Source organism: Larimichthys crocea, chromosome I (assembly GCF_000972845.2).
Source record: "Larimichthys crocea isolate SSNF chromosome I, L_crocea_2.0, whole genome shotgun sequence".
Lineage (NCBI taxonomy): Eukaryota > Metazoa > Chordata > Actinopteri > Sciaenidae > Larimichthys > Larimichthys crocea.
This window is the reverse complement of record NC_040011.1, coordinates 41,822,837-41,894,925: the sequence shown is the minus strand read 5'-3', so window position 1 is coordinate 41,894,925 and position 72,089 is coordinate 41,822,837. Positions and strand designations below refer to the sequence as shown.

At 41.2% G+C, this 72,089-nt stretch overlaps 4 non-coding genes across 4 annotated transcripts; 3 read left to right on the top strand and 1 right to left on the bottom strand.

The window, feature by feature from the left end:
- Nucleotides 1-33,502: 33,502 nt before the first annotated feature.
- On the top strand, nucleotides 33,503-33,584 carry trnal-aag (transfer RNA leucine (anticodon AAG)). Its single transcript has one exon. It is a non-coding gene; the product is annotated as a tRNA-Leu (tRNA).
- Nucleotides 33,585-36,657: 3,073 nt separating this feature from the next.
- Nucleotides 36,658-36,739, top strand: trnal-aag (transfer RNA leucine (anticodon AAG)). Its single transcript has one exon. It is a non-coding gene; the product is annotated as a tRNA-Leu (tRNA).
- Nucleotides 36,740-36,877: 138 nt separating this feature from the next.
- Nucleotides 36,878-36,959, bottom strand: trnal-aag (transfer RNA leucine (anticodon AAG)). The gene has a single exon. It is a non-coding gene; the product is annotated as a tRNA-Leu (tRNA).
- Nucleotides 36,960-37,286: 327 nt separating this feature from the next.
- On the top strand, nucleotides 37,287-37,368 carry trnal-aag (transfer RNA leucine (anticodon AAG)). Its single transcript has one exon. It is a non-coding gene; the product is annotated as a tRNA-Leu (tRNA).
- Nucleotides 37,369-72,089: the final 34,721 nt, after the last annotated feature.

The following is a 72,089-nucleotide window of genomic DNA, read 5'->3' as shown; positions in this document are numbered from 1 at the left end:
CGGACTCCATGGAAGCGGATATAGATCACTATATAGTATCACTTTATTTACCTATGCAAATTATATTCCATCGCTGGCATATTCTGTAAATAGAGTCCCTAAATCTTACACACTGCACCTTTAAGACGAGGTGAGTGATGTGATCTGACAAAAATGTATTTTTTGTTGGTATAGAGGATAAATACCAGCCGACACTGCTATTCTGATTAGGATGTTAACTTATAATATGTTCACTGTTGTTATTTGGTGTCACTTTCCACAAGGAAACCCCTCAGCATAGCTCAGGTATGAGTGGGAGTGTTAATAGTAACTTTCTCCAGGCTTGTGTTTAATAATTCCTTACTACTTTTTGTGTGCAAACTTTTATTTTTTTATGTATCTTCATGGCTGAAACCAAAATATGACTTCAAATGCACTTTTCCAAACGCACTAGTCTTCAGGTTTGATGAGTAAGACGCGTGTTTACCTTCGCAAACCGAGAGACGCCGTCCTCCCCCTGCAGTCTTTCAATTAGGTGAAGCACCCACTAGACGAGTAAAGTATCTTCTCGCCTGTCTGTGTATCTCAATGTGTAAATGCGCATCAGTGTGTGTGTGTGTGTGTGTGTGTGTGTTCCAAACATCAGCTTTTCAAGAGCTCCAGGTAATTACTGCCTCCCTCTGCTCTCGCCACAGGAAACACACTTCCATGGAAACAGTGTCTCTGACGTTGACTGTGTGTGTGTGTGTGTGTGTATGGGGGACTCTACTGTGAGAACAAGGTCGTCTGGGAAAAGCACCAGTCTTCTGCTAACTAGCCATGGTTGAGTTTTGTGTGTGTGTGTGTGTGTGTGTGGTCTAGCACTCAGTGTTGATAAGGCCGAGCTAAAGCTTGGCTCTGGAGATTTATGGCTAAAAAAATAACGACACCCTTTTTATTTCAGCCTGGGCTGTGATTGGATAGTTGCAGCACCACGATGCCAAAGTAAAGAAAATATATTATTTGAATTCCCCTGCATTCTCCCTGCATTCGCCAAGCAAACATTAAACTCAGCCGTCCAAGTGAATCATGAATGGCTTTGAGGGAGGACTGTCAGAAAGAGTGTTCGCCATTGTCCATATTTTTAAAGAATTATCTTGTTGAGAGCAGCTTTCGCCTTCAGATGTGGTCGGAAGACATGTTATTTGATCACTGCCTTACATTTGTTTGATATGTGTGTGCTCACCTGTGAAACCACAGCAGCCAAAACTGAAAAATGTCACAATGGCAGTCGTGACTGTTGATTTCCCTGTGTTCCCCCTTGTTTTCCCCATCCTTGTGTTGTGTTTACTTGTCTGTCTGTGTTGTGGGCGTGGCACATTTCCCTGGTCCCTCCTGGATAATCACAGATGAAGAACACCTACCGTTCCTCAGCTCACCTGCCTTCCATCAAGTCATCACTCCAACTGCTTATAAACCCTGGCCTTCCTCCCACACCTTGTCAGATCGTTTGTTCAGCCACAGTTTATGTTCAGACCGCCTTAAACTATCATTCCTTGAGCTTCCTGTTGATTTCCTGACTGATCTCTAACTCTTGATCCTCTTGTGCTCAGGTCCACCATCATCTTCACCTCCTGCTTGCCTGCTCTCCATCAACCATCTCCAGACATCCACCCTCCGTGCCTCCCCCATCCGTTCCAACCACTGCTTCATGCCATTTTCTCCACTGCTATTCCTCTGAGCCTGCATTTGGGTCAGTTCCTGTGTAACCATGACAGAAAAATACATAAAGGGAAGAGGGAATGCATGTATTTGCCCATTCTTGTCAACAATTAGCATCATTTTGATTTGTGTTTGTATCCATATGATGAACGAAAAATCCAATATTCGCTCTGATTTTGGTCCCTACCAACTCCTGCAGGACATACCTGACTGTTTAGCTGCTAAATGCATCACTATGTTGTTGTTTTTTTTGCTGAAAACAGCTGTAGAAAAATGACAATATGAGAGTGGTGAGACTGTAAGAAAAGAGTTGTGGGCTGGAAAATATAAACAGTCAGCTGAGAGAAGCTATAAATCTTGTAAAGCAGAGGGGAACGGCAGCGTGGGGTCATGACCTCTTTCACATTATGCATATTCATTAGATTCTCTGTAATTATAAACATTAACTAAACCTGTGAGCTGTGAACCAAATTGTGAGGGGCAGAATTACCAAAAATGACCTTCATTCATTCTCACAGTACAAGCTAATGCACCACACATGTTCAGCACCGGCTGTAAAAGTAAGTTACCAGAGTCATTCAGCAAACGGCAGAGTTTCTGTGATGAGAATAGACGAGTTGTCATTGAAATTACAACTTTCCAGAGCGCTGTAAAAACTTTTCCCCGTCCCCCTTCATGGCGCCTGTGCTTAGATTAGGCTTGATCCATCTGAAACGTAAAGCACAATCAGCGGTTCACCCATGTGTGGGGAAGCACTGAAGCACAGCGCAGAGCTGCAGCAGGCTACATAACTTTGGGGGATTAAACCCACAGAACAATCGGTGACGTATTTCCACTGTGGTTCACTACCAGAAGACAGGACAAAGCGAAACCACTGAACAATATGTAGGAGACAAACCAAAACACAAGAGTCTGCAGCACCCGATTTATCACTCCAAAGGCCGGCATCCAGCTTTCATTGTTTTCCTGCTGCTAGTATAAATATATGATACTCCAGCCAGTAGATTATGCAACATACTATTCTGAGGTTGGTGTAAAAACATGATTGGTAGTCTTCTTCCTTCAGGCATTATGCAACTTTCAACATGCTGATATAAGAGCAGCAGATGCATATTCAAAAATCATCAATGCTTTTTCAAATCTCTGTTTGATCAAAGACTTTCTATCGCAGAACACATTACAACTTTCGGACGTAGTCTCCTTTCTCCCGATCTCCAAAAATTGTTGTGTGAACGGATGACAGACTGTGTTGTGCCACAGACTCTTCATAAAGTTATTTAAGCTTTAATTAAGTTGTTATAGATCGTTATAAACTGTCCATGCTGACCCTTTCATTATCGCCCCCTGCTGGTGGGCTACGTGTTTTAAGATCTTTTCCTAAACCTGAAACAACACAATATCCTGACACAAACGGTGCACCGACATGTTTTTGGGGACCAATTTTGTCGTTCCTCTTTTCACTCACTCTAAAGTTGAAACTCTTCCTCCCAGCTCAGATGAAGCTGTGAGTGCCTTTTTTGTTTTTACCTTCTTTGATTTTGCTCAGAAAACACAAATCCTCTGTCTCGACGTCTCCCTCGCCTCCATGAAAGCGGCTGTCCAAGTCTAATTTCGTCTATTTCTCCCTCTAATCTCTCAGGAGGAATGGTGCGCACTTCCATCATTCTTTTTAATCTGTCTCATCCGATTCTCGCCCTCTTGTTCTTGGATGATTGTCGACAGAGCAGCCATCTCAACCCTTGAACGTGGTTCATCCTTTGACAAATATCCCTTTTCTTCCTCTTTACTCCACCCCGGTTCTTCTCTACTCTTGTCAATGTCTTTACTTTACTTTTTGATCGCTGCATCAATCTGATCATTTCTATTCTTTGTTCCCCTCTAACCTCCAGTGTGAAAGCAATAAATTGGTGCAGTTTGTCAATAACTGCCACAAATACCATAATCTCAGATTTTTGCAGTAACATACACAATAGAAAAATACTATCAGATCATTTTCTTCTATAAAATTGACAGTATAAATTGAAATGAATACTTTTTAATCAGTAAACTTTGTACCATGACATGCACAATAAAGGTGATTGACAGTCTGCAGAGTGTAATATAATGCAGCAGAGATGTGGAAACACTCAACTCTAACACAGTCAGATAATGACACAGCAGAAGCGCTGATAAAAACCAAATGGATGCTCGCCGTGATGGATGATTGAGCCGAGGCAATTTTCAAATCTGTCTCTAATTTTTCATTCGGTACAACGAGAGGCTGTAAACACATTCTTCTGGGACTGGAAGACTCAGACTTAACAATCATGCTCAGTGTTTGGTAGGGGAGTGTTAAGCTGACTTGAGCTGCGAGGTTAGATATGCAGCAAACTTATAATTTTCCATCAAAGTCCTGAAATAAAAAGACATTTAATCATCGTTTTTACAGTCAAACAATGTGTTTTAAATGTGTTGTCTATTGTATAGTATTTAAAGGAAGAAAAAAAGAGCCTTTGTGAAAATATCGATGTCTGGAGGGGAATGTCTGTGTCTGGGTTTGATTGACAGCAGCCAGTAGGCTGAGCCTCAGCACTGGCAAGGGGAAACAGTGTAAATGAACTTGCACTATAGTTTATAAGGCAAGAGCAGACAGTGTTTTGTTAGCAGCATTTGGAGTGTAAGAACCACACCGGCATCTAAATGGACTCAAGTAACATTGGCAGGTAAGGTTTGATAGGTAGGTTATACTGTTTGCAGCTAATTGGCTCGTTCAACAATTTAAAGTGCAGGACGGGAAATAAGATTGTCATAATCTCACACTGGACCTTTTTAAATATAGGCTACAGCTTTCAGATGAAACTTTAGGAAAGAGTTCATGAGGCTAAAGACCATTTCTTAGTTCACAACAACCTGAACCTGCAACTTTTTTTTCTCGCATAACATTTTCTCTGCACAGGCACTTTTTCACTGAAGCTCCATGATGGTCCCAGATGTTGTCCTATCCAATATATGTAGTCTCAATATGTACTCTCAGCTCAGGCCTCATTTTAAAGTCAGTCATCATACGCACACACACACACACACACACACACACACACACACACACACACACACACACACACACACTCACACTCTCTCAAGAACAGTGCTGACACAGCACAGAGTCTCAGGTCAGAGAAAATGTCCTTTGTACTTCTGCAACAATATCAAACCCCATTTATTATTTAGCATATCCTACACACGTGTGTGTGTGTGTGTGTGTGTGTGTGTGTGTGTGTGTGTGTGTGTGTGTGTGTGTGTGTGTGTGCGTGCGTGTGTGTGTGTGTGTGTGTGTGTGTGCGTGCTCTTTTGTAAGTTCAACCTTTACAGATTTAGCAAGAAGCAAAAGGAGAGAGGTTTGTGTTACAAAACTCAGATAACATTGTAGTAATCCTGTTAGCATAACACAATTCCCATTAAGGTAAATGCTGTGAGTGTAATAAACTCTAAAGTTTGCCTCGCAGCAGGCGGCGGAGCAGCACTGTGCTGTTTGGCAACTCAGAATTGGGCGGAGAAAATGGAAAAGCTATTTTTTAATTGACAGAAAAAAAAACATTGTCAAAGTTTGTGCTGTTTCATGCAGGTCTGCAGGTTTAATTGACTAGTGCAAAGTAAATATGTGGTCATGCTGCCACAGCATGGGCCTGACATCAAAATATACTAATGGGAACCCTAACGCCAGACAGAATGTTTGCAAAACTTTGGATTTAGATGGAAAGCCAGCGTTTCAAGCAGGCCCACTCCACTTAATTTACGCCAGTACGAATTTACTCACCATAGACAACGCTGTAAAGCCTGTACGGGCTGTACAGTATAATGTCCACGGTAGAGCTTGCTTGGAGAAAATAACCTTGAGAATGTCATCAAGGCCAGCATCAAACAAAAACTTAAAGCTGAAGTTGACAGCAACGCTCAATGTGACTTTGTTTTTATGAAAAGTCTTGAAAAAGTCACATGATTTGAGTTTGAGCATTGTTTAAATGCGTCTCAGTTTCTTATCTTTGTGAAATTTTAATATTAAATCCCTGAAGAATCTATAAAACTCTTTATTTCAACATTATGTAGACCGGTAAGCTCAAAGTTAGGGAAAGTTTATAGATTTTTTATGGTTAACAACACTGTAATTCAGTGACTGGACACAAACTTCTCAATATTTTTCAATGAAAGTCAGAGTTACTCTTACTACATTAAGGCCCCACTGCTTCCTGCACTGGCACTCGGTCATAAATCGTCCAATATCAAAGCACTACGCTGGGACACTGGGCTGACACAGGTATAACAGTATGGGCTTATGCAAACAGTGTAGAGGGTCTAACACAAAGTCTAGCGTCAGCATGTAGCTAGAAAGTGCAGCAGAGTAAGACCCCTGTGTGTCCCGGCAGGGAGCACAAACCTGGACATGAAATGATAAAATGATGACTGTGCATGACATTGTACTATTGCATTTTTATTTGTTTGATCCAGTGAGGCCCGGTGAAGTGCGAAATGCCATCATGAAACTAGGGACCTCTGTTTTTGATTTGGTTTGTCCATAATGACACACAAACAAACCAGTGTGTATACTGTTTGCTCTGCCAACACACACACACACACAGCAGGCACTGACCATGCAATGTCTCCACACTGCCCGGGGTGTTTGGATGCATCCAGCTGAATCATCCTGGACCTAGAAGAAGCATTGCTGTTCACAGGAGTAAATGATTGGATTGTCTGAGTGTAGCGGCACCCCAATCCCATTTTTACCACAAGCAGCTGGAGTGGACGGGTGCACAGCTCCTTCCAACCCTTCTCTGATGCTGTCGCCAGGAGCGGCTCTATTTTGACTGAGAACAATTGAAGAGAAATCTGTTCGATAGACTCTCCACAGATCTTTGGAGAGGGCTTCAAGAAACACGGGCAATTCTCAGCGGAGGTGTACGGATGTATTACCGGTCGATTCATTTCCTCCTCCTGTAGAAAAAAAAAAGTTGAGAGGGTGGACAAAAATGGCTCTTACATTCGCATAGAAAATGTGTTGCTTCTTTAGCAGGCACTGAAGAAAAGACAGGTCTCAAATGAACAAGTGACAACGTCCGTATCCTGTTTTACAAAATTCACCTACAAACTCACTAAGAAGACAAGTTCTTCTTGTACAGTACATTCTTCAGATCTGTGACATGTAGAGCTGCAATATAGGAATAAAGAGTAGACAGGTGGAAGATGGTGAGAGTCGAGTTTGAAGGCATACCAGAGAAAATACAGCATCATATATTTTACTCCTTTAGGATGCTGGATGTTGCATCCTACTAACTATTGTACAAAAACTTCATATTAAACTCATCACAGTTATTCATCATGTGGCCAGAAATACAGCTCCAAATGTATGCTGATGTTGCTCTGTGTCAGCTCATATCACATGTCTAAAGAATCAATCATGTTACCTGATTTTTCTGTTCTGACAACCAACTACAAACAACCCACAGTACAATGAGGATATTCACAGGGCAGCAGGGGCAGCAGGTGGAGGTAAAATAAAAAGTATAAATAACAAAAATGGAGTAAGGAAAAGAAAAGTGGAGATGTGAAGAGCAAATTGAGGAAGAAAAGGAAAGTAGAATACCTGACTAGTACGCAAACAAGATATTTACTTAACTGCTCATTTTTGAAACAGACATTTCAATGTTTTCTGCCTTGACTGCATCATAGCGCTGACCAAACGTCATTGTTTTTCCTCCGTGTGTGAGCGAGAGTCTGGATCAACATTTGAAGTCATTATCAACGTCCTAATAACAGCCGCTTAGTTTCCAATAAGATCCCACCAAGCAGAAAATCAGTAATCATACTCGCTTCTAGTTCTCCTCACTGTTGGGGGAAAAAAAACTAAAACATTTTTAAGCAGAAGACCGAGAGACGGGAAACAGGAATGACAAGACAAAAAGAGAGAGAGAGCAGGATGAAGGCACAGAGGAAATAAAATATCAGTTTTGGCTGGAAGAATTCTCAAGCTGTTTGGTAAAATGATACGTTCGGTGTCAGTAATCAATTCAGTTTTCAGCAATCACACCACCTGTCCCGAAAGACATCTTCCTTAAAGCATTCAGTTACTCTAAACTCTTCTAAACGCTCTCTTTACCGTCATTCTGCTTTTCTAGTCTTGCAAAACCAATGAAATAACTGTTACTGTTTTCAAGTGTTTTGACTTGGCTGGAAAGTAAAAAAAAATAAATCAATGATCACCTCAGTCATGCAGCGAAACCAAACCGACTGACATATGAATTAGTAAAGAAAAAAAACTGGCTCCAGAGCAATCCACATGGATGCTTAAGCAAGTCATTTGATAATTGGTGCACAGATGGTGTGTAACAGAGCTACAAGTCTATCAACCAGCTAGGGAGGACAGCTACCGTCACTGAAAAATGTAGTCAGCAGCCAGATCTACTGGAGTTTAATTTGGCAACACGCAGCGTAAAAACTAGTTCTCAAACTTGTTTCCAGCAAACAGAAACTAAGATTCATCATTCACCGGTAAAGCTCGACAAATCACATCCTGTTGAGCATGCCAAAACATACTTTTCGACTGTGTGTCAGACTGTGTCATTTGATAAATGTCAAAACATTCGCTGCTGTTGTTTTCTCTGTAAACCAGTGTGGGTTTGGAAATGCGGCGCTGTCCTATTTTCCGACTTTGACGGCGGTCAACACTTCAGGAAAACAGTGTTTTCTCTCAGAGGCGTTCTCTGGATTGGCAACTCCATGTTGACGTACCTCGCTGCTTCTCTTGTCAAGACCTTCTTCTGTGGGCTTTTAGTAGAAATAAACCTATTGTTGAAGCAGAACAAACATCCAGACATCTACGAACTGCAGGCATGGATGCATAAAGATAATATTAAGGTGAGTCATAGCTGGAGAAATTGAGACTCCTTTGTGAGGTGAAACAATCCAGTAACTCGTGTATTCAGGGCAGCACTCCTAGTTCACTTTATATTTAGAAATATACTCACTTATAGTAGCTGAGTCCATACAGGCTTTTTCACTTACGTTGCCTATGTTACAAAAATCACACAATTAGTTACACCCATCCAACTTAAGCAGATGTCTTATCAGTCCTAGTGTCTGAAAATGGATGGGTGCACAGGACTGTAAGTGCACATGAATTCAGTCAATTTGTCATCTGGAAATATCTTTCATCACAGTTTTTGAAGTAGTTGCCCAGCAGCAGCCACACTACTGGAAATAACACCAGTAATGACACTAAATATAAAGTGCAACTTGTCATTTTTTTTAAAGCATTTGGTCACAAACCTAGAACTTGTTGCAGCTGTGTCAGGTAGGATCCATCAGTAATAGTCGAGATGTTTCAGTCTGTATCCAAATGTTTTGACTGACGTTACTGTCTTATGATTAAAAATGCGTGCTGCAGAGGTTACGGTATCTTCATTTTTAGACCCTGGTATGGGTCAAGCTCAGAAAAATCTAAATCATACTCTTCTGATATCACTAGGGAACAATTTTTATTTTTATTTTTCTGTTGAGTTAGATTTTTATACTGATTGCACTGCATTTTTTCCAGCATGTCAAGTTTTTTCTCCACAGCTTACCCTCCAGAAATCCAAAGTTCCACTGATTAACTATAGTAAGACTTGCCAGCTGATTACGATTGGACTCATCTACAGCTACGTGGCAACTTGTTTGTGCAGTCACAATTGAGACGATGCGGTGAGAGGTGTGTGCAGCTCCCAATGGGTCAGTACTATCAATATCTGCAAACAGAAAGCCAGCATAGTAGAATTAAGAGGATTTGTGCTGGCTTTTCTCTTCACCTTGTAACCATGGAGAGGATTTGTGCTGGCTTTTCTCTTCACCTTGTAACCATGGGCACACCGCTGTAAGTTCTCTTTGTTTTTATGCTGTTTTTGTAGTTTTCAAAGCTTGTAACTATTCCATCTTAGTGTTTTATTTACATAGGTTTATATTTCCTTTGTTCCAGGTCATGTCTGCTCCTGCTACTTCACGTCGTAAACGCCTAAACAACCCTGACTCCTTTTGCTATATTTGTGCTAGTTTCACCATTCCAAGTCAGAGGAAAGCAAACATCAGTGCATTTATCAAACAAGCATATTTTGCATATTTTAAAGGAAAACTCTGTGATCAAGACAACAAGCCATGCGCCCCTCACAAAGTGTGCAAGCAGTGTGTGGAGAGTTTACGGATGTGGACAAAAGGAACACGTGAAAAGTTGGCATTTGGTCTCCCCATGGTTTGGTGAGAGCAAAAAGATCATTGCACAGACTGTTACTTTTGTTTCATGAAAACAAGCACATATCTGTTAAGTATTTTTCATATGTTTTAAGAAAACGTGGATCCTATAGTTCAAAAACTTGAGATCAGCTGTCAGACCTAACTCAACAAAAATGGTGTTCCCCAGTGTAATGCATTGTTACCCTGCTAAATTCCTATCCCAGCCCAACAAACGCATCATTTTCTTTCAGGCAAATCTCTTCTGCTACCACAGATGGCTTCATACAGCTAAACAGGAAACTGACTCAGATTTGTAAAATTGGTAAAAATGCCCCTTTAGGTGCAATTTTCATATTCATGATCATTCTGTGGAGCCTCTAAGAGGTCATGGTGGGAATTCATTTGCGTTATTTCGCAATAACCATTCAACCACCAGCACCACGGTCTGTCCGAGCTCTGCGCTTTTGAACAGAGGAATGAGCAGTAAATGCATAAAGTGTCACATGATGCCGTCTTTCCCTAACCTCACACTAACTGTTATTACGGATCAGGGGAAAAGTCATTGCGACAGAAACACAAAAATAGTTCCAATTGTGACCAACTGGGATTCTGTAGTAATGAGCGTTCTCTCTCTTTTATGTCTTCCAACACTGAGGAAAAACATCACCATATTCCCATATCATGAGCTCCATATAAAGACCCGAGCTAACTATAAAGTACCGCTTTGTGTTTTTACCACATCACTGACTCTCTTTCTTCCTTTATGCGTCACTGCGCTCTGCTCCCATGATAGTAAAGATAAAGAATTCTCCACTGATCTTCAGAAATGTTGGTTTACAGGAGGTCAGAGGTCACCTACAGAACTGAAAAGTGTGCTAGTATTCAGGGATTGAACATTTCGCTGAAGGACACCTCAGCAGGGAGAGAGGTGTATTGAACCCAGTTGTATTTATCTTAGGTCTTTTATTAATTATCTGTCCTTTGGTTTGCGGTGTGTCCTTTGTTTGTCTGCTGAGCAGATGCGTGGCACACCTGTTTGTTTTAAGGCATCCTATAAATACACTTCGCCTCGCCTTGACTTGAAAGACGGACTTTGCAAATCAACAGCGGAGCCGATGTCTGCAGACCCTTGACGATCAATTGTACCTGGAGCCACTGGTTGCCATGGAAACTCTATCCTCATTATAAAGAGCTGGCAAAGGTTACAGCAGAGAAAATCTAAAGAAAAGGTGGAGAGAACAACAGACACGACACAGAGAATGAGTGAAGCGAGGGTAAAAAGAGAGTGTGTGGAAGATAAAATAAATACTGACTCTCACACGAAAAACCAAACTCAAGGAAACATCTTTGATAATGAGGTATTCTGCCCAAACCAACCAGAAGAACTTTTAACACACTTTGATATTCCATATCTTTGATATCTCATGTGTTTAGACCTCTGAAATGTCACCATTTGCTTTGATGATGCTGGAGGCGGAGAGCACATCATTAATTGATAGCTGGTGACTAAGATGGTCACAATTTCTAATTTTTTCCCATATTCATTAAAGTCATTCACCACTTGTACCAAGTCACTGTGGAGGTTTCTTCTGTAGGGGGAGAAATGCTTAGTTGATGTATGAAAGTACTGGTTTCATATCTAAGAGATTCAGACTAAAACATAGCTTTACCGTTTAGGGCATTGTTGGTTTCCATTCAGGGGATAAATCTGACCGACTTTGGTGATTCTTTGACTTTTGAGTGAAATCTCTCAACAACTGTTGGATAAACTCAAATAAAATTTAGTCAGGATCAAGTTTGGTGTTGTCACGTTCCCCTATAATTTCCATTTGTCCAGACTTTGGTTCATACATACCTATCACCCTAAGCCTCTATGTTTAGTGCTAGTTTGCATTTTGCATTATACTTATACTAAAAATCAGAATATTGGTATTATCATTGTAAACATGTTCGCATGCCAGGATTAACATTTCGCTCAAAGCAGCAGAGGCCTATGGATATTTATGGTCCCCATAAGACAAAACCTAATTACTCCTTTCTCAAGCGCCACCAACAGGTTGGTATTTGTGCTGTCTTGACAACAGCTGGATGGATTTCTATGAGATATACAAACATTCATGTTCTCCACAGACTGAATTATTCCTCCATTACCAAATAAAACATTTAATTGTATTTGTCACTTTGCGACATGGCGGACTCCTTATGTAGATGTTCAGGGCTCCTTCTAAAACAAATAACACAACAATTCCTATTTTTATGTGATTGCACGCTAATAAAAAACACCCCCTTCAAAATACACAGTCACTAGTTGTTTTTCTCATATTCAGAAATAAAACAAGTTCAGCTGAGGACACTGTATCTATCTATTCTCGCGTTATTAAAAGGCATATCTGTGGTTTTGCTCATTTTAGTCGATTCACTGCAGAACAGAAGTTTGCTATCAACAGAAGTTTGCTATCAACAGTGAACAGCACAGCAAAGAATACAAAATATTTTCATCTCAGTTTGTATTCAGTGATTATTTCATTTTTACTTTGAATACCAGTGTGTTCAAACTGTGAGAAACAACATATCAGCAAGTCCTTTCATCTCCTACAGAGGAGGATGACCGGAGCTGTCTTTACACAGCTTTGTGCTGACTTGAAGCCAAATCTATTCTGGCTAAAAATTCTGCATGAATATAATTTCCAGTGTACAGAACGAGATGAGCACTGAGCCACCTCTCTACCAAGCAAAACAGCCCAAGCAGAACCAGATTTATTCAGGCTGAATGAATGCGGGGGTGCAAATGGCGCTCACAACAAAAACACATTCCCTCACCTTTCCACAAGAGCTACCTTGTAATCACTGAGGTGAATAATGCTGAAATCATTTATGGATTTCTTTAAAGTGCAAGTGTGAAGTATGAAAAGCACGCACCAAGTTAAATAGTGGCAGAAATGGAGCCTAGCTGTTGCTGCGGATCGTGTATAAGCAGAGTAAAGACGGCAAATGTGAAGAGTCAACAAAGTTGTGTCCGCTCGCAATTAACGGCAGATTTCTGAGCTCCCTCCTTTAATTAACAGTGTGCTATTGTTTTATTTGTTGTCCTGCCATGGGCGATAAAGAAAGACATGAAACAATAAAACAAATTCATTGTACTTAAGGAATATGCTTTGGCATCAGCAGCGAGCTTTCTCTTTCTGTTTATTCTCACTTAATGCTTCCTAATTTGTGTCTGACAGATAGCGGTGGAAACAGCTAAGGCATAACTCCATGGGTGAGGAAAATATTTTTTTTATAAATTTGTCTGTTTAAAACCATGTGGGTGTGTAACAACACTATATGGAAGTAATTGGAGTCTGTTCACAGTCCAGTCTGGCCCTTTAACACTGGATAAAATGCAGCAAAGGAACAGATTGTCTCAACTTGAGTTGGAGAAAGTGCTGCATCTGTTTTCAAATTGTGTCACGTAAGAACGGCCGCATGTGACCGATCATATTTACTGCTACATCTCAGTCGCACAACAGGGACAGCTGATTTTCCTGAACACCATCAAACACTTTGCACGACCAGTTCATTACACCGAGCGCTCGAGCAAACGCCGCCTGAGCCGTGCGAAATGTTTGTGCAGACGTGTCTCTGAGTGTCTGAACGTCGGTTTCTGTGGTCCTGTTTTCGTGTGTTTGTTTATATCTGACACGCTGCAATCAGGCAGAATTAGACAAAAAGAGACAGATAATGGGACATTTAATTTCCAGAAATGATGTGACGGCGAGTGTGTGTGTGTTTGTTTGCCTTGTGTGCGTGCACGAATCCTCCTGTGGTTGTTGTAAATGGGTAGCAGGGGGGTCATTATACTGTGGAAAACATCTGCGTCGCTGCTCGTTTATTTTTTTTTACTTAATGTCCAATTATAATAATCACTGCAGACACACACACACACACTCATACAACAGAATACACATCAGTTGCAGCTCTAATTAAAGTTACTGAGAGACGACAGCTATGGAGGAACTTCTTAATGTGGTCTTGCCACTTTCCATTCATTTTCCATTCCGAAAATTAGTATTGAATCTGTGATTTGAAAGACATTCAGTAGAGGACACCGAAAACAATGGTGTCCACTCGTGTCCAGTATCTATCCGCATTCGAAGAACAAACCAATTGATGCTCACTCGCTCCTGCAATCTGTCTGCATTACCTGCAATCTGTCTGGGACAGAGGCCACTGATGTTGCAAGCCAAGGCAAATCACAAAGTGCAGTCAAGTGCTGCATACTCAGAGATGATGGCAGTGCACTTAGGCTATTTTTTGACTTGATGTGCTGTATATGAAACAGCAAAAAAAAGGTTTAGACGATGCTGGGAGTCAGGCAGAAATAACAGTAATGTTTGTTTGTTCAAATTCTTATTGCTGCAGTCGACCGTGGTCACCGTGGTAACGCCGAGCGTGGTTTAAACCTATGGCAAACACTCAGCGAGCAGCTACTTTGTCAGAAATGTGTATCTGGTGTTAATAAAGAAGTCTGTAAAGTTTAAGTCTGACTTCATGCTGCACACGGTGCGAAATGTTTCTCCACACAACAGCGGGGCGAGGAGGCCGAGGAGCTGGATCCATTTAGTCCGTTATCCAACAGCTCGCTGTGGCTGCTTCTCTTCTTGTTAATCACTCCAGTTCCAAAAATTAAAAACGGTTCCTGTGGCCACATAAAAGCCAACCCGTGATTAGTCCGTTGCAAACTTTTAATAAGAAGCAGCAGCAGCGGTAGGACGTTCAGTCGACATTTGCTGTGACTTAATACAGCTCTGATATGGTGCATTAACAGTAACACTGAGACAGTCATCACTGAGATTAAATAACAGGTTTCCTTTGAATCCCTCAAGCATAGTTAGGCAATCTGAATCTAGGAAGGAATGGCAGACTTACAAACACACACCACACTGTTCACAGTATATAGAGATACTCAATGAATGTAAAAACATTGAACTCATATCCCAGATTGCTCCCAGATGTTTTTGATATCATTAAAATCTAAATGATTACAGCTTGATCTCTTCAGCAAAGGCGAATGTGATGTGATGTTGTTACACGTCTGTTAAATGTTTCAAGAGGTTTGTGACTTTTACCTGCCTTTTTCTACCAACAGGGAGTGTTGTCTTATTCCCACTAAGATCATGATTTTTCTCCAAATGATAAGCGAATAATGAAGATCATGTGATGTGTCCAAACAGCTGCCGGTGGTGAGATTTTTTCTATTTGCTGTTTCCAAGGTCAGAAATGAACTTTGAATCACTGCTTTTAGGCCAACTCGGATAAGAAGTTATTAAAGTACAGTGTATAGTTCCATGACAAAGCTGCATGTGCTGATGTGGATTGTGGGTCATGATCAAAAGCCTTAAAACAGCATGTTTTTTTTTACATATGAGCATGAAAGTTTCACAAACTACTGATATGGTTCAATCTAAATCCAGACATCTCTCGCATATGGTCTAGTGGTTAGGATTCCTGGTTTTCACCGAGGCGGCCTGGCTAGTATTTCCCTTCCTCAGTCTTTGTAGTCCCATCTTAATGAACTATTTGATAATTTAAAACATGGCAACCCCTGTTATGACTGAAAGTAAAAGTTTCATCCCAATTTAAACAAGCAAGACTTCTCATTGGACAATCCCCCCCCAAAAAATCAGGTATTTAAAGGTTAGAGATAAAACTTTTGGCACTGGAAAGTTTCCAGTTCAAATTCTGACCTGCCGGTAACACCAGGATAGGGGATATTAATTGTTAATGCCCTCAGCTATCACCAGCGAATGTCATAAAGCTCCTGCAAATGTTGGTAGGGAAATATACTGTGTTTTTGGCCACCTGGGTAAAACAAGAAAGAGAGAACACATCACTCCAGTTTCAGCAAAGCTGCGCTGGCTCCCAGTCTCTTCTGGGATTGATGATTTTACAAGCTCTGTGAACAGTTTTAAACTTTCTTATTCATCATTCAACTTCAACTGTCACATCCATTTATTCGAACTGTTCGTATGCTTTACTTTACTCTGAGTTTTTGACAGAATGACACATATTCTGCTCTCATCATACCTTTCATTTGTCATTAATTTGATTGTGTAGTTTGTGCAGTTTTTATTATTAGAAATTATGAACAATTTAGGGTGCACCAAGATAAAGTACATCTGCTGAAACCAAAGAAGATAAACAGGAGAAGAGATTTTCCATCTGCACAACCTCTTCTCTTCTCCTTTCTGCTTACCCTAGCTGAGAACAGAGCAAGGACTCGTGAGTCATACTTCCATTATCCATTCATCCATCCATGCACGAACCCCCTCCTTATACTATATACTTTGTCTCCTTGTCTCTCCGTCCATCTCCGTCTCCTTCTCCCCTCTGTGAGTCTCTCTCCGCTGTCTCCCAAAATCCAATTAGTTAGAGCTAAATCCTTACTCTGCAGGACTGCTGAGAGGAGAGAGTCAGACACACAGAGAGAGAGGGATGGGAAACACTGCCAGTAGAAACCCTTAACCAGAATTTTCTCAACCTTAGCTTGTCTCCTGTGGTTTGACCACGGAGAGCAGAGGAAAGAAAACTAGAAGGTGTAAAGAAAGGAAGAAAAGAGGAGAAGTTATTGGCAGAATCCCTCAGCAGGAATCCCCTGCCTACAAATGTTTTGCTCTCTCTTATTCTGAAAGGTATGACACTCCATATTATGCAATTTTAACATTTTGAAACATATTGAAATGTATTTCATTTTGGGATTTGAAGCTACATATATTAAGTAACCTACTGCCTTTGTTGATTAGTAGAACAAGTAGCAGAACCTATGGAGTTTTTTTTTGGTCCTGCAGGTATTCTTCTTTGCAGTGGGAAGGTTAAAACTGATTTGATTTTCAAGCAGCCCTCAAATCTCAAGTCAGAAGCTGTTTTAAACACACCGCCTTTACTCAGGACTTACACCCAGGAGATCAGGGTTCATGTTCGAAAAGCCAACATACTCATTTAAAACCAAATCATGATCTTTTCTGAATCTTAACTAAACTGTGACCATTTCACTTTACCTGTGTCTCATGAACGAATCTCTTCAAACATGAGGCCATCTTGTGAACACTGAACACTACAGCAAACCCAGACTTGTGTACTTGTAGACTTGAATGTTCAATAACATGACCTGGGAGCAGTTAGGGGTTCTGTACCACCTCGACAGTGCCCGTGGGGTGAACTCTAGTTACCAGTTCACACTCCATACACGTGGCCCATGCTGGACTTAAACCACCCTCTGGTTCCCAAGTTCCTACAGACTGACACTTTATTCATTAGTCAATGTAAATAAAAAAAGAAGTCAACACTGACTGTTATGGACTCACGTGTGGGCCTTGAGGTCCTTGGCAGTATTAGTTGTTTTTCTTTGATTGGGAACAGTAGGTGCCAGGGTCAAAGAGACCTGTTGCTCCCTTCTTAGACATAATAGATAGCTGCCGCTGACGTTCCAATCTGTGTAAACAGACATCTGTGTCTCCAGACTAGAATATGCTGACAATAACACCTCCATGGGTAAAGACATTCTCTGTGACTAATTCTGGGTGTGTAGTATTTGTGGTGTTATCTTTGGGTTTAAAGTCGATCCACCAGGATGAGTTTGGCAGAATGTTAGACCGACTCAGGCACTTCTGATGAACTTTGAGAGTGTCTCTAATTCTCCTTGGCCAAGCGTCAATAAATAATACAGCATAAGACATCAGAGGCTCCTGAACACTTTCTTCCTTCCAGACCATTGACCTTTGACTTCAGCAATTTCTCCACAACAATGACATTTCACACAAAAGACGAACAATGGTCTCCAGGGTGAGTCCTATGTTCGTTTGAGCCATCCGTCCTTACTCGCTCCAATGGCACATCAAAATATAACACCATGCGAGCGAGAAATGTCGCTGTAGGGATGCCTACAGTGTCAGAGTGAGAATGAGCTGGCTTTGGCCTTGGGAATCTATTTTTCATTGAATTAGATTAAATAAAGAAAAAGCAAAAAAAAGCGGCTTTCATAAGGTGTTGTGCACCTAAATGATTGAGGGGCTCCAGGTTCACACAAATAGGTCCACAAAACAAATCAATTGAACACTGGGAGATAATGGTGATAATAGCCTGTGATGAAAAGAACCAACCACCTTAATAGCAGCAATTTCAAAGACAGTATGCAGGACTGAGGACACTGTGAGATGGACGCACAGACTTCATTTGCCAGTAAAGGCCAGATTGTTCAGGTTTCCTTGAAAGCCCAATCATCAGTGCAGCCCTCAATTATAAGCTATGTATCTGTGCATGTACAATATGGATTCCCATGTGCTACAGAAATAGACTTTATGATGGGTTTCCATCTTCAGCGCTAAGCAACCGTTATTGTACTGCACTTTCCAAAGATTACTTGTCAGTCAATGTACACTTTCTCTGTGTATTCATGATCTTTGATGCTCATTTCACAAGCAGAGACCTCTAAACCACTGGAGTTCAATATTTCAGAACGTCACTCCTTATGCGAGCTATGTGTTCTCCATTGAAGAAAATGATCATGAGATCAGCTGATGATTGCTGTGATCTTCCTCATCCATCATCATCAATCATTGGTATTGCACTTTTTTTTTTGTACACTGTCATACTGGATTTATTTTTACAGTGGGTGTCAAAAAACAAACAAACAACAAGTCTAGTTCCCCTGAAAAGGTTGCTTTTGGAGACTAACCCTGCCTTCTGGGAGTGCGGTGCTCTAGTGGGGTAATACCATGGTTTATTAAGACCTGAATAAGGTGTTGCTGCTCAGCCTGGCTTGCAGTTTTGCCCGGTAGCCACTTAGGGTGTTGCAGCAAAAGATTCCCCTGTGGCTCAAAAAGCATTATATCTAAAAACCCACCATTATAAAAGAGACATCTGTTGACAGGACACCCTCAACTGCCAACAAGGACAATTTTGACTCCTTTTATCACCCTCAACTGCCAACAAGGACAATTTTGACTCCTTTTATCGTGAATTTTTGATCTGTGTAGATGATATATTTGTATAACTTCCCTCTAGGCGTGGAGGAGAAACCCTATTGCACATATTCCACTGGCCACCAGAAACCAGAAAGTAAACCCTGAAACTAGAAAACTTTCTGACCGATGCGCCAGATGAGCTCTTTAACATATGCTGCTGCTTGACTATGATGAGTTTTGTACACGAGAAAAAGGATTTCTACTCTGCATCTGACAGAAAGAGAGTGCAGAGAAGCTAAAGTTGGAGAAATATATCATTTCACGGGTTGCATTTCATATTTCACACATTCTCCTTCACTTTGCTTTATTTATTTCTGCATAATACATAGTGCGGACTGTCACGTGCATTATGTCTGATGCTTTTCCATTTGACATGTTTGTTTCGATCTGCTGCTCCAACCTAATTTGCCCGAGAGGATCATTAATTTGATCTAATCTGATCATGAAAAGCACCACTATCAATCACACTGAAGTCGTAGCACACTTCTGGCACATTCAATCTTCAGGCTGCACAGAGATGTGAAGGCTTTTCCTCCTCGATCATGACTTAAACATATTAAATGAGATACAGTGTTTTTCCCGCCCCAATCTGTCATATTAGGGCCAGACTATTAGCCGTGCAGCCATGAATGATTAACACGATTCTTCTTAATTGAACAGACTTCTAACGACCTGATCAGAGATGAATACAGTCAGAAAGCGAAAGGTGATAACCAGCTATCTGGCTAAACTATATTTCCCACAGGCACTGATGAGTTAATTGCAGAGTTTTCTCTTAAATTCACAATTTTGGAGAAAAAAAAAAGATGCCAAACACTCTGGCAGTGTTCATATCAGCTGGAAAACTCCTCCAGCTTAGCATACACACCGAGTAAACTTGACAGAGGCGACAGAGATGTTCCTCCACTGCTGAGGCTTCTCAGTAAATCCTCCTTTTCTTCTTGTCTGAAAGTGCATTACGGGTCAGTGTACAAAGCTTTTGCATGTAAGGTAATCCTGTCAAAATGTCTCTGCTAGTGCTGACTTCCTAGAGAGGATTTAATCTATTCTACACAGAGAGGCCCATTCAGTATAAAATGATCCACTCTGAATGCACATGATTCTGATGGCTGCTTATGTGGAAATATTATAATCTCATAACTCCCGGTGCTTTATTTCTTGTACTGGAAATGTTTCATGGACCTTGGTATAATCATTGCTCATTGCACTTTATGTTTCCACAGCTGCTGCATTTCAATGGGATTTGTACACCGAGATAATGACAACTGAAGTCGTACTGTGTATAAAGGCTAATTTAATCTTTACTACATTTGTTCCTGTCCATTTAAATATGTGTTTTTAAATCGGTGTATCTGTTGCATGGGGCTGCAGCTATTCGTACATTTCTAGACAAGATGATGTGACTAAATCAAAGACTACATCAAACTAGACCCACACTCAAAAAAATCAAAGGCAGGGTGGTGCAGTGGTTAGTACCGTCACCTTCCAGAAGGCCTTGCTGTGTGGAGTCATAAGCAGTTAGAGATAATAGATAAAAAGCATTGAAGCAGTAAAAATGACTTGTGAAAACCTTTTGGATGTTTTTGACATGCTTGGATTTTTACAGGACAATTTTATGTGGCTTAATCTTTAAAGTTTTTTTATTAACAGTTTTATGACTCGGTTACAAAATAGTGCTCAGAACAAATGGACATTTGAACTGTACCATAAATACACATTTCCATGACTGGCTATAGCTGCTGTCCCTCACGTCACTCACAGAAATCTGCACACCTTTATCTTTGGCCCGTTTCTCCTCTTCTTCTTTTCTTCGTTTTCTAAACTGGGCACCTGATGAAGACTCGACATCATTAACCACTACACCTTTGCCAACACCGTCGGTTTGCCCGCCAATCAACCGGAGTCACGAGAGGTCACGTAGATGACTGAACAGATTTTCTTTTTTTCATTTTTCACATAACCCAATGAATTACATGTAGGTATATGGGTCTATGTTAATTCATTTGTTCTTATTCATACTAACTTTACCCTACATTTTAATTTGATGTCACTGATACCTATTGCTTTTTTGCTTTCATGTATATTACCATGCGTTTACACTGTTACGACCATATTCTCTTTATTTTTTATTTAATTGCACAGACGTTAGAAGTCTGTGCAATTAAGAAGAATTGTGTTAATCATTGAATTACATGTAGGTATATGGGTCTATGTTAATTCTATGAATGAAATACAATTTATTTGAAGCAGTTTGTGTTGTGTGGCCTGCCGCCTGGGATCAGTCTATCCCTCTCCCCCCTCCCCGCGGCTCTTCTGACACACACACAACCTGTTTGACTCTCAGCAGTAAGTTGACATGACGATGAAGGCGCCCACTCCACTGACTTGACGTGGAAATGAGCGGTATAGTTTTTCTTTTTTTTTTTCAGGGCGCTCGTGCACCCTCACATAGATTGCGCCCTGGGTGGTCACCCACATTGCCCATAGCAAAAACCGGCCCTGAACAGCACTTAGAAATCAGAGTTCAGTTCAGACTTCAGTTTAAAAGTTATGGTTCTGGACAAGGTCGCATTAAGCAACCAACGATTCACACTCACATTCATACCTATGGGTGATTTAGAGTCACCAGTTTGCCTGCATGTCTTTGGACTTTAGTAGGAAGCTGGAGAGAACCATGCATCCACTGGGAGAACATGCATGGAAAGTTTCCATGAACGAGGAACCTTCTTGCTGTCGAAGTGTTTCAAAAGGCTGAATCTGATCCACGACTCTCTCTTCATTCCTGTTGTACGAACTGAATTGTCCCCAAACAGACTTTCAGGTCTTCCAGCGTTTCATTTGCGTTCACCATAAACTGACTGACACCAGTCGCCTTGCTGTGCCAGCAGTATAGAGTTAAAAGCTTCCAGGTGGATCAATGTACATCAATGTACATCGTGTGTAGTCCGCACCAGACTGCGACAGAATTGCAGCCCTACTAAACGGACACTGAGGTCAGATTGTTTGAAGAACCTTCTCTATATACATCAACACATCACAACGTAACTACAATGGAATAATGCTGCAGAAATAAATTCACCCACTTGATTTAATAATACATCGGTATGATATAAAGTGCTGTAGGTGATGTTAAACAGGGCAAGTTTCTCTTTGTTGCTTCGAGCAGGCAGCGCACCCCCACCGAACAGTAACACAGCCTAACAGCCTGTGGATTAGAGTCAAGCCCCGCTACTGGGAGCAAGTTAATGCTTGTTTCAGCAGGGTGAATTAGATTTTATACAGACAGCTAGATGGCAAGAGTGAGAGATAAGAGAGGGGAAGAAAGGAAGACAGAGTCAGAGTGTCTTTGAAGCATGGATGATGAGCTTTTTAAAAGACACACAGGCAGACAGAGTCGTGTCTGATTGCAGCGTGCGACTAGTCAGTGATAGCAGTGAAAGTGGATGAAAGAGTAAAGTTTAGACAGAAAGGTGAGGGAAGGAGCATCGGGACAAAAAGGACGAGTCCAGACTGTGGAGTGGTTTGCATGAAAGACTGTGATGAAAAGAAAGACAGAGAGCGACAGACAGAGAGGAAGAGACAGTGATTACTCAGGTAAATACATGGGGCCTCCCTGTCTGAGTCAGATGTTCTCCGCCGTTTAGAGCTGTGGCTGCTCTTTGTTTGAAAGCCTGGATTGTGAATTTGGTGACTTTCCGTGAGCTGGACCACAGACACAGAGGGGTCATTTTAATCTCATCAGTTCAATTCAACTACAACAGCTAATTTTGTGATTCCTAAATTAATTTAATATATTCCTGCTATTAAATATAGCTGTTAAAGCTGCATCACTTATTTTTGGCCACTCGGGAGCAGCAGACCAACTTCAAAACAAAACATTGACTTTTTTTTTTATACCTTGTGAAATATGGCTGCTACTTATTGCATTTAGCCAACACAGAAGAAGAAAACTAGCAACTCACTTGTAGTCATGTTTCTGGCCATTTAACAAATATTATAGTTTGCAAAATCATCCGAGTTTTTCTCTTAAGTGGCTTTTTGACGCCCACCTGGGGAAAAATAACTAAAGATTATTTGCGTTTAGGTAGCCACAGTCTGTACGTTGGCTGTAGGGGCTGCAAAAAATATAAAATAAGGCAAAAAATGTTCTTAATTTTCTTTGGTTTTAACATTTTTAACACGGCAATACAGTGGTCCCTCATTTATCGCGGGGGATACGTTCTTAAAATAACCCGCAATAGACGAAATCCGCAAAGTAATCAGCTTTATTTTTATAATACATGTTTTAAGGCCGTAAAACCCCTAACCACACACTTTTATACACTTTCGCTCAGACAGGCATTAACATTTTCTCACATTTCTCTCTTATTTAAACACTCTCAAAGTTCAAACTTTCGCAGATTTAACAAAAATAAGTACAATACTGTATTAGTAAATGAAACCAAAGATCAAAACCTGTTTTCAAGCCCAAACATTTCTAACAAACTTAATTTTAATGCTCAATCTACGAGGTTTGACACATAAGAAATGATTACCAGTAACGCGTATTTCACAGTTCCTCTGACGGTGCCTCTTTAAATCTGTATGTAAATCTGCATTTTTGTACAGTACTTCCTTAGCTAGGTGAACCGCGTTACAGTGAGGGACGACTGTAATAACTCGTCTTTTTAGCTATGAGTGACAATCATTTCAAATCTCCAAACCAGGCCATTTAAATGTACATGCTCATGCACACCATCAGGATGGCGGACAGTTTTTCTCAGTGCTAAGTACACCTGCTGAATGCACCTTTCAATACCATGAATGGCATGAACACAGCGTTTCAGTTGCTCGGTACTTTATGAAGGAGTAAGCCTCCTGGAGCGCTTTAGAAAAGACTGACTTTCCTTTTCAGCATGACAGCTAAGCATTATAAACGTTACCCAAAGGGAAAAAAGCCACAAGTGCCATAGCCTGCTAGGCCATCAACAGCTTTGTCAGCGAGTGATTGATTAACACGTATGCAGATTAATTCAGATGTGTGATGCGTAGGTAATTATGTTTTCATGCTGAACATGATAAACATCCAACTACTGGCCGTACAACCACGATAAACACCTCATACATGTTAGGGACAAGCACAGATTACATTTTTCTAAGAGTCTGATGAGCAGATATTTACAGGTAAACATCAACATATCAGGCGAAGTCACCTCTGGATTCATGTTGTTTCCTTGTCTCATGACTCATTTTTGGTGTCTATAGAACTGCTGTACATTACCGCATGGACAATATGGAGGTGAGCAGCTTTTGATTTAGAGAGCATCGACAGACCTTGCACCGTGCACCGATTATTACTCCTACTATTTAAAAGATATGCTTGAAAAAAGGCCTTTTCATTCGTTTATATTAAATCTGTATTCATGCAACATGTTTTACATTTTGCAGTGAGAAGAGTTTCAATTCACTCGGCCCAATTCATGATCCAACTTGCAAAAGAAAAGAGTCTTAGTAGAGAGAGAGAGAGAGAGAGGCGCTGGTAACTTTGAAAGGGTTGCTGTCTTTGTGCAGTTGTTGCTCGACGGTGAGGAAAGACGGGAGAAGAGTGATGACAGTCAAAGGAGCGAATTTGGTGATGAAGGGTAGTAAAGCTGGAAGAAGTATAAATCTTCCTGGTAAATAAAAGAAGAAACAACTTGAGTTTGTGTGAAGAGCACAGACGGTGAACATCAAGGTAACAGTGCAGGCGACCTTACATAAATCAATCTTAATAGAAAAACTGAACAAATGGAAAAATCCAAAGTGAATGTAAAGGGAAGGAAATGACAATGGGCTTCATGCGAGAACCATTCATATAACAGATCTGCTCTTGAGTTGTCCACATCAGGTACAGACAGTCTGCCTGTTGCTTTTATTTGAATGAAATTAAGAGTTAAGATATGCAATGCTTCAATATTCTGTTCACCGGATCAGACGGGATGCGTGTCACAGCTTACCAATTTATTTTTAGGGAGTCATAGTTTAATATATTTGCACAGGAGAAAAAACAAACAAACTCATTACCGCTAAATTTCCTCCGTTTTGTTTTGTCCGCTGATTTCTGACAGCAGCTTTAAGCGACTGTGGGTGGGAAGTTTGTGCTCTTGGTTAACATTTTTGTGAAGGTCCACAAACAGTAATCGTCTATAGAAATTCAGGGGTATTGATTATGCTGGTAATGAAATGTCACAAATGCATGTGGCATTTTCTGACATGTTTGTGCTGTGAAGAAAAGTGAAACAGGATTCAGATATGAATACAGAAATGTATCTTTCACTGTGACTGACAGCCAAGAACGTCTACTATCTAATGATATGGATCATATCACATTACAGCGTGGTGGCGGTTGGCACTTGTCTCGTCACGGGTCCGGTTTTGGACTTGGGCCCGAGTTGGATGAGGTTGCAGTCCAATCTGGTCGGGTTGAGTCTTGTTTTACTGTCACGGGTCTCAGGTTTGTGTTTCGGTGCATTTAATACCCAAGTGGACTTGGGCCAATGGATCTGAGCTCGTACTCAGTACCAGCTCTGATGAAAAGATATGTCAGCAGAAAAATCTTTTTTTTTTTTAGGAAATCAGTCACAAAAAACGACAATTACTGTTTGAAATTTGATTTTAAATCAACATTTTCTGCATCTCTTGGCTACAGAATGGTTTATTGTTGGCAGAGGTGATGAACAGGTCAATCATTTCTATGAATTTGTTTTTGCAGCATATGAACAGATTCTCTTCCTATGACTTTAGCACGTTGTAATTGTATTGCTGCTCTCTTTCACTGCTTGTTAATTGATGGTGTGTCAAGCTGCTACTAGTGTTCTCCCTTTGCTAGGGGTCTGTTGGGCATGACCGCATTTTGGATCGGGTCTCATTATCCAACATATTTCCAACATTTTTAACTCACAAGGACCCTTAGCACCAACCTTTCAATTAACGGACGACCCCATGACATTCTCTCCTACGCTTTCTCTTAACTTCCCCCCGTACGAGACTGCTCCTCTTCCTTCTGTCACTGCTCTCTTCCTGCTATTTCCTACCCTCTTCCTCATCTTCACTCTATCTTTGCCTCCTCCACTTTCACCGTTGTCTCTCTTTCTCCTCTTTTCATCCTCCACTTTGACTCTCAGTGAAAAGCTTCCTCTGTCTCCTCCCTTTCCCTTCTCTTCATATCTTTTTCTTCATCCCATCTTTCCACGTTTCATCAAACAATGACAGTCCAATCCGATAAGATGGCACTCCGAGCCAGCTGCATGTGTGCAAAGCCGGCATTCTGCTGAGCCGTATTGGCATCCACACAGGGGTTTCCTTAGTTTGTGTGCTGTGAGTGGGAGCAAGCGGGGGAAGACTGACAGAGAGCAAGCGAGGAGAGAGGAAGAATCACAAAAAAAAAATAGTGTGAAGGGGAAAATGACAAACCTTCCATCTGAATTAACAGACGAAGCTGAGCCTGACTGGCTGTGACGCTCAGTTGCCTCAGCGAGCTCACCCATTGAAATAGGGATGATGATCCATAGGCTTTGTTCTGTGCAGCTGTATACAAGCTCACAGGCATGTGAGCCCGTTCCCCTTCTCACTTCAAATACTTCACCAGCTGCAGTTACACGCGGCGACCACAGGAGAGCAATAGTGTCAAATCCATGAGCAAGAGCGAGCGGCGAGCCGACAGCGTGCTCAAGTTTAAAAAGAGTCAACAAGAGAATCTAAATTTAGAGCGTGTGCGATCAGCGGACGGCTACTGATTAGTTTTTTTGAAAAGTAATTAGGCTCAAATGCCAGACAAGAAAATCAGTACATGCATCCTGATCCTCAAACTACTGCCCAAGTGCCCTGAAGCAAAGCACAAAACAAACTGGGTTATGAATGAAATGAGTGTATGCACAATGTTAATGGTTTTTCCATATTTGTGTAGCACAACCACTGGTTGCTTTTAGGCATTAAATTAGCCATTTCTCACAGCAGGACAGATACAGCTTTAATTAATAACATTAACCAAGGCTCTATTCCATTTCGGAAAAGTTAGTAACATAAAGACGTAGTGGAAACGGGTTAAAAAATATGCGTAATGTTGTGGAGAAAATGCTGAAGTCAAAGGTCAATGGTGAGATCAGGAAGGAAGAAAGTGTTCAGGAGCCTCTGATGTCTTATGCTGTATTATTTATTGACGCTTGGCCGAGGAGAATTAGAGACACTCTCAAAGTTCATCAGAAGTGCCTGAGTCGGTCCTTAAAATCTGCCGAACTCGTGCTGGTGGATCGACTTTAAACCCCAAGATAACACCACAAATACTACACGCCCAGAATTAGTCAAAGAGAATGTCTTTACTCATGGAGGTGTTCTTGTCAGCATATTCTAGTCTGGAGACACAGATGTCTGTTTACGCAGATTGGAACGTCAGCAGCAAGCTATCTATTATGACTGGGAAGGCAGCAATAGGTCTCTTTGACCCTGGCCAGGTGTTACCTAAGGATAGAAAATTCCATAACACCTACTACATTTGAGGAAACAACGTCACTGCACAGAGACCTCCATGAAAGTATCCGGTAACACACGTTATAGGTGGAGATGTTACCCAAGCACGGCGTGGAAGGAGCTCATTTTTTAAAGCCAATGTCACATCTCTTTGCCAGATACTTTTTCCCCCATGAGCTTACATTGTGAAAGAAGTGGCTGTGAAACGATTTGAGTGTCACCACCCCTCTGAAATTACTTAATGTCAAAACTTGGTCCGATAACATTTGGAAAATCTAGAAGAGCGAGAATGAAGAGACGCACCACCTCCAAACGCTGCGTCCACTTCTCCCTTAATGCATCACGGGTCAGAGGTCGATAACTCACTTCACTCTCAGAGACAGCAAAAGAAAACGCGTTGGCCAAAATGTCAAACTGTTCCTTTAAAACAGAAACTCAGCAGAATGCTAATGTAAAACCTCCAAACACATCAACTCATTAGAAATGCCTCGGGCTATTTTTCAAGGTAAGGAGATAAATTAACAAATGATGACACCGATAATACAAACAAAAGAAAAAAAAACAAAAACTTCAGAATAATACATGACGCTTAGAAATCAGATGAAATATTTAAACTTATTTGTTTGTTGTGATAGTATTCTTAAACACACAATAATGTGAAGAATCTCACAAATGGGCAGTTTAATTAGTCCTTAAATATTTTATTGCTCTGCCATACCTATTATATACATTATATAATGATCTGAAATGATTCTGCATTGTATTAAGTGTTTCTTGCTCTCTAACAGTGTCCGTGTCGCAGAGCTTATTTCATTTTTTCCCCCCTGCTGGCAATGGATTTGCTGATGGGTGTGTTTTTTTTTCTCAGCCTGCCCTACAGTCTGTATCTTTGGCACTTGCTCCAAATTGTAAATCAATGGGGAAACCCAGGCGGCAGGTTTCATTTCCACTGCTGTGTCTGAGGCGATGGAGGTGAGGAATACTGTCTGTGATGTGAGCAGGGAGAGGTGAAGGTGATGAAGGCGCACACCACACTAAGACACACACACACACACACACACACACACACACACACACACTGACACTAACACGTCATCTCACAATTTTTTTTTATCAATACACATTCTCTCTCATTCATTTAAAGGTTGCATTCACTGGCGTGGGTTTTCCACAGTAAAAGCTCCACTGATGTTAACGCCCCTATTCAAATCACACAGCCCCCTTTAAAAGGCCACATGTGAAAACAGGGATTTATGAGCATGTCCACTGGGAATAATTCCCATAATGGTTTCCTCCACCAGCAGGGGGGATTGTGGAATTAGCTGGGACTTTTGTCCACTAAGCCAATGATTTTCTTGAAGGAGGTGAAGGGAAATGTTCAGATGATTGATGAGGTTATTTGTCGGAGATATTTTGGAAAGTGGCGCATTGTTTTCTACAAAATTCATTTGGTCTTCTGTCGGGTAATCTGGCACTTAGCTGATGCTCTGAATAGAGTGCAGTTTTCAGGGTCGGTGACTTTCTGAAAGACACTCTGAGAGACAGATGATGGACACGTTCAGTGAGAGAAGATAAAACCTCCTCACCACCTCTCCACCTTGAAATCTTAATTTCCAGAATATTAACGGGTAAGAATGCACACACATCCAGACGAGACAGTTAGGGATTAAATGCCTGGCTCAAAGGTAGATTGGAACTTACATCCGACATTTATTAAAGCTGTTAGAGCCTGAGTACCTTAGGGTTGAAGATGATGAGCTGCAACGTCCCAGAACTTTGCATCTTTCCTGCATCTCCTGTCGTCTCTCCACGATATAAATGAAAGTCTTTCAAACCTCATATCAATAACTTTGGTCTCTGGCAAAGACCTTTAACTTAATTTAACTTATTTTTGCTCAAGGCATCTTTTAGAAAGATTCTTTAAGGAGCTTTGGGGAGAAATTAAAAGACTGATCAATTTATACAAATTACTGTAACTTACTTCTTTGATAGAAAAAGTAGGAAACATTATGTACACACCCAATAGTAATGTAAATAAATGTAAATAATAAATATTGCGTTGGCAGATACGAATTTAACTGAGAATCATGTACATCATCATCCACATCGACGTAAATATGTAAATAAATGAACCTTCTGGCCATCTCAAGGTGCTCAGGAAACATTGACTAGATCGGCCGTGAATTACTGCGATGACCACGTTCCAACGCCGTGCACCTGTTCCTGATGAAATCTGGGGGTAACTCTAACGCTACACATGCTGCAGGCAGAGCTGAGATTATTGTAGCGACTGACCACTAAATGTTAGTTGGCACAAAATCAGACCAGATGGGCAGAACCAGAAACTGACCAAACCCTAATGCACATACTGTATGAAGAAAAAAAAAGGAAGACAGAGAAAGTGGTGAGCTTTTTAACTCAGTCACTGAAAGAATAAAAGATGATGCATGAATCAAAGCTCGGCAGAACAGAAGCAGCAGTTACTGTGCAGCAGCTTGAGCCACTTTTGGTCTGATGCAGAAAGAAGTCCTAGCTGGTTTTTAGTCTGTCCGCGGTTCGTGTCTTTATCTCTGTCATATTTAAATCCGTGGCATTTTGACAGGGTGAATTAAATCTAGTCCACCGCCAGTGAAAGCCAGTTAAATCATTATCTCACAGTTCCCTTTGTCTCTAAGCTGTCTTATCCCGGCTCTCTGAGGATGGAAAGACCTCGGCTCTGTTCGGCGCGTCTGTGTTTGGCTGCATTCAGATATCTTTGTGTTTGTGTGTGCGTCTGTGTGGTAACTTCCATTTGAGGCTCTCTTTGTGCTTTTTTTTGTCCATGCTTGGGTCTTTATGGATGTGTTAGAGAGGAGAAAGCGTGTGTGTGTTTGTGTGTGTGTGTGTGTTTCTGTGGGTTATCTTGACCTCCCCACAAACCAGATAAATTCCACACAGTTAAAGCTATGAATTAAACATGTGTTCTCTTGTTTATCTCTATGTGTGTGTGTGTGTGTGTTATGTCTTATAAATTCACAGTGCTTCACTCAGTATTTTAAGTCTTTATCACAGCTGACATATGCATTCCCTCGGCTTTTAAAGGCTTGCTGTGTGTCACCGAAAATACACTTAGACTTCCTCGTTTAGTATGTTTGTGCGTTACATAAAGTCAGTCAGTCGGGTTGAAACAAGGACAGGTTGTCCCGTATTTTACTTTCTGTGTTGAAAAATAAAATGCGCCGTCCCTTACTGAATGAATATGATATGCAGTGTATCCTGTATTGCCGTGCATACCTTTCTTTATTGCATACTCTAAGTATTGATTTAGAATTCGAAGACGACAGACATTGGCCATTGTCTGTCATTGTCAGTGTCATTGTTGTCCTGGTTACGGAGACCTAGACAATGGCAAATAGTCCCAGCTTAAGTCTAAGTAGGCGGCATCACTCACGGTACAGAGGGAACTGAATGTCTGGGGGCAAAGATCTGATGTTCCAACCCCTCAACTATGGTCATGAGACTGAGGTAGTGACCAGAAGAAAGAGATTGTGGCTACAAACAAGTGAGAAGGTTTTCCTTTGCAGTCGTATTTCGGCTTATCCTATCCCTAGACCTGTCTGAGCGGGATGTTCCTGACCTGACTGATGGTATTCCTGGCACGATAAGCTCTGTGTTGCACATATAACACCATGAAGGGGATGGCTCCTCTAGTTCCTGCTGGAAGGAACAGGGGCTATATATATATATATATAATTCAAAAGACATGCATGAAAAGATTAATCTGCAGATCTTGTTGTAATCAGAATGCAAGTTATACAGAAGGAAATATGGGAATACTGAACTTTACCCCTGCTGGACTTACTCCCCATAAAACCCATAAAAGCCAATGACATCATTCTGAATGTGCATGCTGGTCGCGGCTCCTTGCAGGGCAGAGGAGCGAGTTTATGAAATGACCACCCATGCGCTGGCGTATGCAGACATGTATGTTTAATGTGCTGCCTGAAGATATCACACTGTAGTGGAACGAGTGAATCGGAGACATCTGCAGCCCTGCTGATACCCATCTCCCTCGCAGGCATCCTGCTCGGCCTGATCCTCACCGAGCAGGTTGCAGCTTATCACGAATGATATGCTTGTTGTGCAATCCGTTTGGCTTTCTGTAAAAAAACCGAACACACAAGACGGCAGGCGATATGAAATATAGCGTACGTCCTGTGTTCTCAGACAATGTTTATGCTAATTAAACTAATGAATAATTGAATATCGTTAAGATTAAACATTATTACACCTGCCCTGCAGAAATGTTGGGAGCGACACACTCTGTACTAACTCCAGAGCTGCTGCTGCATTTTTATTTACTGCTCTCACACTGGAGTTCTTGCAAAGATGTTTAATTATCACAGTTTCATCATAAACACAATCTGTGAATTTGTTTCTATGTACCCATCCTCCCCCTGCTTGCTTCTCTGTCTCTGTCTCTGTGTGTGTATGTGAGAGAATTTGAACTGCTGCTGCTGATGTCCCCGGGGTGGACACAACAGATGGGTGAACAGACACGCACACGGATACACACAAACACACACAATAAATGACTACCCCTGTGGCACTGTTGAGTGTCTAAATACCAACGTTGCTCTGCCTCCTGGTGCCACTCTGCAAGGTCAGTAGATAACACCTTATTACTCTCTCTCTCTCTCCCCCAAGACATACTGGTAATATTCCAGAACTCATACATATGTGATAGATAGGCAGTTTCTGAACAAAGTATATCTAACATCACTCTCTTTCCATCGACCTGCATATGTGGCTGAACTGCACACTCAAATTGTCTTTGTGCAACACACACACACACACACATTTCTGGTACCAGATGGCGTGCCTCAACACAGTCAGGTTGCAAACCGAACCATTCCTCCACGTGGTTACCATGGGGATCCACCACCACCGCACACACACACACACCAGATAACCTGCCACTGGCGTATAAGGTCTGTTCTTAGCGACATACATGCTAAATATGATGACACGTGTCACCGAAAACAACGAGAGAGGCAGCAGGTTACTCACATACTGTACAATATGTCCCCCTTTGCTGTGCATGTGAGTCACCAATTCTTAACCCCCCTTCTACACTCTAAGCACCCTTCACACTTAAAGCTGTAATCCTGCAGATTTCAGCCCTGGCTCATTTGGCGTCTCCCGTGGTTACTGTGGTAACAGCAAGCACGGGGTTAACACTGCAGCGCTTCGCACTTTGACAGTGGTTGAACAGCTACTTTGTCAGATATATAACAGAGGAGCAGCTGGTGTATCTGTTTACCGTGCAGTGAAACACACACATGTTGTTCAGTCAAAAATAATTGCAACCCGTGACATGCAGCGAGGAGTTGGAGGTGTGCAGTCACCTGAAGCTCTTCATCTAACAGCTCGGCTGTAGCTGCTCCTCTTTGTTCAAGTCGAAACCGATCTGCCGATTGGCTGACTGACGTTGACGTTCACTGATTTGTGTTTCCTGTGGCCTCTTCTCAAAAATAGTCGCCGTGCAGCAGCCGCTCATCAACATTCTGGGTACTGCTCAAGGCTTGTTCCTCTTCACTTCGACCTGTTCTATGTAGAACGTCTCTTAAAATAGAAAAACAAAAAAACAAACAGCTTAAAGCAGCTTTGAACAATGTGTCAAATGATAAATGTATGTGCAAGGATTCACTCATTTACTAGAATTACTTAAGAATTCATGCAAAAGCTTTAGAAAGCTGCACTACACGACCACTAGAATCTCATTGGTAAACAGGGCCAGTAAAGAACGCCTCAGTTTACACAACACTTTCAGCTACTTTAATTTTACGCTGAAATGTCAAATTCTGGTGAATATCCCAGCTTTGACATTACTTACCAGGGGGAAACCAACCAGTGAGCTGGCGCCTCCCCGGCTGCCTGCTTCTTCACATCCATTGGCCGGGAGGCTGAGGCAGCACAGGCATGATCGCCCTGAGGTGACTGTGGCTACATTTGGATAATTCATAGTTGTGGTGCAGTGGCAGAGCCTCACCTTGGGTAACCCACCATCTGATATCTCCCCTGATAGGTAAGTATCAAGCATGTGATCCTTGAAGAGGCAAGGTAGTGTGGCCGAGCGGTCTAAGGCGCTGGATTAAGGCTCCAGTCTCTATGGAGGCATGGGTTCGAATCCCATCACTGCCATCTTTATCTCCAGGTACTCAGAATACCTTCCTACAAAGACAGACTTTAAGAGGTGGTTTGTTGTTTGAAAATTGCATCATATAAGACTGATTTTCAATGTGCTTCACAGCAGAAAGAAGCTCTGCTTCATATTAGGAAAATGGCAGTGGTGGGATTTGAACCTCCATACAGACTGGAGCCTTAATCCAGCCATGCCTTTATACGGAATTACATGCAAAAGCTTTAGAAAGCTGCACTACATGATCACTAGAATCTAACTGGTGAGATTATGGAGCATTGAGCAGGAGAGAGATGTTTCTGTCTGGATTCGGTAGAGAACAAAAACAGATGTCTGCTGAGCACGGTGATCTGTTCCCAGCCCGGGTACAATTGTAGAGTTATAAAGTGATGTTAGTAAAACGTACAATGCAGGTGTTGTTGCGAGTAATGATGGATTATATCAGTCAAGGCAGCCATGTCTCTGCAAGCATCTTTTTAATTGGTTTTGAGAACAATGCAAGTCCAAGGTTTCCTGCGGGCAATAAGTCACATCTGTGGTATAAAACAGATGGAAGCTGAGATTGGTGGCAAATATCAGTCATTTTTTACTACTTTGTAGAAGTCATCCTTCAATATTAACTTACGCCTTAACTTAAAGCTCATCTTAATCCTGAAAAGAAGATAAACGGCCTCTGATGTCTTGTTTGACAAACACTGATTCTAGATCGCACGTTTTTTTTGGGCCACAGTTGTTTCTTCTTTGCACTCGGTTTAGTCAAAGGCTTTTAGTTAGTTGCAATCTGTAATCTCAGTTGCTAGGTGGCATTAAATACCTCAAACTACTGTGAACGGTACTGTTTGGACTCCCAAGTATTACTCGCCTCATTCTGGAGATTGAGGAGAAAGACCTCAACTTTAGTTCAGTTTAATAAGATTAATTATTTAAAATTTCGTCTTAAAAACTATTGTTCTATAAAGACCTGCCCCCCCTCGATTAGAGACACACATGGATTAAGAATGAATATAACGAGGAGGCACAGATTGATTTGACAGATGTGTCTGTGTCCTTTTTTAAACTCGTTTTTAAACCTCCAGATTCTTTTGTGACAGCAACACAACGTTCTGCCTGCAAACTAGGACTTCACATACCCAGACACCCACACACATCTCCAAACATACACAGGAGTTTTTGATACAAGGGCTGTCACTGACACTTTAATATGAATTGTACATGTGTTTTGAGGGTGTGGAAGGCTTGTTTACTTCTGTAATCCGGGTAAACAGCGGAGCTCAGTTTGTATTTTAAGTCGTGATGGGCTTCAGAAAGTGTCAGGAAGCTTATTTTCCATCCCCACCTGAGATGTAGGTGGTGAAATGTTTAAGAAGCTTCAGACTCGGGGAGTGAAAACACTGTTTGATGGTGGTGCGTGCTTAAATCTCATTTCTCCAACTTCCCCACACAGACGCGAGAAGAAAGTTTCTATCAAAATCAAACAGAAAGAGATGATGCAGAAAGGTTATATTCCGGTTCGATCCTCTGTGTGAAAATCCCTGGTGCAAACACCCACCCACCCATCCACCCCTGCCACACTGGGGCTCCAAGACATGTACTTCAATTCAATTAAGAGCAAATTAAAATAAAACAATCTGAGGAGATGAGATTTCGTCTGTGCGGGCCCTGAAGCAGTCCGCACGGTCTGGACTGAGCTTTGGGAGCGAGCTGCATGCTGGGGCCCTGCACTGTCTCCTCCGTCACCACCTGGGTCTCTGTCTAATTAATAATGTGTGTAATCAGGGAGGGAGGGAAGGAGACAGAGAATTAATAGCTTGTGTGCTTAGGGACTGACAGAAAGGATGGAATAAAGGGGACAAGGAAAGTTGTAGACATATCTGATGTTTGTCATCGTGCGTAGATGTTGATTTAACCTTTTCTTTTATTTGTTTTACTCTATTTCATTTTTTGTGTTTTGACATCAGACATGGGCTGAGAAAGAACGACAGACAGAATAACCTTTTTTTCCATTTGCTGTCGTAGTTCCCTTCTTTTCCACAACGAATGAAAACAGTCAAAGCTAGAGTAAAAAATATATATATATAAAATCCCGGAGCTGCGGGTTGTTTATTTCTTTTATTAACACACACTTGGACAGCAAGGAATCAAAGGAAATTTCATATTTCAGTGACACCTCGGATCCATAGAAATCGATTCGAGACAGAGCACTCAGGTTTTTTGGAGACACGAGCATGAACCTAAAGAGGCAGAAAAATCACTTTTTGTTCAAAACAGAGCGATAGATGAGAACAGATTGCTGTGTGGGGGAGGGACGGGATGGAGGGGTTTGCTTTTTGCAGTTGCTCTGTCTTTGCCAGCACATGTTTGTTGGATGCTTGACAGCAGAACTTAACAACTCTATATTCCTACGGGATGGTAAGTTCTCAGACTGTTTCAACAGGGGAATATTCTGTATTTGACTGGCAATTTTTCTGGTGAGTCAAAATTCAACTGTAAACGTATCTTCTTTCCATGTGACAGCAAACTATGTCTTGAGTTATGACTTCGCAACCGACTTTCTAGAATTCAGATTGTGTGTATGTGTGAGGTTGCACTTCAGGTCCTGAAGGCAGATTGAACCACGGAGACTGGCTCATTTTACGATGCTGATTATAATATTGTTGTGTGGATATTTGCAGCCCACCCCACTTCATTAGATGTTAAATAGAGGGTGGAAATTAACACTGACCAGCAGGGGAATGCTGATTATTTTCTGAACTTTTTATCTCTCCCAGACACACTGGCAACATTTTGGTATCTGGCGAACCCTGGGATGAACTAGAAATTGCTTAGCAAACTTTCCAACAGGGCCAGTAAAGAACGCCTCAGACTACACCGTAACACTTTCAGCAACTTTAATTTTACGCTGAAATTTCAAATTCTGGTGAATATCCCAGCTTTGCCATTACTTACCAGAGGGAAACCAACCAGTGAGCCAGTGCCTCCCTGGCTGCCTGCTTCCTCACACCTATTACAGAGCCTCACCTTGGGTAACCCACCACCTGGTATCTCCCCTGATAGATGTGATGCTCGAGGAGCCAAGGTAGTGTGGCCGAGCGGTCTAAGGCGCTGGATTAAGGCTCCAGTCTCTATGGAGGCATGGGTTCGAATCCCATCACTGCCATCTTTATCTCCAGGTACTCAGGATATCTTACTACAAAGACAGACTTGAGGAGGTGATTTGTTGTTTGCAAATCGCATCATAAGGCTCATTTTCAACGTGCTTCAGAAGAGAAAGAAGCTCTGCTTCCTAATAGAAAGATGGCAGTGGTGGGATTCGAACCCACGCCTCCATAGAGACTGGAGCCTTAATCCAGCGCCTTAGACCGCTCGGCCACACTACCTCTGGAAAACTGCCTTTCCTCATTTTTTTAAAAGTCTCCTGGTTTTTGTGACTACTCCAAAGACGTGGCGTGTAGAAAATTTGTTTTGAAAACACATATTTGGTCCAAAGGAAGTGTGCTGTGCCCTTTACCAGAAGGTCGATGGATTAAAACCATCTTCTGCCAATGGAAAGTGATGCCAACCTACCATAGCACTCTATCCAGTCATCGCTTGCATTACAAAGTGTGCAACTGCTGCCTGTGTTAGTCATCTTGTGTTTTTTTTTATCAGTCAAACCATTCATGCAAGCAGATGATTTCAAAGTGTAAATGAATTCCTCTGGATGTGGTAGTGTGGCCGAGTGGTCTAAGGCGCTGGATTAAGGCTCCAGTCTCTCTGGAGGCGTGGGTTCGAATCCCACCACTGCCATCTTTCTGTGTTATTACATGGAGTTTTGGGCCATAATCTCGATATTCTGACAGGAGATTTGGAAAACCCAAAAACTCAAGAAATATCATTGTGGCATTGTCACCTTGTGTTCTTACTGTTACTATTCTCTGCATTGAAAAATGATGCATTCCTGGCTTTTTCGGGGTGTAAGCACTCAAATCATTATGACAGGTTAAGCTCTCACGTACAAACATTTCCACTTTGCATTGCTTCCCAGTACCTCGGAAGAGATTCTGCCAATCTCATCCACTTGATTTAACGTGTACTCCCATAACAAATTTGTTTGAGATTTTGGGTACCTGCCTTAAAGATGGAGACTGAGAGCAGAGTGCAGTGGAAATGTGCTGGGCTTGTTACCAAGAGGTTTATGGATCCAAACAATTCCTCCGCAAATGGACAATATCCCCTTTTCATCATGGAATGTGGATGATAGCCAGAGTACAGAAGTCTCGGTAGTGGGCACTATTATGTAGAAAGCAGCAGATGCAATATGTGCTGTAGCAGCCTTTGACTCCATTAAAACTCCTTCAGTTATTCTCTCGTCCAATTTTCTAACATAATATTTAAGGATTTTTCAGACCTGTTGCTAGTGGAAAAAACTGCTTTTTGAGTAGTGTGAGTGGTCTAAGGCACTGGATTAAGGCTCTAGTCTTTGGGTTTGATCCCCACCACTACCACTTTAATTTTCAGGTACTTGGAAAAATGCCTGCCCATAATCTCTTATTACAGAAGGCAAGAGGAAACGTGAGTAGTAAGTGTTGTTCTAAGCTGGTTGCTTTTGCCTTGGTTGAAGTAGAAGCTGGTAAGTAGATCTACAGACTTTTCATCCCTATGCAACTGACTGCATGCCTCTAAACTTAAGGCCCTTAACATCTTTTGGCAAAGTGAAGCACATAATAAGCCACTTTAGCACATTGATTCCCAATAGATTTAAATAGGAAGAACAGTTGCCAATCTTGTTCTCTCGTGTTAAGCTGCAGTCAATTTTGGAATTAGCTAATTGTGCACTAATCATTTATAATTAGCCTCTGGAGAGAACGGACAATACAGTGGGATATAACCAAATGTTCTGGTGGAGCAGCTCCTACATAGACGTGGGCCATTGTGTGTAAAAAAAAATTTTTGGGTCAACTGTTTCTCTGCACACTATTTTACTTATAATTGTTTCTATCTAATATGCACGTTTGTGGCAAGTGGACAATTTCCAGAGAAGAATTGTTGTTGAGATACTGTAATTTTCTTTTTAGCCTTTACAGTTTTGTAGGATTATTGAGCCTAACTGATGCTCTAACTAATAACTAAATATTTTATTTGTTAAATGGACACTCAAGCAACAAGAAATACGCTTTTTAAAAAATGTTTTATTCCAAGGCTTCATAATTTAGACCTTAGAAACACAGGTGATGACTTTCAAAATCTACTTTTACGCACTTTTGCAATGCATTTTTTTTATTCCATTGCTTAAACTAACTAAGTAATTGTTTTACTCTTGTGTTTTGATTGATCACCTCCTCCACAGTGTGGTCACTGGTGACTGACACTGGAATTTAATTAAGCCAAGCAGGGCAAATCCATAACATCTCAATTAGAGGGATGCTCATCTGTCTTCTGCTCTAGAAGGGTTCACACACACTACATTAATTCATTGGTTATATGTTGTTTCACTCATATCAGTCTATCTCTTGGATAAGTGTGGATGGAGATGGAGATGGGATGAGACATTTTTCTCTTGTTAGTTTTGACTGGTTGTCAATTTCAGGTTTGGTACAGCGCTTACATAAAATGAGAGCGAAGCAAACTGATGGTGAGAAAACCTTGTGGGAACAGGTACAGGACGATAACAGATGCAAGATATTAAACCTTGCTGGATAAAATTCTGCAATGTGTGATTTAAATTCTAACCATGAAACCTCTACGTCTGTTTCCAGTGGTGATGACAGCTGTGGTTAGATTGAAGCATAACTGTTATTCTCCTCTTTAACTGTTTAAAACATCAGAGAAAAAAATGGAAAACAGTGATTTTATCACATATGAGTATATGTACGGTGAAACGAGCTGCTGCTGTGTTTATCTGATCTCTGATCGGTGCAGCTGCTGAACGGTTTGTGTGGGTGTGAAGGCAGCATGTGGAAGAACCTGTGAGGATAAAGCTTTTGTCTTGCTTGGTTCATCTGTGTGTTTGTTTTAGTTTATGGATGGCCTCACTTCCATCAAATGAAATGATTCCAATCATATTTCTGTGGACCTATACAGACCCGTTGAACTTATTGGTTATAGAGTCTGTGTCCTTCTTTTTCTTGCAGTGGTTTGTCCATGTTTTTCTAATAAAACATAAGCTGAGCTCCAGTGTGACAACAGTCATTCCCCTAGTCATTTTGGTCTGGCAGTTCAGATCCAAATTGAATCACATACTGTAGCTGGAAAAACTCTAAATTTGGACAGTCTGAGCTGCACTGTGAATAAAGTCAAAAGCAGACTGTGTAAGTTTCCTCCTTTTGAGCTGCTTCTTGTACCCCTGGTGGCCAAGGATCAACTCCCACCACACTTTCTTACATCTGTCATTCCTTCTCTCGTCCTCCCTGTCTGAATAAATAAAAAATACTACAGTCGAGTGGCCCTGCGAACCTTCCCGTTAGACGCCAAAAGTCAACTTCATACCCCCCCTCCCCCATTCTGTAGATAGCCTGGAGCCAGACGAACAGTACACATCTCTGTGTGGATTAAGGACTTAAAACCACACAAGGATTAGATCTTCATATTAGATCTACAGCTCTGTGAACACACTGTTCTTTGCTCTGCACTTCAGTTACATGAAATGTAATCATCATAATGTTCTATGAAAAAAAAAACAACCCAGGACAAACTTTTTTAGCCATCAAAATTTAAATGGGAATCATGGTTGTTCTAGGAGAGAGAGAGTTTAGGGAGAGAGAGAGAGAGAGAATGGTACAGGGATACGGAGGAGAGAGATGGTTATTTTGTTTCTCATTTGAATTCTAATAAACCTCAACACCCACGCACGCGGAAAAGGCCGAGGTAATTCACTACTCTGAGGACGATGTGTCCCTAAAATTACACTCTAATCCTCAACCCACATATCTTATTATGAGGCCTGAAAATCACCTGCAGTTTCACTCCCCCCTTTTCCTCTGTTCTGTCGTCGTCTTTCTCTTTCTCCCATCTGTCATAAGATAAAATAAGATGACAGCTGTTGGATGGAAGGACTTGTGGACACACTCCTCCTTACATGGTGGGAGTAGCGGTGTGTTGCTGAAGAAGCTATGATGGATGTCAGCTTTCCTAACATACTTCTCTCCCCCACTTTCCTCTACGGAGTCTGGAGGGGCAAGGAACTGAAGCGTCGGACACAATAAAGATCAGTTTCTACCTGAGCTAAAAAGTCAGTGGAGCGCAGCAAGTTGATACTATTTATCTTGCGAACGTGAACGTTTGTACTAAATCTAACAGTCGAGGTTTCACTTAGCGTAATGAATATTCTCATTTTAGCAATGCAATCAAAAGAGTCCACCAGGCTAGTTCAAATAATATGCGGGGGAGCTGTGCACACATCCAGAGTTTCATCTTCTCAGCAGCTCTGTTAACTTTAGTCAGAGCACACACTAGCACAGATCTAAGCATGCAGAAACCCTTTTATGTTATTGCTTTCAGTCCTTTAAGTCAGTTAGATTGCAGTCCTGCCGCTGCCCTCATATATCCAGTGTTTCCCCCTTTGACTCAGTCTACAACATCAAGCCCTGCGCATTTATATTATGCACGTTTTCTGCATGTCGCACGACGTAAAGCTGCAGCGCTCCCTCCCCACGCTGTCATTGTTGTCCCATTACATCTCTAAAGCCCCCCAAGAATCTGATAACTGATTTGCACTATGCAGATTAAAGCAGGGGATGTATTATTTTCCTTTGTGCCAAGAGAAGCGCGAGAACTTGTAATCCATAATGTAATATGTGGATGGTGGTGTGTGTGTGTGTGTGTGTTTCTATATATAAAATCAAACACTACTTGCTTTAGTAAGCCCATGATTAGCCTCTGTGACAGACAGGAGCAAGCTTAGTGCTAACTCCGCTCGCCTCGCCTTGATCAAAGACACACACACGTAAAAGTCCATGTGCATATATAAATATAAAACCGTGACACTTGGATATTAAAACAGGGGGGGACACACAAACACAATGATATGCATGTATTCACGCACTTGCACACAAAATAGAGTGCAACAGGCAGAGTGTGTCTTTGCATTAATGTTGTTTCTTAATGCGTGTGTGCATATGACTAACTGTGGTCTGTGGTAATCAGGTTGGACTTTACCAACAAGTGTTTTTTTTCTCTAAAAAAGATAAAGAAAAAATCCTGATTGCATCTCTCCCTCATCAAAGAACAAGGGATTAAAGTGAGAAGGTAAAACATGAAGAAGACTTTAGCTCCTCTCACATTTATCACCCCTTCATCCTTTCACCCTCATGTCTTTTAAAGCTTTTTTGCATATGTTGCATGAACCTTGAAGGTTCAGTTTGTGTATTATCTATATAGTCATGTAATCCACAGACAATCAAATACAAACATGATGGTGTATACATGTGTCAAAGCCGGTCTTCTGTCCATTCCAGCCCTGTTATCAGGTACTGTACATACACTCAATGAAGAAAATATTTCTTCATTCTATTTTATATTTTCTTTTCAGACATGAACAGAACAAACGTCACACCACATCTTCTCAGAGTCATAACGCGAGTGAAATCGACTGTCGTCCTTGGCAGCAGGATCTTAAATGTTTATTGGAGACAAACGTCGTCAGTGAGCATTTAGATGTTTAAAATAAGAATAATACGACTTCTCCTGACGCAGAAACGTAAACAAACAAGCTAAATATGGAGGCGATGAAGCCTGAAAGTTACGTTCCATTTATAAATGTGTCTTAGTTTATTGTTACATCTCTTGGATGTTCGAGCTTTACTGTACGGAATAATGCATGAGCGGAGTTTACTGATTTCACATTCATCTGCTGAAGGCGGCTGAAGTCTGAGTTTAAGACGTGCCCTACATAGAAACAAATCTTTTGAAAGCCAATCACAGTCCAGTATGCAACTGAGGCAAGCATGTAGAAAGTGAAATTAGTTTAATTCACCTACACAGTTTATAGGTATGCAGACTATAAACGGCAGCAGGAATAAACAATCTAACACAGATGATTTCCAACAACCTTCCAAGAGTGTGGGCCTCATTGACTTTCAGCATACGTCTAATTACAGATATGTTTTGATATAATAGTTTGGTTTCATCCCTTGACTCCAGTTAAAATCCATTTCCCTGTAATGGTTTCTCTTGTTAAACGTATGCCAGAAGATGTAGGTGAAGAAAAGTTCCAGACAAATGAAATGTGGATTGTGTACAAGAAGTCAAGACCAGTGTCCCTAATCCCAAACATCCAAAATCATTACTATACAGCAAACGCCTGCATAAAGCTGCTTTGGTGCTAAAAATGTCAACAGGAAAGGTATTTGATCATTTACTCAGCGCTTTATCAATCCTTGTGAGTTCCTCATTGATTTTTCCAATCAATACAGCAATATGATGAATAGTGTATTGGTCAGACACTACTTATATCCTCACTGCTTCTCAGGGACTGCTGAAAACTTTTTTGCTAGAGGTTTAATGCCTTGTTTTACTTTTTAACCTTCACTGCTTCAGGTCTCAGAACACTTACGATAACCTGAGGGGGAAGCGGAAGGTTTTTGAGTGGGTGCAGATGCAGACAGGGAGTTGATAGCAGAGCTGAATTCTTTCAGTGGAAGACAGGGGTGTCACACTTGTGGGACGTGTACTGATAAGAGTGTCAAGCTCTTCCAGGTCTGGTGGATGAGTAAAAACAACAGCAAGTCGGAGGATATTACAAGAATTTAAACTAGACCTGCATAATGTTTTATTTATTTAAACAAGGCCAGAGCTAACCGGACCTTTGAAACACATAAATAAATGCTCACTGTAAAACCATTATTACTTTATTGCTTTCCTTATTAAATCTTTATTTAAAAGCTGAAAATTAAGATAAAGGGAAACAGAGAAGTTTGACCTGTTGTCAAACATCTGTGCACCTCACAAACCTCTGCATTTATATAACTGCATCCTTTTCAAAATATGAAACATCTGTAGTTTACATTGCACCAAAACAGTTTTTTTTATATATATAGTGCACTGTGAACATCATGCTGCAGGATGTATGCAGCATGAATATAGCCCGCTTTAATATTTAAAAAGTATTGAATTTGATCTATATGTTTCTGTGCTGTGCTGCCTGTGAAAACAAATCTCCCTCTAACTGGAGATTTGTGTTTGATCTTCAGAAATGTGTAGTTTCTGAAGCTCTGTACACGTTCCCGCTAGGCTCCATAAGTTTAGGTGCATATCTTATCGCAAATATGCAGACGATACCCCGCTATACGTCTCCTTTAATTCCAATAACCACAGTCAAATCTCTACAAGACTGCCTGACAGCTATGTCAAAAGCAGTCTTCATCATTGGCCCTGAGAGAATTTCCCATAAAATCCAGCAGTGTATTTGTCCCCTAGAAGCAAAAAGTGCAACCAACACATGAATTTTGAGTGGCACATAAAGAGAGTGCTTCAATGCAGTTTTGTTTTTTTACATGTAAGAAACACAGGCGTCCTGGTGGTCCCAAAATCTAAAGCAAAGATGATTGAGCGTTGCAGTCACCCTGACATCGTGTTACCACCTTGTAGTTCACTTACTTATCCTATGAAGATATGAGGTTTAGTTGCACATGGACTTTTTTTGTAGGTTATAGTCAAGGTCAGTAGATCGTTTGTGAAATAATTATCTTCAGCTCCACCTCACAATGTTCATGTGCGAATAAAAAGAAATCACACTCGGGAGAGCGGAGCTCCACCACAGGCCTGAGGCCATGGAGAACAGTTACATTTAGAGCCGTCTGCCGTGTGGACAGCAGCAATATTACTGCTGTCATGATCTACTGGACGTCTGAGTGAGAGTGAAGAAACACAGACACAGGAGAGAAACTTAATGTGAGATCAACTCTAGTGTGAGGCAGAGTATATACGGAGCAGTCAGTCCAGAAAGTCCAGTAAAGGAGGCTGTGGGGACGTATAAGGACAGATGTATGGTGTATCCCGCTCTCAGGGAGAGAACAGGGAACTGAACAAAGTGTTAGAAGAGAGAAAAGGATCCTTTACACACACACACACACACACCCATGCACACACAAATAACCTACAAAGTGTGTGTCTGTCATACTGCAAATCTGTCTTCTCTGTGTGGAGTAGTTGCTGTAGCTACCGAAGCAGAGAAGCTGGTAAGGTGGTAAGGTGAGAAAAAAACAACTTTTCTCATAGATCTATTCATCTTAAAAACACAAACACACACACACACACACACACACACACACACACACACACACACACACACACACACACACACACACACACACACACACACACACACACACACACACACACACACACTGTCTTCACATTGATCAGTAAAGCTGAAGCGCTGCTTCCATCTTCATTAGCTGCTGAAGTTCAAGTCAGCGTGAAGGTGAGAGAGATGATATGTGTGTGTGTGTGTGTGTGTGTGTGTGTGTGTTTGCATGTGCCTCTGTGTATTGTTGTCAGCCTGAAGAGTTTCCATCTCTCAGTTGTCATCTGCATCTCATTCTTTCCGAGTCCTTTAAGAGGCTTTCACGCCAATCACCCACCACCGCCACCAACACCGCCGCCACCCCATCATCCCCTCCCTGTCTTCGTTTCTGTGTGTGTCAGTCTCTCCCTGCCGTGCTCATCACCTGTGGAAAAACACAAATATGCACAGTCATGGAGGGGAACTTTTCTTGGCTTAAGCAATCCCTCTCCATGCTCTCAGCAGGATGAGCAACCTCCAAAGTTAAGACCTTAAAAAAAAACATTTTAAAAAAAGAAAAGAAGTCTAATTCGGACAAAATTGTTTCTACAAGACAGAGACAGTGACAGGTCACCACCTACACCACCTGCCATTTGGTGGACGTGTTCTATCTAAAGCAGCTTTACACAGCCTTCTGCTAGATTGGCTCCGAGTTTTTTTGTTCGCGTAAAAGGCAGAATGGCCCCAAAGAGTCGGTGGCAGACAGTCGTTATAATGAGGCCACGGTGTCAGCAAACACAGAAAACAGAGCTGTTGTTATTTGCTTCGTGTTTCAGTGACATTTGGTGCAGGCAACTACTGAAAACCACCGTCTGGTCAAGCTGTTAAAAGGTGAAGTTGCAAGTAGCACTACAGGTTGTTTACGTCCCAAATCTTCATATTGGCTGTGCTGTTTTTTTTTCTTTTTGTTAATAAACTAGTCTTCTCATTGTGTTTTTATATTTTAATTCAAAGAGTATATGGCAGGTGAAGCTGCAGAAGCTGAGTTAGTCTCTAGTGTGTGAGTCAAGCTCAGGAACTAGAGCCCTCACTTTCCATAATGCAACTTTTCAAAAGACCCGTCTTCTAACGCAGGATTTCTTCAACTTGCGCTATTAGCGACGCATTAGTTTGTCCTTGTAGTGTGAAAAATTAAATTGCAGTGTCGCAGTGCTAAACTGTTCACACACATTTGCATGTTGATTAATACAAACATGATACAGTAGACACTATACAACCCTGTAGAACTGCCCATGGCTATTTAATTGGCTCTAACATGTAAAATCATCGAGATGCCGCATTAAAAGTTAGATTTTAATACATTGAACCTTTTCAGTGTTTTAATGTGACTCTGCAGCCCACCATATCAGGACTGTGAGTTTCATACATTATGTATCTGCACCCTTTTTACTCCCACATCCTGCATCTATCCAAAAGAAGTTCCAGTCCTGTATATATCTGGGTTCATCTCTGCTGGAGCAGTTCAGAAAGGACCCGATAAGAAGTGATGTGCGACCTGATTGAACGATTTCATACCTTGCTAAAAGGTAGAGGTAAAATCACATTCAATATTTAACTGAAAAAAATGATACTTTCATGGATAATTCATTATTTGAAGAACTAATCAAGTACATACAGCAGCTATGTAGAGGTCCCAGGTTTCAGTCTGGTGTCTGTACCAGTGTTATCCATATTTTGCAGCATATTTTTGAATATTTTGAACACTTGTGCAGACAGGAGGACCGATATTTATTTAATGTCAGAAAGTTTCCGGGAAAACTGAGAAGGCGAGAAACAGAGAAAGTGTGTCTGTGACATCGAGACAGTATTTTTTATTGAGTTGGATTATTGAATTAGATGTATGGTGTCTTCCTCTATTTTCATCAGGTTCCAAATGTAGATCCATCAGTGAGAATATAACAGTTAGAAGCAATCATCAACACACTCAAAAACATTTTGTTAATTCAGTTATATATATCACAATTTACAAACTGAGTTGTATTATATATAATTTAAGGTTATAAAGATGGCAATAACTGATTTATGTGCAACTGGCATGACTGTATTATGCAATTCTGACATCAACTTGAATCTAAATGATTGGTTGTTGTCTAACAACATAAAGTCCATAAAATGCTGTTTCCCTTTGCTTTATTTAACTCTGTTGCTTAGTGGCAACATAAATATATTTAATTGTACTAATGTAACTCATGTAAATATTACTTAATTGTTGGATCTACATTATTTCATGAGACAAACTAAACTACTTTATGTAGCGCCAACTTATCAGGCTTAGAAAACAGGACCCAAAAGCAGATGTAGCTGATGAGAAAAGTGACAAAGTTTATTGCCGAACAATCAAAAAGTACTGAACAGAGAGTGGGGGAGAAATCGAGGCTGGGTTTGGGTTCCTTTGTGGATGAATCAGTGGGGGACTGGCAGAGCAGGACGGAGTTGGATCCAGGTGTCGGTGCTGACTGGCAGGGTAGACAGGTGGTCCAGGGAAAACAGGACAAACTTCCTAAGGGCAAAAAACAGAGTAGAGGGAATAAGTTCATGGGAACACAAACTAGAAATAGCAAACAAATGTCAGAGGCTGGTGCAAAGCGTACTGAGGTACACAAACAATCCGGTGTGGACTGGAGAGCTGGGCAGGTCTTAAATAGAGAGCGGTGATTGCAGGATGGGAGTCAGGTGCTTGATGGGGTGCAGGTGTGCCATAGTCAGTGAGCTGAGGCCACGCCAACCAGCTCCAGGAAACATGGGGGAAAAAAGGACAAATGGAAACACACCACAACACACCCACACACCTATCACTCACACACCCAGCCTCCAGCCAGAGTCATAGTCAGGCAGTCTTGACACAACTTAAATAAGCGTTGCAACCACTGGATTTTGTTCTACTGGTTTTCATTGTTATCATACTGGTAATTTGAAGTGTATTTACTTTCCACACAATGCAGTTAAATAAAATAAAATCACATTATTTTGGTTCTGTGAAATTGTTTATTTATTAACAGAGAACACAATATGGCACACTTTTATATTTTTGACGTTGATAATTGAAATAATAAAGACCCTGTAAACCCTTTACCTTTTTAAACCTCCTCCCAGATCTAATTCTCAGATTCTTCCAGAGGAACTCACTGTTCGAGCAGCACAGCTGTGACACTGCAGTGATGGATTGATCTGCAGTGTGTGAGGCAGATGTGTACTTTTATATGAGCTTGTGTGCATGTGTCAGCCTCAGGGATCTCTGACGTCCTGTGATCAGTCTTTATGTTAGTTATGGCTGTTAACTTTATGACCCCACAGAGGACAAATACACCATCGTATCACTCACACACACACACACACACCCTCTCTATCAGACGCTGACATGTCCTGTGGTGTGTGTGTTTCATGGGACAAACAGGACATTATGTTGACTAATCTGTGGAGACATCAGCTCAGGGAAATGACTATTGATCTGAAGGATGAGACACTTCCCTTAAAGGCAAAAAGACAGTTTAAGTCAAAGCACACGGCTCAGAAACGTCAATTAGCAATACATGTTATCGAACAGTGATGGGAGAAATGACTGCCCTTTTAAAGATCAGAAAACAAACTTTATTTGACATTATTTCAAAGCTACATTATGCTACTGTGTTACATTTCTCATAAATAAATAAAACCGTCTACTGCTACTCTTTCCTGTGATTCATCCAGTTGATGGAAACTATTTACATTCTGTCTGGGTTCATTTCACTCTCTTCATATGCAAATCGACTCGTTTCACCAACGTACTCGAGTCACTTCATTTTCAGGATGGCGCTGGAGTGGATGAACCTTTTTCTTCAAAACATCATTTGACTGGGTTCAGATAATGTGATTGTGAAGTTTGAAAGGAGGGTTTGACGAAAACACAATGAATGTATGAAAAGTCACAGTAAATGTGCAAAATACCAAAACCACACAATAACAAAAGTGGTGCCAAAATAATATATAAATACAGGATCTAAAGGTGGGTAAAGTTTGTGCAAAAAACTAAATAACCCTGCTATCTGAAAACCTTGTGACTGACATCAGTGGTCAATTTTTGTCTTGTTTGTGAGTTCATGAGTCCATGGGTTTAAAGGCTTATCAGACACCACAGACATTGTATCCTTTGTCATGAACGTCAGGTAAAGTTTACTGGGCATTAATCATGTGTTATGAATGAGCTTGCACCCACTACATTGATACCTTATTGTTTCATCTTGCAGCAGAAGATGAAGCCATGTTCATGTTTTTGTGAGACAGCCTGCCTTCTGCGTCTGCAACCACACTTTCCTAAATGAGTGAGTGTTTTCTCAGTGGATGGTAACGATGGTTTGTGACCATCAATCGACCACTTTGGTGAGACATTCAAGGTCCACAGAGGGTGAATCAGTAGAATATATGAATAATAAATGGCATGAGAAACAACCAAAAGAGTTTCAGAGACATATTCTTATGTTTTTATTGGAGTCATCACTCCCCTGGTTACAGAAACTTGAATACCTCCAGCTGAAGTCCACCTGTGACAGCAAAGAGGTTGTCCGATCATGTCAGTGGGAACGGATACAAGGCAAACTGTACAGTGTCACGGAGTATTTTCTGTCCATGTTTGACTGTACAACCTGAAGCAACGCCTACCACAGCTGAGCAGCGCATGGCAGAGGACTCAGAGTGCAAGTGCTGAATTCATGATACCCCAGAACTGTCATATTATTATAAGATCACTGTGTTTAGAGTAATTCTCTTCAGATACACAAGTTGACAGCTGTCCAAAGATGTAAGCAGAAGACCTGACCTCTCCAGGTGGGCAATGTGTGTGTGTGTGTATTTAACCAATAACCCACTTTAGTCTCCCAAAGGCTGCGTTACCCCATCTTTTCTGAAAGGTTTATTTTATGAAGCAGTCTCTTATTGACTTTGTATTTTCTTTGTAATCATGCTGAGAGTAGCACTTTGAATTTGATGTATAAAAAGCACAAATTGAAATTCACCATAATGCATGGAAAGAAGTATCTAACACTCAAAACACTCACATACATATTTAAGGTGGCAACCTTAATCTCGCCCTCTGGATGATTTGTAATAACTTTCTATGAAGCTCCATCATCTGCTCTTAATTTTCAATTTATTGTATCTCATACTTTGGTTTATGATTAATTGACATTTATAAATGACATTCCCATCGTCCTCAGCTGTATTTAGTGGTAATTAACATGTATTAACATGCTTAGTCTTGATCAGCATGCATCAACATGCTGATATGTCACACAAAGCTGGTGGACGTTTTAAACACTGCACCTGCTTAGCATCAGCATGCCAACGCTGGCCTGTGTACATCTTCACAGTGCCTCTAGCATGGCTGCAGGCTTAGTCTTGTTTTACATGCAGTACTGATGTACAGCAACACCACCACCACCATGAACTACAGCCATACGGATGAGCACATTTCGCAATAAGCAATTATCATAACCTCGCTGTAATGTGTTACACTACAAAGCCAAAAGAATAGAAACGGTGCCGCCGTTCGAATGCATAAGATAAACTCGTATATGATATATGATGTTCACAGGATGTCTCATGATGCTCGAGGACACTGAGAGCTGTTTCTAAAAACCTCAGAAACAGGTGAGAGAAGTGTGAAAATAATAATACAAAACAACCTATTGTTTATGTCAGATTAAGTTAATATCCCTGCATCAATATCCCCACTAATGCTAATACCACTTTCTGTCAAAAAAATACAAACCTTCACTCTGTTGTTAAGACTTTATCCACAGCCTGCTCCTTTCACTGTTAATACCACCCAGAAGAAAAGTTTGCCCTCCGATCTGAATTAGTAAAAAATTAATGAAGGTCTTTCTTTCCAGTGTATCAGCGAAGTAGGAGGTCAAATGGAGTTTCAGGTTATTGACTACGCTGTAGAAAAGCTGCCTTTGTTTCTGCTTTTATATTAGTTTGATCCCGCTGACCTCCATTGCCAAAGGGCTTGGATTAGTGAGGCACTGGTGCTTCATCAAACAGGATTTTCCATCAGCGGTGGGCTGACGCAGGCCTGACAGTGCCTGGGTAGAAGAGCAGCTTCATGGGCGAGGATGTCCTCATCATTCTTTCTGTCTTTTTATTCCCTCTTTGTTTTGCACTAGCTGTCTCAATCTCGAGTGGCAATGTTCATACTATTACCTCTCAGTAATGTGCAGTGTGGAAGAACTCTTGAACTGAAGTTTGGACCAAATCCCTGCAAAGCTAATGACATTCCAGTCAGCTTCAGCCGCGTTCGTCTAAATGAAGCTCAAAGCTCTGCAGGACTGTATCACAAAATGTTAGCATAGCTGTGGATCCTTATTAAATATACATAAATATTTAGGGCCCGAGCACGGCACGCTGTGCGAGGCCCTATTGGATTTCGAAAGTTTAAAAGTAAATCGCATTTTTGACGGCCTATATGTCTTCGAAAATTTACGGAAATTTGCCTACCCCCCCAAAGTTGGGTGTAAAATTATGTATTTCGGGGGTCTCGCACATGGACGTACAAAAATGGCTCTACAGCGCCACCTAGATGTATGTTTTCGGAGGGGCCCCTCGCCACGGTTTCGTCCACGTGTACGAAATTTGGAGGGAGCATGTAACATACCGAGACACACAAAAAAGTCTCTTGGTGATCCGGGCTACAGCGAAGCGTACGGCGTCCATTTTGTTTCAAATTTGTCCGTTTTGTGTTTTTGGGGTCATTTCCAGGGGTCGTATTTGAACAAACTCCTCTTAGGGCTTTCATCCTATGTGTTTGAAACTTGGCATGTGTGTTCTCAAGGCCTCTACAATGATAAGTTATCAAAATCACAACTTTTCATCAGAGGGCGTGGCCGTGACGGCGCGTCAAAGTCAATGGTGCCGATTAAAAAAAAAAAAAAAAAGTGACTCCGTTGACTTTTTGGCTGATTTTCAGGCAAAAGTGAAAGTGTTGGCAGTGGTAATGATAGGGTATCAAAGCTTAGTAAAGACTTTAAAGATGAGTTTGGTTTTCTTATTCAATCAGTGAAAGGTAGTGAATATTATAGTTATTTACTTTATAACATATTCTATGGAATTAAATTAATAAGTAGTAGTAAATTAGAGGGACAGGCACGACTTTGTTTGTATATTTCAACTAATAGGTTACCTGACACTTAAATAGTCTATTTTTTCTGTTGTTTTCTCTCTGGAAACTGGAATCTAACTAAACTTTCTTCTCATTCTTGTCCCCCTGCCTGCTTTTTAACCTCAGATGTGTTCTAGAGAAAGCATTTTTCCGTGATTAAAAACAGTGATGGAGGCACAGCAGCTGTGAAAAGCCGAGAGCTGCGAGCAAAAAGGGTGAAAACAACAACGCCGCATTACTGCACTTTGCAGCACTCGTGTATCGAGCTATAATGTTACTCAACAGTGCGTGCTAACGTGTCAGTGTTAAGTGTTTTCAGCACTTAATGGGCAAGTTGACCAATCCTCCAAGAAGTTTAATACTTTCTCACTCCTCCATTTTCCTCATTGTGCTTCGTCTTCTCAAACTCCTTTCTTGTGTGCGCAGGAGGTAAGCTGACCCTCGAAGCTGTCGAGGTCGGTGTACTTCTGTAGCACACAGACTGTAGGATATTTTTTAACTGCCTCCTTCTCTGCTTTCAACTGTGTCTCTAATCCCTTTGGAGGCTTGGATGTCTGTCTGTATGTCCACCACCCATGCATCCAGTTCCATAAGATGAAGCACTACAGAACAGAGCTGATGGATCTACAATGGTGTAAAAGAAAACAAATAAAATATGTTACACGATCAAATGAAGGCAAATAATGTATCATTACTGAATTTTGTGTAGACAAACCAGAAAGGGATCATGCATGTATTAAATAAATGCGTGTTTGTAGATCTGCAAGTGATTGAAGGTCGGTGCTGTAAAGACAAAAGTCTATATTTCTGTGACTGACTTCCAGCCAGCTCGGTCGGCTCTGCACTACGGCGTCAGTCAGATATAGAACTGCCGTGTATCCTTCGTGGAGCAGAGCGGTGACGTGCTTCTGGGATGGTGGAATCACAAACATCGCCTAGACAGGCCGTGATCTGATCCAGCGCATTTCAGCCGTGCCCGCTGGGATCCAGGTGTTTGTGTGTTGTGCTGTCAGTGCCGTGCCCGCTGGGATCCAGGTGTTTGTGTGTTGTGCTGTCAGTGCCACGTTTTTTAACCAGCCAAGAGTGTTTTATGTGGAGTGTACCATGTCATTGTGGGTAAAATAAACACCTGCTAGGTCTGCACCTAAGCACTACCTCAAACCTCCAGCCCCACATGGCCATCCTAACAGTGTAATGTAATGGAAAACAGCTCTCTGGAAGTAATTCATACTTCCAAGAACAGGCTGCTTCTGTCTGCAGTGAATGGTTCTAGCACAAGCTACCTGCTGTTAAATAAACAAAGTCATCTCTATCAGATTTCTAAATAAAGTACAATGTCATCTATAACATTTTTCAGAATAAAATCATTCTTGCTCTGTTACAATGGGGGAAGAACATCCAGGATTTGTGAGCTGTGTTATTAAAGTTCAAATTCTGTTTTCATTTGAAACATGTGATCTTAGAACTTGTGTCATTTAGACTGTGGCAGGCCTGACTGTATATAGGAAGCTTATTCTCACCCCAAAACACCACCGGGCACGTCTCTGTCTCTGCACGGCCACAATGCTGTTTCAGTCCATCCTACGCGACTTCAAACCCCCGGGAGTGTTTTAAAAGAGTTTTTGCCTGCCAAAGTTTATTTACTTGTTCATATTCAGAATTTTTATTCGCGTCCATCAAAAATAGAACAGCCGAACGGAGACCTGCTTCTGGGATGCTTCTGAAACAGACAATGGCGGGGCCGGTGAGGTTTGAAACGGCCGCGATCAACTCCAGAAACGCACATGAAACATGTCGTGCCCCCACCCAGTGGAATTTAGAGGTTATGTTTTGGAGTCTGATGCACCAACTGTGATACTACAGAGGCCGTGAAATATGCAAAATACACAAACTTCCCTATTTAGAGTCATATTGTTTATTCTGGGTTACTGTAGAAATATGGCAGTTCAACTCTATGGAAGAGGACCAGCAGCTATACTTCTGCCAGTTTCTTCATTCCTGGGGTCACAGTTCTCCCGTGTTTCTCCTGATTTATGACTAATGTTCACACCTTTTTTTCCTTTTCATTATCACAGTGTTTCTGCTCCTACAACGTCTAAAAGTCTGCTGTTCCCACCCAGACAACAATACAGCTACAACAACTCATACCTCATTCTTCTCTGTGAGTTATGTAGAGAGAGAAACGGAGTGCTAAAAGTTAGGTAGGTACACCTGCAGCGTCTGTGGATATAAAAAGCTCATTCTGAGGTAATAAAATGTAATGATTCTTATTTTCAGGTGATTATACACCTATGAAAACAGGAGTTATGCATATTATATCCCATTTCTGCAATATTATGTAAATACAAGCCCCTAAATCTGACCCACTGGACTTTTAAATCTTAAAAGGGTTCATCTCCTTGGAAAGGCGATGAAGCTGCACTTATTTACATTTTTGTATTAACAATGAGAACGTGAAAGGAATAACCGACCCACAGATGATCATCACCTGACAGGACTGTTGTGTTATGACCAGCAAACTGAACTATTTTGCTGCCCCCGAGTGACGTTCACGTAGGTCCTCGTAAGGCTCCAGCAAAGTTTCAACTCAACTGAAGGTATGCACAGGATTCCTCCTGCGATACATTATTTATATTCCCTCAGCTGATGTTTTCATGATGACGGTGAAGAGCGCTGTCTAACACGTCACTTCAGATTCTTCCAATGTCTTAAGGTCTGGTGACTGTAAATGCCATCGCACATAATTTTTTATACTCATCGACCGTTTCACCCAGGCCTCATGTCTTGTATGGAGCCATCTGTGTTTCTTATACCTCTCTGCTCAGTTGATTATTTATTCATCACCTGTCTGAGAGGTCTGAAACTGCCGGGGGGCCACTGGGCATGTTGTTCAGTCCTAGGTTGACTGATTTAATTACTAAGCAGTAAAAAAAAAAAAAAGTCCAGTCCATCCACTCTTTCTCCCCCTCCTCCTCAACCTCACACCAGACTGCTCTGCATGTTTAGTGGAGTAATACAAGCATGGGAGGAAGTTTGGAGGTGTTAAGAGAATATGCACACCCCATATCATGCTGTATGGTATATATTTGCAGTAATACTCCTATAGCACTGCAGTGAGAGGCTGCCTGAATCCTGCCTGTTTTTGTCTTTTTCCACACTGGGGTTGCAGGCAGGTATAGAATATTCCGACCAAATACAATCTTATGTTAAGATCATCTCGTCATCGGAGCAAATCATCCGTTCATTTAATGGAGCGATGAAGAAATAGAAGAGTGTCTGACCGATTCTCAGTCAGAAACACAAAGGCAGTGAGATACTGCTCAGGTAAGAGGATGCAGTCCATTTATCCACATCTCTTATCGTACTCACACTCATCGGTCACTCCTCTGGGCTTATCCACTTACACATCCACTTACATTTTCAGAGTAAAAGCCCGAAAGCTGCTGAGTTTCAGCAGTGGCAGTGCTCCAGGGTTTGCACTCGGCACCGGAGCAATTCAGAACACCATGGGGAGACGTCCCCACCTTCCTCAGAGCGAGTGCTTGTGCAGACAGAGGCTGATTAGTGATTGCTGGCAGCGCTGCGGTGGTGGAGGGTTGCTGTTTGTTACCTTGCCCAGAGACCGCCTACCAGCCTGCAACTGGCTGCTCTGTGAGTGTGTGTGTTCCTGTTTGGCAGAACACACTCTCTGTCACTTACAGTACTCCATTTGTCTGGCTGTTTATCATAAATGCCAAACATGTCCATTTTCAAAGCTGTTATCTGGTTACTGCTCACCTGTTTTTTCATTCTTTCCTCTCCTGTGTTTCCTCTTTGGCTAGATTCTATAGAAGATATCAAAAATTATTTCTGAAACTGATCTGAAAATGTTGTTTATAGTTGCGTGTAATTACACATCAGAATGATTTCTCTCTTAATTTAAGTCTTTTTCTTGCAGTTTTCTTGCAGCAGCTCTTGGCTTGTTTTTGATACAATCATCTATCAGTGTCACCATTAATCATTTCTGAAGTCATGGATAAAAATGGGCACTGGTTCAGAACTGAAGTAGATGGACTGGGGATGATATAGAACTCAAACTTTGAGACATCGTTTTTTATATACAGATATACTTAGAGTCTTTTTAGTCAGTGTATAGCTCAGTGACACATATGCAAGAGGAGCCAGGCATTTGAACCACCACCCTGACGATTAATAGTGAACCCACTTGACATGAATCTTCTCCATGTTATATAATTAATGTTTTATTGCTCAAAGGTTGATTGAAAACTTCAAAATCCTGTTTGCCTTATTTTCTTGTAAAGCTTTAAATTACATTTTTGTATTACGAAATCAAAGACATCACCTGCGTGTTAAAAGAATCGCTCGCGGTGATGCCCCCACAAGGAATTATCGCCCGACTCTGCAGTTCCCCCTCAGCTCTGCAGAGTTTTTCAACATCTGTTGTTTTGGTTTTTACGGCCCCAAATTTATTGTTCTGGTTCAGTCTCGCTGCTCTTGTCAACCTTGTTTTTCCCACCACAGCTGTGCCAATGAAAAGCCAAGTGCATGCAAACAGCAAACAAAGTTAAACTCTGGTGAGCCTAATGGTGGATTTAGCACCTAAAGAGACGATTATTTCCCTCAGGGGTTGGTAGAGACCAAAACGGAGCTAGAGTGAGTGAATACTGGACCAGCGTTCGTCACGTGGAGAGAAACACAACTGTAAATACACACTGACACTGAAATCTGGTGAGACATGACACACACAGCAGTTCAGAGTATCTAAAGCACTGAAAATGAGCACCATGCTACATAACAAAGCTGAACCAGAAGTTGATTTGTAATCTGTGATGATTGTCTACGTCAGACAGTCTGGGTTATAATTTTTACTTACTCCAAATCAGTTTGAGTAACGTCTGTATTTCTATATATGGAATATGCATATTCTTTTCCTTCTATGGTCAGCATTTTCTTACATGTAATGTACATGTCCTAGTCATAAAGGAAGAGCCCACCTTCCTCTGAGTAAACGTCCTTGGAAGGACGGTCAGTTTTATTCTCCACACTGGAGCCTGTTTACCATTCAGTCGTGCTCCCAGTCTTGTAGGTCATTAGAAAGTGATTGTTTGATAAACTGAATTCAAAGTGTTACATAAACTGTGTCAGTGTGGAAAAATTTAAATATCGTGTGCGTACACTCTGACCTTGGTACAAAAGTTTGTCTTCTAAAGCCAGTGACTCATTCGGCTACAAAGAGCATATTGTCCATATGTTGCAGCCTTGGATGAAAGTACAGACACACACACACACACACACACTTACGAACACATAACTTACATAATGACACAGGTATGCTTTGAGCAGCAGTGGGGAGGTTTTCCAGGTACAACTTAAATAGACATTGATAAATCCATGTAAAGAGACAAACACCAACATCAAGTGATTTTATTTATTCTCTGGTTGAATGCTCCTCTTTAGCCTTGATTATCCCAATAATCAGGTGGCTTTAAAGTTACAAGAGCCACACTGTAATTATCTCATATTTGTTGGAGGTTAAACGAGATAAATCAGTGATCCTGTGTGTTTGATTACAGTGAACAACTGTGGCATGTGATGGAGTGCTGTCAACATCTCGCTAAAAAAAGGAAGAAAAGATAGATTGCAATTGACTTGGACCATGTCCAAGTTGTTGCATATTGCAGTCAATGTTAAGATGCTGATGCTGGAGACAAGAAGGCCTAGATTTGAAGACAATTATGCAGCCATGCTGAACCACACATGCTGAGCTTCAGCAAGTATCTGTCACTTTTGCACCAACTACAGCTGAGAGTGACATTATAGTTTTGCAGGATTGTGCCACACACCACAGACTAAAAGTTTAACCGGAGGATGTATTTAAATGAAAAGTACTTACAATTCACCCCAAGGGGAACAGGAATACTTCTACTAAATTCCATACCAATCCACCCAGCACTTGTTGGGAGCTTGCACTCATAAACTTATAAATCCTTCAGGAGTTCAGCAAAATTTGAATTATTCATCCTCTCAGAAACATGAATGTCTGCACAAACATTGGTGCCAATCCATCTAGTAGACGTTCATATACCGTATTTAACATTGGTGCCAATCCATCTAGTAGACGTTCATATACCGTATTTCACTGGCTGGATGAGTGAAAGATTTGACGTGTTGGTCCCACTAGAGGGAAAGTCAGGGGATCGCCAAAGTCAATGCACTTTATCCTCTGGGGACTGTGAACATTTGCACTGTACTTCATGGCAATCCATCACATAGTTGTCAAGCCATTTTAGTCTAGACCCGAGTGTGATCTGACCGGCTGACATTACAAGTATTTTTTTGTATGAAATAGTAATGCCAACCTGTCAGCTTATCAGCTGTGCATGTCACACGTCTTTATCTGCGGAGGAAGTCTGAAGTTAACCTTGGAAATAGTCGTTTTAAATGATCAAATGTTTTCACATTATGACAATAAACCTTTAAATGGAGGAACATCTAAAAGTTGAAACAGACTCTAAACATGCAAATCAACAAATCCATCTCTGACATAACTGAACAAACTCTATCCACTGATCCACAGGCTCGTAATTTAATCTTGGCTTGAGATAATTTTGTAAAAACTTCCATTTCCCACGATGTACAAATTGTTCTTTCTACATGTTCTGAATCATTTTTAACACTCTTCCTCAGCATACATGTTTTTGGTGAGGGTCTCAGAGGTAAAGAGGTACCCCGTCCATCTTATCTTCAGTTTCATTTTGTATAGCAAAGCAAAAAAGAGCAAGAGGGAGAGAAATCCAGTGAAGTGAACGATCTGGGATCTAGCAGCAGGAAACAAGCCGGTCCTCTTATCTCCTCTTCCAGTCCAGTTGAGGATCAGCAACCAGGATGCGAGAATGTGAAATTGAAAGACTTAGAGCAGGAGATGCAGCAGCAGGTTTCTGACTGAATGACAGAGTTTACGAAGAATATAAGGACCTTAGAATGAGGATGGGGATACACGGAGAGAAAAGACTCAGGAATAAGAAGGAGAGGAAATAAAAGAGGGTGCACTTGCTCGTTCTTATCTCTATCCTACAAATCCATTTTTCAAATCAGAGACCAAAGAGGAAGAGAGAGCGTGAGAGAGATCCAGGCAGGGATGAAGCAGTAGGCAGTAGCTGTTATCTTCTGCCTTCGGTTGAGTTTGAGCGCCAACAGATGGCATTGTAAAGCTGTCATCACTGTAGCATTAATAGAAAAACCTGATCCCATCATAGCACAGAGAAGAATAAAGACCTTTCCCTTTTGCTTTCTTTATCTCCTCTTTCTCCCCTCTCTTTGGCTTGAGCCCAGTCCATCAAATTAAATCATATTGTATTACAACCTTCCCTAATCATATTACATCCTAGTTTCATATCCTAGAGCTCCCTGGATTGAATGCCTGCTCGCAAGGAAGGGTTCTGTAATATAATGTGTATTTAAAGAATATCATCTGCTGCTCGCCACTTTAAAAACCCACCCACATTTCCCATCACTGTGCTATTGTGTCATGTGTAAGAGTTTACTTAAGAATTACATTTTTGTGGAAAGATAAGCTACTGAAGCTAATCCCATCATATCAACTGCAGGCTGACCTGCGTTGAACGGATATCACCGTCTTCTTAACAAGACTATTATGTTTGTGTGAGTATTGAAGTCCTGACTCAGTGTATTTGTAATATCTTTTTTCATTCTTCGCTCCATTAAATCAACTTTTAAATCCTGAGCGAGAGTAGCAGTTTGAAATAGAAGTTGGAGAAAAAGGTCATGGGGCCATTGCTGCGAAGTTTTCACACAGGTTTCACTTTGCAAAATCATTTATCAACGCTGCACGGACTTAAAGAGTTTGCCCCTCGCTTGATCTGATAGTTGAATCACTGCACTCCAATGAGCCTCGGTTGGCAAGAGGACACAAGTTGTCAACCATGACATTCCTCTGCTGATCTTGTGAAAGTTCCGTTAAAGAAGTTTTTTGGAAGAGAAAGTCACATTAATTTTCTGAAATGACAACATGGACAAAATATTCCAGAAAGGAGAAGAGCGAAAATAAACCCAAACAACTCCCAGCTACAACTTATATTATCCATCATGTCCAAAGCATACTGTTAGGATGTGTCTGTGTTAAGATGTATGTGGTGAAAGTTTTATATCTTGTGTGAAAGTTTGTATTCATTCATCAGTCTGACATTCACACGTGTGGTAGAACTCTTGGCGAAGGACCAAGGCAGATATATCAGTGTTGTTCCTGAAGTCCAAGGATGAGTAACGGATCAGGTTCAGAAGGGAAAGAAATGAAAATGGTGTCTAGATGTGGAATATGTCTGTGGTCTCCTTGGCACTGATATAAACCATGAACTGAAGACCAACTTGTTGTCTGTTGTGTGTCTTCGACTACTTTTCTCTTGGTCCAGAAGATCCTTCCTATCACATACCGCAGCATATCCAAAAACCTGTTGCTTTACGTGCGTTTCTAACAAGAAATGTGGGCACATCCACGTCTTAACTGTTACACACATTTCGGATAATAGTGGAAAAATTGGTATGCATGAAATATCGAAGCACTTGATGAAAAAAATGTGTTAGAAAATATCTTTGATCAAAAGAGCACTGTGTACACAAAAATTGTCGGATGGAATTTGATGCATTTTGGTGAGAAACAACCAATCACAGAGGTTAAAATTCGTCTGATCACACTGACAGATTCTGAGTTAACTTTGGTGCAGTCTTTTGTTAGCAACCGTAACAACAAAGCGTTTGAATTTGTGCCTCTGACTAGCTTCTTTATAGCATTGGTGGCCGAGGCTCATGGGTATTGCAGTATCCAGGGCCATCTGCTGCTAAGCGAACAAACAGAAAAACAGTTTCTCTGAAAGAAAGTTTAAAAAACTGCTACAATCTAAATCTATGAGATGTTTACATCGACAAGAGTAACATTAAGGAGCATCTCCTCCCACTTTGTCTGGCCTGACCACTTGATACTTCCACATAAAACTACAAATTGTCATTTTATGATTTGGGGGAAAAAAGGCTAGATGTCAGTAAAAGATAAAAATAAAATATGACATGATTTAGCCTGCTGCTCATCTGTCCAGACTCTTTCCTCCTCCTCTTCATTTGGTGCCAGTTGAATTTTATCACTGCAGCTAACAGGATTTTGCATGACACTGGTATCACTGAGGTTATTCTTTGTATAATAAATGTGTTAACTGAAAACATTTTGCAGCAACAGCTTGAGTTTTTCTTTTTTGCTTTTTGCTGTTTTGGCCCTTTATCCATTTCTGTTGTATTTCTTGATTTGATTACTTCTTGCTTCTTGCATTACATGGATGAATGGATACACTTGAATAAACTACAGGAGGTAAAAAGCTGCCTTGCAGAATAGATAGGCCGACAAATGACAAATTTGGGACCTCCAATCAGATATTCCAACATCAAGTGGGCAGCAGACGGGAGGTTCAAATTATCCCCCAATTTTTTCCTCAATATTGCTGGTGGGCCGGCCCATCTGGCACTCACCAGATTGCCAGTCCGAGCCTTAATTTGTGATGGTAAATAGAGAAACCAAACCCAGCAGAGTGGTAAATTCAGTAGAGTCCAGGGAGCCAGAAACTAAAATGAGTTCATTTTCAACAACTGAGCTAATTCATTTGGTGTAGAAATAACAGCGAGTGGCTGGACGGCACACAGTCAGAGGAGCGCTGGACAGACAGTGGATAAAGACAGACTCATAGTATAATTTCATTTAAACTTGATCTCCCGAATATGGGCCAAAATTAAGATGTGACTCATAACCAGGATCATTGAGCTGTAACAGTCTTGTCTCAGACGTTTAGCAGTCTGTTTCACAAACTGTTACTCCATGTGGGAGGAGGACAACGCATTCAACTAACTCAATTGCAACCTAAAAAAAACCTCAAAAAAAAAAAAAGAAGCTTTGAACGAGCTCGGGCTGGCCCACAGGTAGCCCCACAGTGTTTCTAGTAACACTAAATGAAAGCTGATCTACTGTCTTTTACTGTCTGAGTTTATAGCGGCATGCTTTAAAAGAACTTTTATAAGAACAGTGCTTTATAGTGGGTTTTAGTGTCAATAAATACTGTCTTCCTCAAACGCTGTTTTTCGGCAGCGCTGCCTCTCTTACTGCTGCAGAGGAGGAAGATACATGAAGCTATGTTACCAAGCAGCTCTCTGCCTGCGATGGTTCAGATATTTTAAACTGATGAGTCGTGACAGAGCTGTGCTGCCCTGCACACTGAAACAAATCACTTTTTACTCACATGTACAGTTTTGAAATCTTGAAATCAATCAATCATTTACACATTTTATTCACATATCTTTACCATCGACTCCAACTGTGTCTAAACCTTTCTTCTCTTCCATAAGTGGCCTCTTTCTTGCTTCCTTCCCTATATTATTTCCTTTTCAACATCATTATTCCACTGTTTGTATTTGGCCGGCTCCCTCCTTCCTCACTCTTTCCCCCATTCACACACATGTACCATCTGTACCTCCGCATTATGTTGAGCTACCTCGGCGTACGGCAATAAAATAGTTGTGACGTGAAACTGCCTGTAGAGACTTAATGTTTACAGCAAGTGGTGTGTGTGTTATCCTTGTCCCTTTCCACCCCCTCGCTTCCTCTTTCTTTCCGTCTGTCTCCTCCTCCTCTGCTTCCCTTAGAAACAAGATAAGTTTGTTGAAAACTCTTTGTTGTTGCAGACTATTGTGCTTCCTGTGAGTAACTTTATATTCACTGTGATAGATGTGGCCAGTCCCTGAAAAGATGTATTAGTTAATTAACTTAATGGAACGTGTGTGTGTGTGTGTGTGTGTGTGTGGGGAAGTGTGGGTGTGAATATATAGTGTGTGTGTGCACTTGTACAGTACGTGTCCATGTAGACTATTGTGAGTTTGTGTGTTAATGTGTACTGTTCATTTATGCACGTACGTGTGTTGTCCAGTGAATTGAGCAACATAAGGAAAGAGGCTCATTACCTCAAAACCACAAAGACAAATTGGAACCAATGGTCTGATCATTCCTCCACTTATAATTAATGATGCTGAGTGCTTCCACCCGAAGCGCTTATCTCTGCACTTTTTTTCCTCACAGATCCACTTTTACCACACTACTTAACAGGAAGCATATTGTACAGGTGCCACCGGTGGTTTTCGAGGTTAGAAAAGTGAGCACACGAGTGGAGAGATGCCAGCTTGAATTTTTTTTTTTTTTTGGAACAGCTGGAGAAAATATGGGCCGGGGAAAGAAATGAACAAAAGGCAGTGTAGCAAACGGGGGGGTGGGTGGAAGGGGGTTGGGAAGCTGCCAGGTGTGAATTTGTGCGAGTACGAACGTGGTGCAGGGCATGAATGGAAAACAGCATGAAGCAGCTTTCATAACTTGATTATGCATAAAAACAACCTGAAACTAATTCATAGGAAATGATGAATACTTGATTCTTTATAAACTACTGAGTTTCTAAGGACTATTTCAGGTTTTTTTTTGTAAAAAGTGATCTAATGTGATCGTCATGAAAAATTTGATAACCCTTGAAAAGGTAAAACAGGACCCAAAAGAGGACCCAGATGTTTGTTCCTCATTAGAAACCATTCCAGGTGCCCTTTATATCATGTTTGACTGCTGTAATTCACTCTTCACCAACCTGAATCTTGTTCTGTTTCTCAGCTCTAGTTAATCCTCCACCTGTTATTTTCACAGGCCACTTTTCCCAAAAACACAGGAGTCCAGGGGCCAGTTAAGAAGTAAATACGAGTATTATTTAACTGATAAAAAAAAGGAACATTAGGAGAATAACTTCAAAGTCTTAATCTTCTATTTTCATGCAGTGCTACTGGGCAGAAATGCTGCACTGAGGTGAATATTTTGACTCGTGGTGGTGCCTGGTGGGTATAGGGTGACAAAATAAAGACAAATTCATCTGTCTTTTTTTCATTGAACCTCACTCATCTTTGCCAAGAGGCAAAGCTAGCCACACACAGGTCAGGTGTATGTGAACTTTTAGCAGGAATCAAGTGTCGACCCCCAAAAAAAATCACAATGTGAATCAAATTATTTTCACTGTGAGTTAGAGAATAGCCGTGGGGCCACTCAACACCGAACCTTAACTTGAGTATCACTGCTTAACTGCATTCATGTGGCAGGTTGACTATATAAGGGGCCATTCAAACCAGTTAATGGAGGGAAAGTGGACTGTAAATGATTACCGTGTATAAAGGCCTGTGGTTGATAACGGCAGAAACATATCTACTCCACATGTGAGATTTCCGTGTGTGACTGTATCCATGGCGATGGATCTTTCCATCTTACAATTCAGAACGGCAGGTGGTGTTAGTTTTTCCGTCTACCCGGTATTTAGTCAGAGGACATAAAGTATACTAGTGTTCAACAGCAGAAAGGAATATCCAATTGGTCTGAGCACACATGAACAGACACCCCCACTCACGCATCAAAAGGTTACCCACCGCTGTAGGACTGAAGAGGATTCCCTTTCAATGTGGAGAGTTTTGATTAATGAGCAGTGAATCATGGAAGTTGTGAAGGACTGACACTCATTCTGCTCTCTCAACAGCTGTGAGTAATACACTGTGTACTCCCTCCTGTTCATGCTCCAAGGGGTGTGTTCATGCGTGAGTCTGATACACTTTTACACACATTTTTTAATTATAATTTTTTTATGCAAAAGCAGTTTTACATCCTTTTTTTGTTAATGTAGTAGTCATAGGTCTAAATATGCAGTTGCATAGTGGATAACGCCTCTTTCAGCAGAACCCCCAAGCACAGCAAAGCATTCAAAGTCTGTCTTATACCTTTGGATTAGACTAAATGCTGCACACCACCCAACATGGCTGTACACTGTAGCATTGCAAGCCAAAACCTTAAGTTGCTTCAAAGTCTAGTTGGTACCCCCGCAGAAAAAAGATTTGCCGGGCAGGGCTCTGCAGTCAAGTTAGCAATGATAAATATTGAACATCTGAGTAGACATACACAGTCCATGTAGTCTTTACCCGAGTTGTTGTGCCATGTGCAGACTTTCTAACTCTTGATTGACTTGCAAAGGCACACCAAACCATTAGTCCATATGGACGCATCCAAACTAGAGAGGTGCCTACAGCTTCTTATTTTTAGAGCAGTTACCTTACAACATATTTACTCCAATGAAGTTGTGTCTAAATATCTCAAAGTTATATAATAAATATATATCTTCATCTATGCGTTAACCTGTATCCATCAAAATAAAAGTCTGCATAATCAGCATAGGAATTCAAACTGCGACTATGTGTTTTATACATACAGTATATATGCACAGGCACAGAGACAGGGAGATTAGGAGACACTGGTAGCAGATTGTAGCATACGCTGCACAAAAAAAAGTCCACCTTAATAAGTAATTGAATCTCATATTCAATATCAAAATGTGATGCTTATGAAAGCAAGAGAAGTTCTCCGCCAGTGAGGTGAGATAATTCAATTTGTTTCCAATACTGCTGAGCTTGTTTTCTCGGAACGAGAACTGCAGTCTCACAACAATAAATAAGAAAAAGGAACTTCGTTCAATTGCTATTAGGAAGATAACACATGAAGCAGGGAAATTCTTCATGCAGGTTGGACCAAGTAAAAAAACTGGTGTGACACCCAAATTCACTTGTTCAGGGTTAAAAGAAACAGATAACTTTCCTGTCTGAGTGGCAGGCAGGCGGGCGACTTTCAATGCGCACTCTGAATGTGGAATAATGAGAGCTGTATTCATATTAATGCACCGTGCTGACTTAAAAAGAAGACTTGAAAGGAAGTCGTGCTCTGCGTTTGTGTGGGCTCAGAGAAAAGCGTGCGTGTCCGTGGGAGGAGAGGTGGGCTGTCAGTAACTGGAGGATCCTACTTCAATGTCCAGCCTGAGCAGCCAAAGAGAGAGGGAGAGAGAGAGAGAAAGAAAGAAAGAGTGGAGGTGTGTGGACAGGAGTGGGTGGGTGGAGGGAAAGGCCTTGAGAGGGATGCGAGGATGAATGCGGGGGAAGAGAATTACACAAGGGAGGGCGGAGGAAGAAGAGTGGAGGTGCAATCGTCAGTTCACATGAAGGATAAGAGAGTTCCTCTGCTTATTGGCTTTATTGTCACACATGTCAACGTTCAGAAGTTATTACAAAGGCCTGAGTGGTCTGTGGCTGGAATGAAAGCTCTCAAATGCACTGTAAAAGTTAATGGGAAATTCCTTTTTTTTTCTCCACAACCTAGAAAATAATGAAAATAAATAAAAGGTGATCTAACTTTGTTTATTTTCATTATGTTTTACAATGAGTTATGCCCAGAGATGGAAACTAAACAACATTTCTGGCATTTACAACCTTTTTTATCCTCTGTCCTGTCACGGTATCTTCATGTGTGCACAATTAAATCCACCCTGCTCTCAAACTATGTCCAAGGATCTTTGTACCCAATCAAAACTACCCTGCACTGCTTTCACCTGTGTCTGCAGTTGTACGTAATAATCATTATTATCAACATGCAGGCCTATGTGATTAATGCAGACCGTAGGGATAAAAGGACCTAAAGGTGATCCTTATGGGACTCCTCTGTCATTGTTCATAGTGTTCATACCTTCACATGTGACACACTGAGATTATTTTACATTGAAATCTCATTTACAGGTGATTCCTGATGCAACCAAGACTCAACACCAATAACTGTATGACACTTAACATATTGGATGATTCAGTAACTTCCCTTCAAGTTACTGATATCCACCTCTGAGATTTCTGCCACTTCCAGAGTACAACGAGTTACTAAACTGCTGAACTGTTGCAAAGTAACACCTCCTCCTTTTTCTCTTTTCTCCTCCCTCCTCCTCCTCTTTGTATCTTCCTCTGCACAAAAAGCCAGACCTCTCTGTGTGAAGATAACCATAGAGGGTGTGTGGGAATCAATCTGCAATTACAACAAGGAAATATATTAATTAATAGAGCTGTAAAATCAATTGTTAGAGCACTTGAAACAAAAAAAAATGATGCCATTATGTTGATGTTGAGCCAAAAGGGATTTTGGGGTCTGGGAAGACTGATAAAGCATCGATCTCTTTTCTTTTTACTCTACTGTTCATCTATTTCTCTTTTCTCTGTGGGTTTGTCTCATTCTTTTGGAGTTCTGGCTCTGTCCATCTGTCTTGTCCTGTCTGGCATCACAGGCCTCTGGCCTCTGTATTTTTAGCTTACGCTTTGCAGCTTTTGGCTGAGAGTTGTTGTGCCAACAGTGTTAAACTGAAGTGTTTGCTTATTGGTTGGGCCTTATGTTGCCAATAAAGTGATTAAAACCTGATATCTGGGGTCTTATCTTCTCCTCCAGTGACTTTTCCCTTCTCTCTTTGTCCCGTCCTCGCTGTCTAACACGTCCTGCTTCTGACACTGTTATTCATTGCTTCAGAGCTCCCATTGTTAGACTTGCTGTGTGTTTCCGTTTCAGAGTTCGGCCTTGTGTTTAATCACTGTCTCTTTGTGGTTTGCATTCCTTATTCTGAGGAGAAAAGGAGCACTCTTGCCAATTTCCTTCTTGGCCAAGCAAAATTAACTATCAACACTACACACAAGACTACGCACAGGGAGAGGATGCTATTGATCTTCTAACTTTGTTCCCAACCCTGGTAACAACTAGAATTTCTTTTGACCTCATGTATCATCAGAGAAAACAAAAGAGAAAACTCACAAGTTGCTGTCCCGGTTTCTCTCTTTCCACCTCAGGTTCATTTGTCATGCCAAGGATATCACCTGAATGAGCCAAGTGTGCTGTCATCTGCGGTTAGGCAGGTGACACTAAACGGAAAGCACTCGAACAAAAACGTATAAGTATGGTTGCACAAACATGCAGCTTGTATATCTAACCAATAAATAATTCTTTAGGACTTTGCTTACGCCCCTGCCTCAATGTTTTGTCACTTTCACTGTAATTTTTAGATTGAAATAAACAAAACATCATAAACAAAGAAAAGAAATCATAACCCTTTCTAAAATCTGTGAATATACTAAATATATTATGCAAAAGAATTACCTCCATGTACAACAACAGCCTGCATAAAACCATGTGACTATACAATCTACGGTTATACTCCTTTTCTCTTCTTAGCACCCTCCATCAATATACTCTTCGGTCTCTTCACCTCTGCCATTAAATCCATATAGGCAACTAAGCCTGGTTACATTACCCGCTTGCCCAACTCTGGCATTACACTGGCTCCGCTCCCCATCACCATTTGCCCGTGCCCCAGGCCTGAAAGCCTCTTTTTCCCATTGGTCTAAAACGCCCACTAACACTTCCCTCTGGCCACCCTGGCTAACAAACTACGCTGACATTAGCTAACAGCAGCTACAGTTCACAGCAGCTTCTTTTGCTTTCCATCAGAAACTCTGTAAATGGTAAAACTAATTACTAAAACTTTACTGTAGGCATTAGTCCATCCCACATTTAATTATTACCCAAAAAAAATCAATGCTTTTCACAGGTACTTTTTGGTCAAGTTGTGTTGTTTCATCCCTCTTCAGATTTTGCCTCTGCCGTTTTCCTTCCCGTCTTACAATGTCTCACCATAATCCAGCCTGTCGCATATAGCCACTCACTCTCTTACTAAATTCTGTCTTTGACACTCACCTCACAGCAGCAAAACTATGTGAAAGAACACAGTGGCTCTGCCAAGGTCTAAGACAATTTCAAACCTCCCTAATGTCAAACTTTGGAGTGCTGCTTTAAAGCCAGAGTCCAGCAGAGGCAGTGGACATATTAGATTCTTAATGTTCTGGCACAGATACAGACGCTTAAAGACATTACGAGGATCTCATTTGAATTTCCTGTGCTTAATTCAAACTCCTGGGCTTCTTGAGGATGCAAGTTCAAGTCCCATGGATTTTTCTCTACTTATTCCTCACTCCACAATTTTGATCTTATTCATATTTCTCTTTGTTTTGAAGGAAGTTACGAGATTGCTTTATTTGCAGACTATTTTCCACTCTGAGATCAAATGTTACTGGCATGTGAATGCCCTGAGGTGGGTGTCACTGAATATGTTAATTACTGATTATACATGCTATCCAATAAGACCATCTTATGCTAAAATGTGCTATCATATTACACATTAGCTATGGCACGAGTTTAAAAGATGTTCATGCCTTTGCATCAATCGCGTAATATGACGTTATATCAGTGAGAAATTATAGAAGGTATGAAAACAGCATTAAGATGAATGTGTTCATTAAGATGACCACACTGACAGCACAGCTCATGACAAAGTGATGCTGTTGTAGGCTGTACTATACACAGAGAGGCTGTTTGAATCTGGTCCAAACCTTCACCCACAACAGATCAATACAGACAAATGACTATAGGACACTATAGGAAATATTAAAGGAAACTATCTGGAGAGCAATACTTAACATACAATTTTTTTGGGAGATGTTGTGTAACATAACAAAACAAAAAATGAACAATTCAAATACAGCTCAGTCATCTGTGAGCGGGGGTTGCTGCAGCATCCTTCAGCACCGCTTCCTCCAGTGTACATGTCTGACAGTGGTATCTGCTTAGGTCAAAAAAGAAGTGAAAAGCTTCCTAAATACTTGCAATGAGATATCACACATTGCACTAGACACACTAAATGTAAATGTACATTTATTTTAGGGGATGCGTAGGGTGAGTACTGGTCATGCGACGCACCATCAATGGGCATTCCACCCCAATGGCCTTAATTGGCAACTTGCCTGGCTACAGTTGGCGCTCTCAAAGCGATCATGTGCTTACGTGTTTGCAGCTTATCTGTTGAGACGTTGCTAAATTGTTGGGTGTCTAGCAGATGGATGCTGAATAGTTGAAGCTGGGTGGGGTGTTAGGTGTGTTAACAGGTGGTTGCTACATAGGTAGTTGGTTGCTGGGTGGCTCCAACTGTGGAAGTTGTTGGAGGAGTTAGCACTGAAGGAATCTTTGAGGTCACAACATAAAGTATACTGTATATTTCACAACAAATGCATTATATAATAAATAGGGAGTGATTTCAGGCAGGCTCAGTGTGTAGCAGCATTTTCAAGGAGACAGTCGGAAGTGAAAAGAGTTTGTTTGGCCACAGACAGTAAAGTATGTAAAGTTGTATTGATGTGTGTCAAAGCCCAGCTGAGCCACTGTTGTGAGCAGTTTTTGCAAGCAGGAAAGTAGCAGAAATTGGATGCCCAATAAAAGCTTTTTAAAATGTTTTTAATGGTTACGCATGAACATATTCTACACATCAGAGGTATTAGGTTGGATTGTATTGACGACCAACTCTAACTCGTTGCTTAGAACTGAAATACTGAAAGAATATATTGTGTGATAGCCCTCCATTAAAGACCGCTTCTCTTTCATGACTCTTTCAGTTGTAGGAAAAACAACTCTGTCCACGAGAGAGAATTTCAGATTCCTTTTGCTCTCATTCTGGATTTCCTCGCTCTGTTTTTCTGTCTCTGAGTTTTGCCTTTAATCTGTTCATTTGTCTTTTCATCTTCTTTTTCTCCAATCTCTTTGCTCCCCTCTGTCTTGTTTCCCTCCTTCGCTGTAACAGAAATCACGAAAGACATTGCCATCAGGAGAAAAGTAGACTCACTGTTGCTCTTTTGAAGCATCGCGCAGCTTGACACCGCCATGATCACAGAAAAAAAGATGGCGAGAGAGGGGAAGATGAACAGAAAGTGATAGAGATGAGAAAAAAGGAGATTGACATGGGGAAGAAAGGGGGAGATAGAGAAAAGGACAAACAGATATGAAAAGACAAGAAATAAAAGGCATAGAAAAACGAATGAGAAACTCCTGGGCACAGAGGAAGATCATAGGGTTTAAGACTGAGCGAGTATGAGAGAAAAGACCCCGAGGAGGGATCTACCTCCTCTACCTCCTTATCTCCTGTTCCCAGGGTTTAGGAGGAGCCTAACAGAAGACCCAGCGACGCTTTACAACATTCACAGCCCCATACAAGAGTGAGAAAAGAGGGGGAGAGAGGACAAGTGATGAGAGAGGACAAGGAAAGAAGAAAGAAAGAAGAAAGAGGTAGGCGAGATGAGGATAAAGGGAGGAAAGGATACAAGGAAAGGGATGGGAATCAAAGAAGACAGTAAAGAAGAAAGGAACACCACACTTCAATGTGCAGACTGCAAGAGCCAGGGATTGTACCGCCAATCATCTGATTAGTGCGCGACCTGCTCTACCTGAGCCTCAGCCGCCCTCACACCGTACAACTTCAGGTGGAAGTGGGGGAGTCGGATATTGGACCAGCAACACTGTAATTAGTACACAACCTGCTCTACCACTTTAGCTATTTATATTATGTGATTTTTATTTATTTATTTTTAGCCTTGCTAGTGACATGGTTTTAGGGATGCCAATGTCAGTCAGTCTACTACATTGGTCGAAGCTGAGCTGCGTATTTAAGTAACACGTCTCAACAACTATTACATGGATTTTAATTCAATTTGATACTAACATTCATCTCTCCATCAAAATAAATCTAACGAATCACATTTTATTACCATTACAAGGTCAAGATTTCAACCTAAACCTGTAAAACTAATGACCACTATATTATCCCACAGTGCTCTTTGTGCTATTTGAGAAATGTAAGCATGTTATCACGCTAATCCAAGACTGTCAACACGTTTAATAGTGCTGCTTAAAGTTCAGTATCATTGTCATGAGCCGGTTTGCTCACAGAGCTGTCGGGATGGCTGCAGACTTTCAATGTTGTTTAAAGTGCCCTCGCAAATTGTTATTTATCATAAAATGTACCATGTTCAATGGTTTTATGCATAATAATTCATATGATGAATTTGGATAAACACCCAGCTATTGAAGCACTGCAGCAGCTGTATCATTCTGGGTGATGGGATCAGCTCCTCTGATTGTTTTGGCTCACCCACAAAGCTGACACAGAGGATCAGCCCAAATTTAAGTCCAAAACCTAAATTAAAAGGATTTGGTTCTGAATCAAAGGATGCGCACTTAAACAAAGTGAACAGCAAGGTGAAGTTGAATCTGACAAAAGCTTTAGTGTTTTTGCATTATCAGCTGTGAAAATCTATTTGCAT